Source organism: Ipomoea nil, unplaced genomic scaffold, assembly GCF_001879475.1.
Source record: "Ipomoea nil cultivar Tokyo-kokei standard unplaced genomic scaffold, Asagao_1.1 scaffold0317, whole genome shotgun sequence".
In the NCBI taxonomy this organism is placed as follows: domain Eukaryota; kingdom Viridiplantae; phylum Streptophyta; class Magnoliopsida; order Solanales; family Convolvulaceae; genus Ipomoea; species Ipomoea nil.
Genome location: NW_017616745.1, coordinates 1,755,109 through 1,808,214, shown reverse-complemented (window position 1 = coordinate 1,808,214; position 53,106 = coordinate 1,755,109). Strand labels below are relative to the sequence as shown.

The 53,106-nt window shown below is 36.8% G+C and overlaps 7 protein-coding genes and 2 long non-coding RNA genes across 21 annotated transcripts; 5 read left to right on the top strand and 4 right to left on the bottom strand.

Annotated features, from left to right (window-relative positions):
* Positions 1–3,120: 3,120 nt before the first annotated feature.
* LOC109168556 (guanosine nucleotide diphosphate dissociation inhibitor At5g09550-like) lies at positions 3,121–7,592 on the top strand. Of its 2 annotated transcripts, none has more exons than XM_019317615.1 (14): positions 3,121–3,345; positions 3,485–3,547; positions 4,001–4,084; positions 4,384–4,491; positions 4,606–4,778; positions 4,871–4,982; positions 5,222–5,302; positions 5,639–5,701; positions 6,007–6,108; positions 6,246–6,370; positions 6,521–6,731; positions 6,849–6,923; positions 7,158–7,229; positions 7,368–7,592. In XM_019317615.1, exons 1-13 carry the CDS (start codon positions 3,259–3,261, stop codon positions 7,209–7,211), a joined length of 1,338 nt encoding a protein of 445 aa, XP_019173160.1. In that variant the 5' UTR covers positions 3,121–3,258; the 3' UTR covers positions 7,212–7,229; positions 7,368–7,592. The 2 variants fall into 2 exon arrangements, with proteins under 2 accessions (XP_019173160.1, XP_019173168.1); XM_019317623.1 differs by having other exon boundaries at positions 7,158–7,239.
* Positions 6,828–13,278, bottom strand: LOC109168703. 3 transcript variants are annotated; one of them, XR_002052118.1, is made up of 7 exons: positions 12,964–13,278; positions 12,755–12,850; positions 11,485–11,525; positions 11,139–11,256; positions 10,531–10,611; positions 8,565–8,762; positions 6,828–6,915 (listed from the first exon to the last, which is right to left on the bottom strand). XR_002052118.1 is itself a non-coding variant. In XM_019317689.1 (6 exons), exons 1-6 carry the CDS (start codon positions 13,180–13,182, stop codon positions 8,706–8,708), a joined length of 612 nt encoding a protein of 203 aa, XP_019173234.1. In that variant the 5' UTR covers positions 13,183–13,278; the 3' UTR covers positions 8,276–8,705. The 3 variants fall into 3 exon arrangements, 1 of the variants encoding a protein (XP_019173234.1); XR_002052119.1 differs by lacking the exon at positions 6,828–6,915 and adding an exon at positions 8,047–8,123; XM_019317689.1 differs by lacking the exon at positions 6,828–6,915 and having other exon boundaries at positions 8,276–8,762.
* Positions 13,279–16,124: 2,846 nt separating this feature from the next.
* LOC109168571 (GATA transcription factor 24-like) lies at positions 16,125–20,103 on the bottom strand. 3 transcript variants are annotated; one of them, XM_019317634.1, is made up of 10 exons: positions 19,426–20,103; positions 19,122–19,208; positions 18,884–19,038; positions 18,412–18,513; positions 18,029–18,155; positions 17,870–17,953; positions 17,694–17,762; positions 16,669–16,749; positions 16,501–16,569; positions 16,125–16,366 (listed from the first exon to the last, which is right to left on the bottom strand). In XM_019317634.1, exons 1-10 carry the CDS (start codon positions 19,741–19,743, stop codon positions 16,322–16,324), a joined length of 1,137 nt encoding a protein of 378 aa, XP_019173179.1. In that variant the 5' UTR covers positions 19,744–20,103; the 3' UTR covers positions 16,125–16,321. The 3 variants fall into 3 exon arrangements, with proteins under 3 accessions (XP_019173179.1, XP_019173186.1, XP_019173188.1); XM_019317641.1 differs by having other exon boundaries at positions 18,029–18,143; positions 19,426–20,099; XM_019317643.1 differs by having other exon boundaries at positions 19,413–19,559.
* Positions 20,104–21,419: 1,316 nt separating this feature from the next.
* Positions 21,420–23,521, top strand: LOC109168547 (putative UDP-rhamnose:rhamnosyltransferase 1). The gene has a single exon (XM_019317604.1). It carries the CDS (start codon positions 21,653–21,655, stop codon positions 23,075–23,077), a length of 1,425 nt encoding a protein of 474 aa, XP_019173149.1. The 5' UTR covers positions 21,420–21,652; the 3' UTR covers positions 23,078–23,521.
* On the bottom strand, positions 23,167–29,035 carry LOC109168536 (protein EXECUTER 1, chloroplastic-like). Its single transcript, XM_019317594.1, has 12 exons — positions 28,360–29,035; positions 28,125–28,241; positions 27,925–27,990; positions 26,910–27,010; positions 26,674–26,755; positions 25,230–25,952; positions 25,011–25,134; positions 24,718–24,887; positions 24,059–24,133; positions 23,842–23,934; positions 23,612–23,758; positions 23,167–23,516 (listed from the first exon to the last, which is right to left on the bottom strand). The coding sequence occupies exons 1-11, from the start codon at positions 28,747–28,749 to the stop codon at positions 23,666–23,668; spliced, it is 2,034 nt and encodes a 677-aa protein (XP_019173139.1). The 5' UTR covers positions 28,750–29,035; the 3' UTR covers positions 23,167–23,516; positions 23,612–23,665.
* Positions 27,067–27,643, top strand: LOC109168730. The gene is made up of 2 exons (XR_002052121.1): positions 27,067–27,115; positions 27,422–27,643. It is a non-coding gene; the product is annotated as an uncharacterized LOC109168730 (long non-coding RNA).
* A 2,888-nt stretch (positions 29,036–31,923) lies between the features above and the next one.
* Positions 31,924–34,354, bottom strand: LOC109168727. Its single transcript, XR_002052120.1, has 2 exons — positions 33,294–34,354; positions 31,924–32,128 (listed from the first exon to the last, which is right to left on the bottom strand). It is a non-coding gene; the product is annotated as an uncharacterized LOC109168727 (long non-coding RNA).
* A 2,962-nt stretch (positions 34,355–37,316) lies between these two features.
* LOC109168719 (coiled-coil-helix-coiled-coil-helix domain-containing protein 10, mitochondrial-like) lies at positions 37,317–39,374 on the top strand. The gene is made up of 5 exons (XM_019317704.1): positions 37,317–37,425; positions 38,380–38,430; positions 38,560–38,643; positions 38,743–38,915; positions 39,066–39,374. The coding sequence occupies exons 1-5, from the start codon at positions 37,407–37,409 to the stop codon at positions 39,156–39,158; spliced, it is 420 nt and encodes a 139-aa protein (XP_019173249.1). The 5' UTR covers positions 37,317–37,406; the 3' UTR covers positions 39,159–39,374.
* A 688-nt stretch (positions 39,375–40,062) lies between these two features.
* LOC109168593 (HVA22-like protein e) lies at positions 40,063–52,261 on the top strand. 8 transcript variants are annotated; one of them, XM_019317664.1, is made up of 8 exons: positions 40,262–40,332; positions 40,480–40,506; positions 40,938–41,057; positions 41,317–41,485; positions 41,661–41,717; positions 41,821–41,880; positions 41,988–42,368; positions 42,645–43,232. In XM_019317664.1, the coding sequence occupies exons 6-8, from the start codon at positions 41,839–41,841 to the stop codon at positions 43,107–43,109; spliced, it is 888 nt and encodes a 295-aa protein (XP_019173209.1). In that variant the 5' UTR covers positions 40,262–40,332; positions 40,480–40,506; positions 40,938–41,057; positions 41,317–41,485; positions 41,661–41,717; positions 41,821–41,838; the 3' UTR covers positions 43,110–43,232. The 8 variants fall into 8 exon arrangements, with proteins under 8 accessions (XP_019173200.1, XP_019173209.1, XP_019173193.1 ...); XM_019317648.1 differs by having other exon boundaries at positions 41,619–41,717; XM_019317655.1 differs by lacking the exons at positions 41,317–41,485; positions 41,661–41,717; positions 41,821–41,880; positions 41,988–42,368; positions 42,645–43,232 and adding exons at positions 46,000–46,168; positions 46,343–46,399; positions 51,464–51,520; positions 51,713–52,192 and having other exon boundaries at positions 40,063–40,332.
* The last annotated feature ends 845 nt before the right edge of the window (positions 52,262–53,106 follow it).

Here is a 53,106-nt window from a genome sequence, read left to right as displayed (position 1 = left end):
GAAATAGTCGATTTTGGGACATATTTACCTTTGCAATCAAAACTCCTTTAGCATCTTCAATGGTACAACACCCCTGAGCAATATGTATCTTATATCCTTTTTCTGACAGCTGACCCATACTCAACAAATTTTGGTCTAGTTCAGGAACATAGAACACATCGGATATAAAATTTTGAGTACCATCCTTCAGCTGAATAGAGATTTTACCTTTTCCCAAAATTGGCACCTTTGACTTATTGCCAAATGTCACTTCAGACCGGATTGATTCATCCAGTTCAGAAAACAATTCTTTCTTACCACACATATGGTTACTACACCCAGTATCCAAGAACCATATGTTTTTATCTGCAGAAAAACTATCACTGGCCAAAAGTAAAGTTTCAGAACTCTCACCAGACTTTTCAGCAGTGTTTTCAACAATGTTTGCTTGATTTCCACGATTGTTGTCCTCATTATACCAACAATCTGCAATCTTGTGCCCATACTTGCCACAATTGTAGCAATGAAATGGAAATTTACCTTGTTTGGTATTACCTCCACCTCTTCCTTGGTTGGAGTTACCACGTCCTCCTCCTTGGTTGAAGTTACCACGACCTCTTCCACCAGAACCTCCTCTTCCTCTTCCACAACCTCTACCAGATCCTCCACCTCTTTGATTAGTGCCAGTCACATTAAGGGTGACTTGGCTCTTCAAAGCTTCTTCTGCTAGTGGTTCCGATTTTGACGCAATCCTGTCAATATGACTTTCTACCATACCTTTCAGCTCTGCAATTGATAAGAGCTCGGTTTTGTGTGACTCTGTTATTGAAGCCACCACATGGTCATACTTCATCGGCATAGTTCGAAGAACTTTTTCAACCACTGCACCATCTTCAATCGTATCTCCATATAGCCTCATCTTATTCACCATATCAATAAGACGAGTGAAATACGCATCTACTGTTTCTGTAGAGGTCATCTCACAATTATCGTACAACCTTCTCAACGACTGCAACTTAGACTTCTGTGCCCGATCGACTCCTTTGTGTGACACCTTTAAGATGTCCCAAGCTTGTTTTGCTGTTTGAGCACGAGCTAATTGCCCAAAAATGGAATAATGAACACCTTGGTGAATCTGACCCAAGGCCAATTTATCTCGCCGTATAGCGGCTGCTTCAGCTCCTTCGGGTAGACCGGGATCAACAAAGCTCCAAAGATTTTGAGCTTGCAAATGTGTGGACATCATAATTTGCCAATAATTGTAATCGAGTTTCCCGTCCAATTTGGGACCCGACCATACAATATTGAAATTTGTTGCCATATTTCACTACGGAAAATATTTCGGGGTTGAAAGGTTGACTGGCTCTGATACCAAATGTTAGATATATTAAATATGATATATTTAATATAATGTATATTAAATATAATATAATATATCTATAATATATATTAAATATAATATATCAATATATTATATTTATATATTGAGAGAGAAGAGAGAGGAATGAATAATGTTATTTGAAGGGATGATTAACAAATGAATACAAACCACATATTTATACTAAATGAAAGCTACTAATCAGGAAGCTAATGCTCCATGTACTAATGCTATAATTTAGGCCACTCTTCACATACAATGCATGACCCACACCCATTACTTTCATTATTTCCAACAAATTAACTAATTATTAATTACTTGCTTGGTTTAATAATTATAATAATAATATTATTATAACATAGGCAGATGAAATGACTAATTTACCCTTTTCATTTAATGTCCAATTTAACATAATCTGACGAAATGACCACAATTGGAAAGAAATTGAAAGTCAAGGGACGTAAAGTGTCCAAATTAAAAGTCGATGACTAATTTTGAAAAATCAATATAATCAGAGGACTATGGTTGGAATTAACTCTAATTATGTTACAAATAGGACTTTTGTATTTATTTTCTCATTGAGATTGCATTTGAAAAAGCGATTAATTGCTCCACAAACTCTTGTTTAGCAATACATTGGAGCAGGTATATATATATTATATACTGCAATGTTTTTAATATTTGGTAGTCACTGAACTAATCAAATTGATATAGAGTGAATTGTTACAAATCCAATTTCAAGATGAATAATGCTATTTTTCCATTCTTAAGATCAGATCATATGACAATAAAATTCTTTATTTTCATTGTATTTATGGTTTTATGAATTATTTGACACTAAGGTGAATTTTAAAAAGAATGTACTTAATAATCAAATAAAATAGCATCACATCAAGAGATGAATATTTTTTAAAAACAAAAAAAAAAAAAAAAAACAAAAAAACAAAAAAAAAAAACAAAAAAAAAAAAAAAAAGGTCTGCACGGTTAGCTCACTGGTTCAGTAAACAGTATTTGAGAGAAGAGATTTCGAACTTTGACAGCGGTGGCATTGGCATTTAGCCATGTCTACTGAGCCATTGAGTCACTATGATTGAGGATTAACCTTTTAGGAGAATATTAAAAGATGATTTTCTATCAGGCATGCATTATTTATGGGACTACAAATTTCAAAAACATGCTTGTATATCAGTTATGGAAAATTCGATTATGTTGAATAATAAAAATATTGATTTTTTTTTTTTTTGTTAGACCATGAGGTGTTCTAAGCATGCACTAATTGTAAGAGACACTTTTAAACTCGTACCATACTTAATTCACATTGACCCGACCCAGTTAAGGGACAAAGTGCTGGTCAGATTTAATTTTTCATTTGAGTAAATATAAACATAAAATAGTTATCAATTACTCTGTATTATTTACAAAATTTTCACAGCATTTTTCTATGGGTAATTAATATTCTTATAACAAAGCATTGTAAAATTCTAGGATTATTTATATTCTTTTCCTAAAAAGTTGAATCTCCAACCCGACAAAAGCATTTTGAGATGTAAATTAAGGTGATTCAATACCTATTAAATTATTGAGTTAAATCCGTGCGGACAAAACGACATTGATAAAATTCAAAAATTTTAAAAATAAAAAAGGAAATTGTTAATTAAACGTTAGAACTTAGAACAGCCAATAGTGTGGAGGAAGTTAAGGGCGGTATAAAGTTCCCGCTAAAGACCCGTTCTCTAACAACCAATTAAAACGTTCAGTTTCCCCGCTCCTTCTTCCTTCACTACTCTTCTCATCTCTTTCGTACAGACATTCTTCCATCTCTCTCTACCTTATCTCAATCTTCTCTCATCTGCAATAACAAATCTCGATCGGTTGATTGATCCATTGCGCGGCAACCAATATGGATGAAGAATACGACGTCATCGTCCTCGGCACCGGCCTCAAGGAGTGCATTATCAGCGGCCTTCTCTCCGTCGATGGCCTCAAGGTACCTATATATCGCTCTCATCTCATCTCGCTCGATCGATCGATCGGTCGCTTACTTTGTTGATCTATGTACGAATGGAGGTTTCTCGATACAATTTGTTAATTATATTCTGCGACGTTGTTCTGTATAATGTATATAGGTTCTGCACATGGATAAAAATGACTATTATGGAGGAGAATCCAGCTCCCTTAGTCTCATTCAGGTAACCTAGCTAGATTCTATTGGATAGGCACATATGCAGCTTAAATTTTGATCGAAATTGACTGTTATTTAGGTCTGATCCATTTTATGCTCGATCCGTGAGGTGGAACATATATATTCTAGTATATATATGTGTTTGTGTGTGTGCTAGTGCTAATATTATGGTTTTAAGATCTCTTTGATTCCTCTTTGCATTTTCCGATCGAAATACTTCACAATGACTGTTACGGAGTATTTATGTATGATCCATTTGACCATTTCTGAGCAGCTTCTGATTGAAATACCTTACAATGACTGTTATTTTATGATTTTATGATTTTATGATTTTATGATTAATCAGTGAGGTAGAACATATATATTCTAGTATATTTAATTATTTGTGTGTTAATATTATGATTTGAAGTTTTTCTTCAATCCCTCTGGACTTAGCATATGATGATCCTCTTATCTGTAGCTTTGGAAGCGGTTTAGGGGGACCGATCAACCTCCAGAACAGTTAGGAGCTAGCAAAGAGTACAATGTTGATATGATTCCGAAGGTATTTCATAATAATCTAATTAATTTGTGTTATAATCTGTGTTCTCTCAGCATTGTTGTCATCATGATTCCAGTGAGTGTTGCTCATGCCCTCTTTTCTAGCCCCTCTTCCGACATGTTTAATTTGTTGGGAGCAAGGTTGAAAAAATCGCTAGGGGCCTGGGGACCACCTAGAGCGTCTAGGCGCGATTTTTGCAACACTGGTTGGGAGAGATTATTGCACCATCTTATGTAACTGGGATGGTGTATTATATTAGTAAATTAAAAGTCTTCAATTCTGATCTGTTGGTGCTTTGGTAGTTCATGATGGCGAATGGGACCTTGGTTCGAGTGCTCATTCATACTGATGTTACAAAGTATTTGACCTTCAAGGCTGTGGATGGTAGTTTTGTGTACAACAAGGGGAAGGTTGGTTTAATTTCATGAATTGAAGCCAGTGTTTTTATATTACTATTGTGTGGATTAATTTCTTTTGATTTGGTGAGACCTAATCTGCAGAAAACTTGTATTCTTTAATTTTAGATCTACAAAGTTCCGGCTACTGATGTTGAAGCACTTAAGTCCTCACTGATGGGTCTGTTTGAGAAGCGCCGTGTCAGAAAATTCTTTCTTTATGTTCAAGAATTTGAGGAGTCTGATCCAAAAACTCATCAAGGGATGGATTTGAACGCAATTACAGCAAAAGATTTTATAACGTAAAAATCTTACCGCTTTTTGAATTAATTCAGAGCTGCTTTCACTTTTGATTTCAAGATCTTTTAATCTCTAACCAATGTCATTAATGCAGAAAATACGAACTTGAAGATGATACAATTGATTTTATTGGTCATTCCTTAGCACTTCATACCGATGATAACTACTTAGCTCAGCCGGCTATAGAATTCGTGAAGAAAGTCAAGGTAATGTATCATTTCAGAAAGTCTCAATATATTAGTAAATATTCCTTTATACTATCTTATTAAATGTAAAGTTATGAAACACGATCTCTATTTATTAAACTGAACATGCATCATTATTTGAAGATATTCATGTAGAAATACTTATTTATTCTTTGGTTTATTTAGCTAGCTAGTACATTGTCCCTAAATTACTGTATACACTATTGTCTTCTGAACACTTTTTTTGTTCCTTCTTATAGCTTTATGCAGAGTCTTTGGCACGCTTTCAATCAGGGTCTCCATATATCTATCCTATGTATGGACTGGGAGAATTGCCTCAGGTTTGTGTACACTTGTTGTAAACCTTAACACGTCTATTAAAAAGTAAATAAAATACTCTCTCCATCCAAATCATTTGTGACTTTGTCCCGTTAACTATTTCAGTGTTCAGCTTGACTAAATTTTGACTTAAATAATTTAGATGCTTTTATGTATTGCTTATCTCAAGAATTATAACTCAAAATTTTATCGGAATATATTTCAAAACATTTAATAAAATAAGATCATATTGACTATCAAAAAATGAAGTTGGACAACTTTTTTTAAAATAGAGATCCTAATATAATAAAAATTTGTAATTTGTTTAGCTTGTTTTGACATGTGTATACGTTTTTCAGGCATTTGCACGTCTTAGTGCAGTTTATGGTGGGACATACATGCTAAACAAGCCTCAGTGTAAGGTAAACCCATAGGAAAATTGGCTGAATAAACAATCTATCATATGCTCTGCAAGCCCTAATATGAGGAATCTAGATTGTTGTTTGTTATACTCTCATCATTCTCATGTTGACCCATAAGCTCGTAGTTCCAACTTTTTATGTGGTATAGTATAAAAGTTTTTGGAAAAACAAATTTAAATTTTACCTGCTCTACCCTGAGTCTGCTGGTCTGCCTCCTCAATGAAGATTCAAAGTTTAAAGCCTCAGTGTTTAAACATTTCATTGTACCCAAAGTTTCCATAAATAAGCAACTTTTTGGACTATAGGTGGAGTTCGACGACAGTGGAAAAGCCTATGGTGTGACCTCTGAAGGAGAAACAGCTAAATGCAAGAAAGTTGTCTGTGATCCAACCTATTTAACTGATAAGGTACTTATCAGAAATCTAATTAGTATGGTTCCTAGGGCATTGCTCAACTGAATAGGTGATATTTCTGCTGTCAAAACTGTTCAACATTCCACCTCCAAATGTTGGTTTTGGTTCATAATCCAGATTGCATGTTACAGGTCCATAAGGTTGGAAAAGTTGCTCGGGCAGTATGCATAATGAGCCATCCTATCCCCGACACAAACGACTCCCATTCTGCTCAGGTTATTCTGCCACAGAAACAACTTGGTCGCAAATCAGACATGTGTGTTTGCTAAATCTCCCAACTTGCCTATTTTTTTTATAGTGAGATTTTGGATAATATATGCATGTATTACACACACTCACACAGACACATTCTGGAAACTGAACTGAATTACCACTCTCTTCTCTTCTCTTCTCTACACAACCACAGGTACTTGTTCTGCTGCTCTTATACTCACAATGTTGCCCCCAAAGGCAAATATATAGCCTTTGTGTCGACAGAAGCCGAAACTGATGATCCAGAAACAGAATTGAAGCCTGGAGTAGATCTACTTGGGCCTGTGGATGAGATATTTTACGAGACTTATGACAGATTTGTGCCAACAAATGATTGCACTGCAGATAATTGCTTCATATCAAATGTGAGTGGTCTGAATTAGTGTTTAGTCCTTCGCATCACATCATTGGCACCTATACACCACTACACCTTGCAGATTTCTTTTGCCTAAAATACTCAGCTGCCTTATCCTTTGTTGCAGAGCTATGATGCATCAACACACTTTGAGTCCACAGTACGGGATGTGCTTGAAATGTATACCAAAATTACTGGAAAGGTAAATTAAAATATCAAGAAATATATATATTAAAGAAAACTTATATCTTGTTGATCGTACTCGATATAATCAATCATATAATGTATTATGTGTTGATTTCTTATAATACTTCTTATAATACTCGTACCAATATATATATATATATATATATATATATATATATATATATATATATATATATAGACTTGTTTCTTTCTTTTTATGATTTGATTTTTCTTTTCCGATTTGGTCTAGACTGTTGATTTGTCCGTAGATCTGAGTGCTGCAAGTGCTGGTGGGGAACAATAGGTTTATTTTTCATATCAGGTGCCCATGAGTATTATACATTTATACCAGTCTTTAGAAATACAATTATATTAATTGTTTTCTCTCATCCATAATAAAATATTAAAAAGTTTACATCTTTGAAGCAAAACTGAAACGTTTTGTTTTCTAATTTTCCAGAACTGGGTTGAAGGTAGAATCAAAGAAAGAAGTTCCACTCAGCTCCAGAAGAAGAATATCCCCAGTAGACGTTCTCTGTTCAAATTGTTATTTAATTTTGCTTGTTTTTTTTTTTTTTTTTTTTTTTATGTCAAGTGCAACAATCTCTTTACTAATTGTATCTCGGTATTATGTCAATGATGAACTCTATGAACGCTCTGTTGTTTTCTTTATTCGTTTGCAAAATATAGCAATAGAAAGGAAATAAATAATAGATGCCTTGTTCTCTTTTGAGTTACAAAGTAAAGTACCATTATTTATAAAATATATTCACTAAAATTAGTTTAATTTATATTTGTGTGCGACAACATACCTTCTTTTATATATATATATATATATATATATATATATATATATATAATAAAGTGACACAATTATATCCAAACATATACTTCCTATTTTATTTTATCTAATCATATTGACCGATTAAATCAAAATTTTATTCTTTTCTTGTTTTCTTTAATATTTTATTATAATTTTGAAATTTAATTATTTTTTGTTTAGTGGTATTTTTAATGTAGTTTATAAAAATTGTATATAAATAAAAAAAAATAAAATTAAATATTATGAAAAATTAAACTCCAATCAATTCTCATGAATCAAATATATAAAATTAGTACAAGTAATATTAACACATGAACTAATATTTTAATACTCCGTGTAATGTAAAAATATTTAGTTTCAAGTATATAATAACCTGAGTTGATAAGCATTGCCCTGCCGAATTGATATAAAATGAAGGTAACAAATTAATAAATAAGCATGAATATTTGCCATTGCCAAATATGTGCTAGGATAAAATAAACACTATGCTATCCTAAATGAAAAGGAAAAAAAAAAATGACATTTTGTAATTTATTTATTTTTTTAAACCAAAGGGAGCGATACCCAAAGTCCCAAACAGTCTAATGACCTCTTGCAGTAATTCTTCTGGTTCTCAGTCTTCTCACAACCCCTAGTCTGTCTGTCTCAAAATCCTTTTAACGTTGAGAAAATCCAATTTAATATTTTACCCTTTGATGTTGTCCACATCAAGCAAAACTTAACAGTCTAAGAGCTAAAACATCAATATGCTCATTCTAACTACATATAATCAGTTATTTTCAAACAAAACTAGCCAAAACAGAAAAGAAGGGGTGGAGTAAATAATTCCTGTACCATTCAGCCTTTAGACATGCATAACTGGTTAGTATTCGACCTCTGGGTGATGAAATGGTTTCACTCATGCAAAAACCAAATCTGAGGATTATACATCTGCGGGCTTTCCAAGCTCTAACTCTGTAAGGATGTGGCTCCATACTATACCCTTTCTAGAAGCAATAATGCTTCAAGCTCTTCTCTACGACGCTCTAAATCCTGAAAAGATAATGCGTATGTATTGGTTACAAGATACCCTAGAAAGAAAAAGTAAAAACATAGTGGAGAATCAGATCATTCGAGCATTCATCTATCCACAAATTGGCATGGGGGGGTAGTGTGGTTAATAAATTCCTGCCCCCCTCTGCAGTTCTGCCACTTGGATCATATACAGGATTTTCTTCTCTCAATCTCTAACATGCACAAAATAAATTTGGTTTGAAGTAAAAATGTAAACAAGTCCAACCCTGGCCCTGACACTCATAAAACTTTCCAGTAGCAGATCAACTTCTGCAATCAACAGAACACAGTATCTGACTTCCAACCTAGTAATGGATCTGAGGCCAGATCTAGGTCCCAGTATTTCTGGTCCTTATGTCAACTACATGAAGAACAGCAGTTGAAAGCAAGAGCTATCAAATAATTCAACTGAATGTACATAGAGTCCATGTAGCCAGTTGGGGTTGGGTTTGGATTGAAGGACCCTATATCCACTTCGGTGAAATTTTAACCACTCATCCCCAACCCACCATGAAGCAGACATTCACCTCAATATCTATTATTCCTTTTATAAATAAGAAATTAATTATACGTACTTGTAATATGTTAAAGCCCAATAAAAAATCTTCAATATTCTATAAATTCAAATAATTCTACATCTTTAATTTTATTTATAAGATTTTTACTTTCAAATTTTCAATAAATCATATATTGCTATATTAATACCAAAATTAACTTTACTGTTATACACACAAAGGTGGCGTTTGGTTGGGGACTTTTGCACCCTACTATGTGTTTTGATACTCATTACCATGTTTGTCTGTCTACTTTTGTTATCCTACTATTAGATACAAATCCTTTAGGGAGTGTTTGGTTCATGGAATGTTAGATTACCTTAGGGAATGTTAGATTCATGTGTTTGGTTAAAACTTAGGTTTAATACCCTTAACCTATTTGTATGTATTTCAATAAATTTCAAAATTAAAATAAATAAATAAGGTAATAGTAAAATATAGAAGTAAATGATTTAAAAATAATTAACTAAGAGCTTGAGAACCATTTATTATCTCCTAAGGAGGGGAGAAAAATCAATGGGTTAAAATGACAAATTTAGTGAAAAGACAAGGGAATATGAGAATACCTAAGGAAGAGAAGGGTATCACACATTCCCTTCCAATAGCTAAAACTCTTATGTGGATGTTAAGTTACAGTCTCTGGGAAAATTACATAACTTGAACCAAACATGGGAATCTTTATATTCCCAAGCTAATATAACCTTGGTTATCTTATATAACTTGAACCAAACAACCCCTTAGTAATTACAAAACTCATTACCATTTTACTCTTTTACCTTTAAACAATGGATCAAGAATAAAGGAGAAAAAAAAATTAAGAAAGTCATTGTCCATGTATTAAATATGAAATTTTAATATATATACACATATGTATTATATATTTATTTATTTTGATTCAAATTCTTATTTACTACCAAACAAAGTGACTCATTTTACTTAAACATATTACATTACCAAGTACTACGTATTTGATACCCATTACCATTCCGATTCCAATGTTGGTATTGAGATTTGAGGCTATCTATAATCTATCCCCTTAGGCTCTAAAAGGAAGGAAATATCTTTAACCATATGACCATATCATCATGCACCAAGGCATTTGGAAACAAACCACTCATGTCTAACTAACAAAAAATACATCAATCCAGGCTTGCTGAGAAATTTAGGCAAAGTACATCTAATTGCTAAATTACCTCCAGGTCCTTGATTGTTTGCTCCTTAGAAATTTCTTTCTTCTGGCGAGCCCGTTTGAGAAAACCAATGCATAATATTCCCTGAAAGGGAAAGAGGTATGTGTAATGTATGACATGAATCAATCAAAGACCCCATAATTAAACTGAGCTCAACTACCACAATGTGCAGAAATGCACTAGTACTATCCCCATTAGCTTGCAACAAAATTATTTTTAGAGGAAAAAAAAATGGAGCAGCGGATATGTACAGTCAAACAAAGGGGAGATTGCATTCTATAGCAACATAAACTCTTCAAATCAATTACAGAAATGTGCATGATTCACAAAACACCTTTGACAATTCCAAATACGATGTGATCCAAGTTACATGAAATGGCTCTTAAATCATCAAAATGAGGTAAACTTATGTCTTGAAATATATTTCTGATGTTTGAGTCTGTTCGGATGCAGTTTGCCCAAGTGCATGGAAGTGAAGACTGGAGAGAGATAGACAGAGCAAAGATTCAAGAATTGTATAGGCAGGGGCTTCTAACATCACTCTAGAGTCTAGACTGGCATGTGCATTTAAATTATTGAGGTTTAGGTACTTGGATGGTTTTTAAACTTACAGATAGGACATAAATTGCACCACAGGCAAGAAGCAAGTAGCTTGCTATATCCTGGAGAAGCAGCAACTCATGTCGTTGTCCATAAGATTCAGGGTAAGCTCTTGTCATCACCGCAACGCTAGAAAAACCACAAAAATGTAGAAATAAACATAAAGTATTACCATTGAAACCAAGCTAATTACAGAATCAGAAGAGAAGTAGAAAGGTTGAGTAGGTGGGGAAATTGATGTCTTAGGCTGACAAAGCAAAGTCTTTAAATGATCAATCAGTGCCAAGTTAAAAAAATGTATTACTCTGTAGATGAAAAAGCAATAATTTACATTATCAGGTTAAAAGTCGGACATACAAGATTTGCAGCATACCCCTACCAGCCCAATACTCCAACACCTGCACCAATTTTTTCAAGAGTCTGATCAGGGACATGGACTTCTTAATGGCAAAGGTAACAGGCAACAAATTTCAGATTGATAGAAAAACACAGTAGAGGTATGCTTGCTTAATAATTGTTGTCAGAAACTACTAGTATAACATTTGGCTTAGAAAGCAAATTAGCAAACAAATCTAATTTAAAAATAATAGATCAACCTTTCTGAGCTTATACAACATACAATAATCGGATTTATCATTGACACATTGCAACTACTGCACGATAGCCTTTTCATATTACATACATATATATATGCTCTGGTTCCTTTATTCTTCATTCATTTCCAGTTATCCACATTTGAAAGCAAGTTAAGGGATGAGTTTGACATGAAGATCAATCTGGCTATATGCTTCCTAATTTTCCAAAAGTAGTACAAATACTAAGGAAGTAATACATCATTTTAAAAAATTATAACATCTCATATAGGTAGCAACATTAATGAGTTAATACCCAAAATCGTCCTCGACTATAGTGGTTTTTCTCAATTTCGTCCTAAACGACTTTGGTGACCTAATATCGTCCCAGACTTTTGTGTTTCGCTCAATTTAGTCCTCCATTTGTTATTCCGTCAAATTGGTGTTAAATAAAGAGACAATTCAGTAATGTCAATATTGATCTCTCTTTACTTTCAACTTGTGAAGTGTGAAATTCCTCTTTCTTGTACGAATTACACCCAGAATTACTCCCGGACCTGCAAATCAAATTTTATATTCGCAGTTTTAGGAGTAATTCTGGGAGTAATTCGTAAAAAAAAAAAAAAAAGGATTTCGCAGTTCACATGTCTATGAGTAAAGAGATGTCAATATTAAAATTACTGAATTGTCTATTTATTTAACACCAAATGGACAGAATAACAAATGAAGGACTAAATTGAGCAAAAACACAAAAGTCTGGGACTAAATTGAGCGAAACACAAAAGTCTGGGACGATATTAGGTCACCAAAGTCGTTTAGGACGAAATTGAGAAAAACCACTATAGTCGAGGACGATTTTGGGTATTAACTCCAACATTAATATACAAGGAAAACATCAGGAATTAGTGATAGTTTTAAGAAGCACATGTTTTGTCACTACATTGCAATTGATTGATATTTTCTCATTCTAGGATGAAAATATGTACGCAAATATAGAGACAAAAGCATAAAGTGGATTATAAAAATATATATAAACAAAGGAACAGTAAGCAAACCTTCCAGAACTTGATGAAGAACCCCCATTCTGTCTCAGCAACGACCACAATAACGGCAATCACAACAGCGTAACACCGGAAAATTCCATTAAACACCTAACGCATGTGTGAATCACAACAAAATCAGAAACAAACTACATGTTAACCTCCTTATAAGTTATAATAGCGAACTGTATGCTCGTATGTATCTGCAGAGACAGACGAATTACATCATATCCATTTTTGAAGGATCGGAAGGCGGAGTAAACATTGACGACGATGCAGAGAATAGCCGCCAGCGAAGTAATGAAGCTGAAAACTCTACAGGTCACCAGGAACGAGTCCGCCTGTGCTCGAACTCGTGGAGCAGAGGAGAGCGACGGCGGCGGCAGCGACGGCTCTCCTCGCCGCGGAGCGGAACTCTCGCCTAGCTCCCCGCTCTTCGACATTCTGAGGCACTTTCTCAGTTTCTGGAGTTCCGACTACAGCTATAAGCTTCCGTAACTGCTCTGAAGAGTGGAGAGTAAAGTGTGGAGAGTGAAGGTTGGTTGGGAACTTTGAATACAAACGGGCCGGGTTAGGATTTGCTTTTATCCTATCGTGCGGAGATTCCTTGCTCGTTCGACAAGAAATTCGATGTAGACTGTTACGTGTCAGGTGTTTATTGGGCACAAGGAAAATAGAATAAAATTTAAAAATTGATTTTTGGAGTACTAGTGTACTACTAATTTTTCTTCTTTCAAAATGTTGAATTTTCAATCCTAAGAGCTCACACTTCAGTCGAACAAAGTATTTAGAAGGATATAAATCACGATAACTCAATTGCTCAATAGGCATCATTAATTGTTAGTTTACACAAGGGATTTGACCACTTTAGACATAATCTTTACACTGTCGTTTCCGATGTTCGAATATTGATCTCTTCTTTCAAATACTACCTGGTTCAAAGCCCGTGTCAACACTAATTTTGTTACAATATACTGTAGTATATGTCTATACATACGTACTTTCTTAACATATTGAAGTACAAAGAGTCACTCACTGTGACCTTCCATTTGGAAAATCCGCAATTATACCGCTTGTGATCACAATAGTAATAATATAATATTATACGAAATTTGTTGGGATAGTATTATTTGTTTTGACAAGGGATGGCCAAAGTTGATCATGTTTAGGAGTAAAATTGGGTAGCATACTTTCTAACCAAACATGTCTTTGGTAACGATGGCATAAAAGAAATTAAAAATTACAAATAACTTTTTAAGAAATTAACATATTGTAAATAACTCTTTGTCAAATCATGATTCATGTATAAGAATAACCTTGAGCTATACATCCAAGAGAGTAGTTAGAACTCATTAGTTGAGTTGTGGTTCCTTATTGGGGCCTCTCCTACGCCTTTTTGAGTTTTGATGAAAAAAACAATTATAAAAATAGTATAAAGTATTAAATAAATGATTGACTTTTTACAATTTGTGTGATTAGATCATCATACACAAAAATATGCATAGTTAAAATATCTAACACAAAATTATATATAACTAGTGTTATTTGTAAGTTGTTTCTAGTAAAAGCGTCAAACTATTGCAACAGGCAAAAAAATAATAATTGCACATTTTTTACAGGTTTAATGTTTTCTACTTACAAGCTTTTTTTGTTTGATGGTTCAATTGCACAAACTATACAAGTTCAGTGACTTATTTGACATTTTTTAAAATTATTGTATCAACAGTCAACCTTTAGCGTTATGACACCTTATGTCATACTCGATCTATCAAAGATCACTGCGCTTGATGGAAAAAATTACAAAATGTGGGCTCAAAGAATGTGTATCCTCTTCGAACAATTAAAGTTGGTTTATGTGTTGTATTCAGTTGCACCTGAACCTACTCCAGCAATGTTCTCTTCTCTTGATGCTAGAAAAGCTAGCCATGAACCTGATTACACCCCGGGTGAAGAATCGAGAGAAAGCAGCCCTGAAATAGATTACATTCCGGGTTAAGAGCCGGGTGTAACTCTGATGCAGTTTAGAAATGACAATGCGGCAACCAAAGAATACCTTCTGTCACAAATGAATGACAAGCTATTTGACATTTATGTCAAACAAGACTCCGTAAAAGTCATTTGGGAATCGCTGTCAGAAAAGTACGGTGCAAATGATATTGTAAGTCAAAGTGTCAGAAAAGTACGGTGCCAAATCACAATATCATTGGCATCGTAATTTTCTGACAGCGATTCTCAAATGACTTTTGCCGAGTCTTATTTGACATAGATGTCAAACAGCTTGTCATTCATTTGTGACAGAAGGTATCCTCTGGCTGCCGCATTTTCATTTCTAAACTGCATCAGAGTTACACCCGGTTCTTGACCCGGAATGTAATCTATTTTAGGGCTGCTTTCTCTCGATTCTTCACTCGGGGTGTAATCAGGTTCATGGCTAGCTTTTCTAGCACCAAGAGGGGAGAATACTGCTGGAGTAGGTTCAAGTGCAATTGAATACATCAAATAAACCAACTTTAATTGTTCGAAGAGGATACGCATTCTTTAAGCCCACCTTTTGTAATTTTTTTCATCAAGCGCAGAGATCTTTGATAGTTTGGGTATGACATAAGGTGCCATAACGCTAAAGGTTGACTGTTGCTACAATAACGCTTTTACTGTTGAAAAATAGTCGCAACGTCAACACGCGGTCTGGAAACCTTTTAAGAAGCACGGACACAACAGGTGTATGGTTGAAAGAAAATCTGTGTCGTGTTATAATAACACTACCTACGCTTTCGACAGGCTACACAGACCAACTACGCTTAGTCAACACCAACTATAGCATAGGTAAACTTGACTTTGCTCAGACTATAACTCGAAGGGAGAAAAGAGTGATTGAAGGCGTGTTTTTAATGAACAAGGGAAGAGCCCCTTATATACTAACATAGGCTTCACTTCTCAGCCATTCAAATCCAAAAATAATGCTGAACCACTCATTCTTAACGAATGAGATTCACTCATTTGAGTGAAAAATTAGCAACTACACAATATTAAAATTAATTAGACAAAGTATGTTGCGTAACTTTGGACCAATTCATGAATTTTTCAACAGTTCTGACTTATTTGACATTTTTTAAAATTATTTTTCAAAAAGCCATGCATCCATCTCATGATTTGTAAGTGGAGGCAAGTATGAATATATGATTATAATTGATGAAGGCAAGGCTATAATTATTTTTTGTTTGCTTCGAGGCAATATTTATCCTCTTCAACCTTGACGAGAGAGGTAACTATGAGAGACAAACATGAAAACATGAGTGCATTTTTCCCCGTAAGGAAAATACTACTCTCCTACTCTCAAATTCTACTCCTAATCTTTACTCTCTCGCACAAAATTTTGATGTTGACATTTTTCTTGAAAACCCACAAGATGAAGATTCATCCAGCATTACTGTCATTACTGTACAAACAACGATTTCCCTGGATGAAGATTCATCCAGATTCATCCAGCATGATACAAAATACACAAGTGAGATCTGGTGTTTCTATTAACATATACTTTTACAAATTAGGTTAGCAGGTATCTCAGTTCAGACTCGCAATATGTCACCTTCCAGGCCAGTCAGTGCCCATATGTGAGTGAATGTCGACCTGCATTTAGAATATCATCAAGCTAGACGAGTTGTCGAGTACATATATGGTAAAAAATCTCGATCCAATGCAGTAACTTAATAAGGCTTTGGAACTGAAAGGAAATGCTGCATTTCTCTCTCAACATTACTAACCTCGTCATCAAAGCTTGTAGAAATATCAAAATCTGACCCAGAGGCATTGGCAAATTCATCAAGGGTTTCCTGGGGATCAAAGAGCTCAGTAACCTATAGAGCTTTGGAGATTATTTTTATTTTTTTGAACTCCAAAATCTTTGACGGAAAAGTAATTATGACAATAACCTCTTCATCAGGGTTAATTGATGAATTTCCTATCCCGATGGGTGACCCATCAGTATAATTTTCAGCAGCTTCCCTAAAGTCCTACAGCAAAAAAAGTAATCAATTAATGATAAAATACTACCGGTTATACATACAGGACAGTCGAGATTACTCCAAGTCAACAGCTACTGATGTTTGTATCCTGGTTCCACTTTTACTTCATCTTAGACACAAATCATTAAATGGGTACACTCCTTATCTTTTGAGATTTCAGTACTCAGGGGTTTGGTACAACGAGCAAACCCATTAGTTGGGGTTTTTATTTGGTTTTTGCAGATGTGATTAGGAAAGAGAAAATGAAAGAGTATGGGAAAAAAAAAAATTGAATGGAAAGGTCTCAAATGCGCGTGCATTAGGCAAAAAAAATCAATTGGTTTTTGTGGGACCCACAAAAAACCATGTATTGCAGTAAATTTTTTTCTTCTCTCACCTCTCCTCCCTCTCCTCCATATGTGGAATAAGGCCGTAAAAACCAAGAAAAAACCCCTAAAAGCATCCACAATAGAGATTTTGGTGTGATTTTTGAGAAAGTTTTTGCTGAAGTGGAGAGAAAGGGTTTTGGATTCTCCTGCAAGCACTTGGTTTTTCATCAGTGCAGTGGGCCCCATTAAATATGAAAAAGAAGCTTTGTTGTTCGCGTGAGGCACACAACAGGCGCGCAGGAGGGGCACGTAAAACCCTTTTTTTCGCGTTGACAGTTCTGTTTTTTTTTTTTTTTTTTGCTTTTGTTCTCTCTCCCCTTTCCTTGTAATATGACAAAAACTCCTCAAAATCTATGCCTATTGAGGATGCTCTAATGGGGTTGCTTAGCTCAATTACACCCCTATTCCAACACCACAATTCCCATATTTATTATTTATTATTTGTTTGACATTCAGATGTCAATATTGCAAATTTTTAATCAAAACCATACAGAGTATTAATTAAGCAAATTCTTAAGGAAGTGCATGTCACATATACTATATAATGGCAATAAGAAAAACTACCTGGTCAGCAGGTCCAATAAGAGGATTTTCATTCCCCATTAACATGGGCTTCATTTCCTCGGGACTTCCCTATTCAACAAAATTAGAGGAAATTCACATCTTATTGAACATTTACTATACAAACAGTCAACAGTGATCAATAGATAACTATAACACTGTGAATACCAGGTCATTACCTCTTCATCTGGATTTTGATTGGAATTCTCACTTTTGCTGAAAGCTATATTCTTCCCTCCTTTCGAAAGATCTCTTAAAATACCCTTAAATCATAAAAAAATGAGTTAAGGATGGTTCTGAAGAAAGGAAAGGAGACAAATTTGGCAAACCATTCCTACCTTGTTAGCCCACACAAGTCCACAAGCATTGCAGAGCGTTCTTGGGCCATCTGGTCCCCGCCGCATTGCAGGTGTGCCATTTTCACTCACACCACAGTGTTGACAGCTGCGCAATCTGTCAACGGAACTGGAAGGTACATATCATGGTAGAAACCATAAGCAAAAATGGCACAAAACATTGAACTTGGCAGATAAAGAGGTTTCAAATGTGCCAAGATGCAAAACTCGTAAATTTCTAACAGCTTTTCCAGTTCACCAACAAAAATGTAGATGCAAGCAAAAACTGCACATTCCTACAAGTACATGGCAAGAAGGCCAAAAAAGAGTAGAAAAATAAAATGTTGTGTAAGATGCAGCAAGTAATGCTTGAGCTCCATACTCACACTGGATCAGAACCAGGCTTGCCATCACCTGATTCAAAAATATCAACAGATGTCTTGTCACTCTCCTTCATAGAGGCAAATTGCCCGTTTTTACGATGCATTCTGCACATAATACAATCAAAACAGGAATGAGAAATTAGTTTCCAAAATGATTACAAGATTAGCTTGGAAGTTAGTGTCCAAAAAATCCTCCCAAAAACTGAATACACCTAACCTCCAAAATTGTCATTAATGTACCCTAACCAAGAAAATCCAACTTCAAGAAACCTCTTAATGAGTTAATCTATCCACCAAAAATCAAGGATGTTGAATATGCATTAAAGTGGTGACCATTTTTTTCAAACGAGCTTTCAAGTCCTCAAATGTGTGACCCAATCCAAAAGAGTCCATGTTAACTAGTGCAGACCATTCATTGACAGTACAAAATCTTTCACACGAACCAGAACAAAAAGTGCCACCAAATCAATCTTACCTCTGAGCAACCTCTTTCCGACAAGTATAACGAATTTTTTTCTCAAAGCATCTCTCTTTCCTCTTCTCTCGAAACCTCATAAGAGAGGCAATTCTCCGTGGAACATTCGGAGCTGTAGAGGCACAAACCGCTAGTGGAGAAGCACCCTCCAAAACCTACATCTCAATGCAAAAGAACAATGTGACCAATGATAAACAAATCTTCATTTCATTTCATTCAAATCTTCAGCTCCAAGTACCTTGTTACATTGTTGTGATTGAAATTCCGTACTAGGGACATTTTCCGGTGTTTCAATCCCTCCCAAAAGCAAAAGCACCGCTTGCAACTATTATGTTAATAAAAAAACAATAATAATAATAAATACATCAAACATTATTCCTGAATTATTAATTATTATCCAACCACCATATTGGGTTGCAATTTATGCTAGAAACCAAAATCACAACAATATCTATACAAATAATAGCTTGAACCGCATACTGTAAATACTTAAACTGTAAATATTTAGCTTCTGAACTACAACACATACATAACAGTTGGACCTTATCTGGAGTAACGGCAGGGAAAACATAGACTTGGCCTTCGAAGGAAACTGTGAGCTCACTAGGCCTAATATGAAAGCTCGAAATCACCGCGCCGCCATCTACAGAGCAGGGCGGTGGCGCCGCCGAGTTTACTTGAACCACCTCGGCACCTCTCATGTCCTCCTCACAGCCTCCGCCGCTGACGTCGTCGGCTTCGAATCTTCCACCCACTTCATCCGCTCCAACCGGCACGTTCGCGAACTCCCGGCGGAGCGGCACGTCGTACGGCCTCGGTTGAAGTGACGTCAGGTTTCCGGCCTCCATCGCCGCAGGCATTCCACACTCACTCCAAGCTCCAATCACTACACAGGCGCGAGAGAAGAGATTGGAACGCTAACTCCAAACGCAGTTGGAATCCGTAGAGGCAAAATTTGTTGAGATTTGATAATACTTTTTTTTTTTTATGATTAATTTGAAAATTGGGTTTAAATATTTTTTTAGGGATTTTAATTGTTTAGCTGAAAATGGATAAACAAAGAGAGAAAAGGAGCTTCCTCGGAGAGGATCGAATATGGAAAGAAAAAGGTGGAGACGATATCAGAGCCGTTGAGTTTCCGAGGTCACGTGAGGCGGAGTGCAAAAGGCCGATGGATCACGTGAGGGATCCGCGGTGGCCAGCCGGTGGGTGGCGCTATTACCAGGCTTTATACTCATTCTAGAAGTTTACAAATAATAATATAAAACATATAACAATATAATAATAATAATATATTCTTCCTTCCAAAAGGTTGAGTCCATAATCCCAAGTGACAAATTATACCATAGACCAGGATCTAGTAGATCTTGGTCTAAAAATAACATATTTTGTATATACAGTTGATAATTTTTGTACTTGTAAATTGTAATTGTCAACAATTATCAAAACATATTTTGTATTTATATAATTGATACATTCTGTATATGCGGCGGTTGATAATTTCTATACCTTTAGATATCATATTATGTATCCATGTACAAAAGTGATTAACTATAAGTATATAGTGTGTTAACTGAAAGTACAAATTTTTGTATTAAGATTCACAATGTAATATGAAAAAAAAAAAAAAAACGAATCGGAATATTTAAAATTCAATCTTGCATTGTGGACATTAATCTAAAATAAAATTCAAATTATATGTCTATAATTTACATATTATATATTTTTTTTTTGGAGCTAATTTACATATATGTTTGTAAATAAATTCAATACACATAATATATTAATTATAGATACATAATATTTAATTAATATATTGTGTAATCATTGTTCCATAAATTATGCCCAGACCATGAATAAAAAAAATATTTTTAATATACTAAAAATTGCATTATTTATATACTGAAGGTGCATTATTTGAGTACTGAAGAAATATTATTTTGTATACTACCAAATATCCAGTAAATAAATAATGTACCTTTAATATATTAAAAATGTATCTTTTTATTCATAATTCACATAAAATTTTATCTATTATAAGTATGTAGTTTTAACAAATTATGTGCATCCAATTTGGCATATAATTACTAATTGAAGAGTGAAGACACATAATGGCCCTATTTGGTAAAATAGTAAGTTTATCAACTAATTTTGACTTATTTGACCACTATTAGTTATTTGACTTGGTTAAACAACTAATATAAATGTTTGGTTAATTAATTTTTTATAACAGTTTATTGTTAAAAAGTTAAAATTCAAAATGATGCTCAAAGCAGCTTTTTCTATAGCTTTTTGAGAAAGTCATTTTACATATAATCAACTAACAGCTATTTTACCAAATATCTTTCTACAATCAGTCAATACTACCAACTAATCAAACCCACTAACTCAATCAACTAACCGCTATCAGCTAACAACTATTTACCAAACACCTCCAATATGTAACCACAGACACATTTTTTAGATCAAAGTGTACAATATAAGGTAGACTTTGATCCATAATATGACAATTACCTATTGATATTCTTGGTTTGTGGGTAGAGTTTAAAATTATAATCAAGAAAGGCAATGTAAGAGTAAGACTACGAAACAAAGATTGTGAGTGTTGTTTACCTAGCAGGATGCATGCAAAGAAAGTGGCTGGTCTGATAAGAAACCACATAAGTCTACTTAAACGGCAGAACCAGACAACATAAGTAATCACAGTCCTATGTTTCCAACAAACAAATAGGGATCAAGTTGGAGAGTTTATGGTTTTAGAACATCACCATGGCTGCCGAGCAGTGTCATGTGATGATATTCCCGTGGTTGGCATTTGGCCATATGCTCCCGATGCTCGAATTTGCCAAGAAATTAGCCGCTAAAGGTTTCAGAGTTTCCTTTGTGTCGACCCCGAAAAACCTGCAGAGATTGCCCCCGATTCCTGCGAGTTTCACGGAGAGATTAAGCCTGAGAGAGATCGCGTTGCCCTCGGTACCTGGTTTGCCGGAGAATTGTGAGGCGACTGTTGACCTCGAGCAGCAAGAGCAGGTACAGTTCTTGAAAACGGCGTATGACAGGATGGGCCCGCCATTCGAGGAGCTCGTGAGACGGGACTTGCCCGAGCTGATCCTCGTCGACTTTGCTACTCACTGGGTTCCTGAAATAGCAAAAAGATATGGCGTGGCTACGGTATTCCTAAGTGTATACACTGCAGCAACATTAGCGTACCTGGGATCCCCCGAGGAGTTGAGATCGGGAAAACTGCGCCCGAGCCCCGAACACTTCACCGTCCCGCCCGGTTGGTTCAACTTCCACTCCCTGGTGGCCCACCGGCCCGATTACGCACCGACAATGATGCGGAACACCCACACCCCGGATGCATCGGGCGTGTCGAGCGGGCAGCGCCTGTCTAGTGTCATCGAGGGATGCGACTTTGTCATAGTTAGAAGCTGCAAAGAGTTCGAAGGAGAATATATAGATCTCCTCGAGAAACTCTACAAAAGGCCAGTGTTAGCTATAGGACTACTTCCACCGAGGCTAAACTTAAACACCGCCATTCAGCCCGGAACCAATTCATCGAGCTGGTCTGAAGCGTTCGAATGGTTGGATAACCAAAGACCGAAGTCTGTGGTCTTTGTCGGTTTCGGAAGCGAGTACAAGATGCCTATTCACCAAATCCACGAATTGGCTTCTGCACTGGAGCTTTCCCGGATGCCTTTCCTATGGATTCTGAGGAAACCGGGAATAGATAACCCCGGTTACCCCGCCCTGTTGCCTACGGATTTCGTTAACAGAACCTCAAACCAGGGCAGAGTTATCCTCGGTTGGGCTCCTCAACAGAACATACTCGCCCATCCCGCCATTGGCGGGTGCCTGTTCCATTCCGGGTGGGGTACGATAATTGAGTCCCTTGGATTCGGGCACCCACTCATCCTGCTGCCAATGGTAGCCGACCAAGGACTCAACGCTAAGCTGTTAGTCGAAAAGGAAATAGGGTACGAGGTTCCTAGGAGAGAAGACGGCTCCTTCAGCCGGGACATGGTAGCCAACTCAATAAGATCGGTAATGGCATCCCGAGAGGGAGAAGGAATAAGGCTGAAGGCCGCTCAAATGGCAAACATATTTGGCAACCACAATCTCCACGACAACTACATAGATCAGTTCATTGAGTATTTCCAATCAAAAATTTTAACACAATGCAAAAGAGGCTAGAACACATGCACAAGTACACAAATATTATTAAAAAAAAAAAAAAAAAAAACAATAAGACATATTAAATCGAATTGAACGTTTATATATTATTGAATAAAACGGGCTTAAATGCATATATATATATATATACACTACAAAGCCAAGAGATTATAATAAGTCCGATTCCCACCAAAAGCACCAGTGAAAATCAAATTCTGTAGTACTATTTATGAATTGAATACACAAAGCAGTATATTTACAGTGTCGAGAAAGAGCCGCCAAATAAGAGATACGGGGAAGGCTGAGAATTTCAGAAACGGTAGAATAGAGAAATGCAATGTTTGTGATCATCCAAATACTAAGATTATGTCAAAACCTGCTGTTAGCCAAACATCGCCATTTAGCAGAAACCGAGCTTTCTGTATCTGCAACTCAGCTCAAAGGGCTCTATGAAATTCATCTACACAGTAAAAAAAACAGCAGAAATTTCGATAAGGTTTGAGAATCATTATAGGAAAACCTATGACTGCCAGACCATTTAACGAGACAACATACCTACAAAATCTGAGGAAAGAATAGACAACCTCAACCTGTATGTGCAACGGTTATCTACTCCTGCAGCCTCAGGCGATGGAAGAAAACCAAGAAATGATACTCGGTTGCCCAGTATACGAACCCAATGACAGGCCCTCCTTTGATGTACTGCAAAAACAAAGTGAATGTGAATTTATGCGGAAAAGAATCATATGGGATATAAATCGGCTCGAGACTCGAGAGCTGCAAACCTTTCCATCCAGAATAACAAGTTCTCCATCAACCCATCGAGGATTTTGAAACCCTGGCTCTGCCAGCCTTCCTTGTCCCTTATATCGAGCAATCTGCATTGTTGATCAAAGATCATAAACCCTTAGAAAAACGAAAAACAATATAATAATAATTGCGTAAAACTGGAAGAATGCAGGAACGGGATGAAATGTTCACAGACAAATATCACATCCATACCACACCAAATTCTTCTGGGAAAATCCCTTTATGAGGAAGCTGATATTGCTTCCCAACTTTTGCCCGGAAGGCAATCTGCAAATGAAAAACTGTGCTGTAAATCTGTAATAATGGTTTGGCAAGAAAGTAAAAGTAGAAAGTTCCATAGAATTACTTTAGGGGGAGCAGGAAATTAAATTTTTAATTAAAATCAGAGCAAAGAAATCAACGATTTGATCCCCGTTTGGTTCGCAGAAAATATTTGAAGGGAAATGGAATTGAAATTCCATGGCAAAGAAATTAATAGGAAGATCGATTCTATTGTTTGGTTGGTGGAAAAGAAATTACTGGGAATATTGATTCCGTTGTTTGGTTGGGGTTAGAATGGTAAGGAATAATGAGTATAAAGACTAAAATAGTAAAATGCCCCTACACAATGATAATGATAATAAAAGTAATAAGGGCAAAATTGTCCAAGCATGTGATACTTTCTTCCCAACTTCCATGGAAAACAAAATACCACCCCCTACCCTTGGAAAACTTTTTCCTCAAAATTAAGGAAAACATTTTACTGTGGAAAAAGTTTTCAATGAACCAAACGGAGGAAAATAATTCCATTTTCCTCAAATTTAAGGAAAACTTTTTCCATCCAACCAAACATGCTCTCTAGAGAGAATTACCTGGCCAGCAGGCACGTAAGGATCTCCAGTTAATTTTACAGCTTCAACATATTCATAAAATTCAATCCTAGATGACTGCTTCGTGATTCCATCTTCTTTCCACTGACCAAATCTGCGCCTTAGGTGGATTACTTCTGAAGAACGAAGACCATGTGTACCAACATATAGGCCTAATAAAACCCGAACATCCTCAATAAATATAGAGAATAAAGGTGGGAAATTAATAATAATATGGCAGTGACAAAGAGTTCTTTCAAATAGCACGAGAAAAAAAAACGTTTCTAATTAATCACCATTTAATGGGTCCTGAGAGGTCGGAATCTCGATGCGATTAAAAGTAGTTGATTTCGACAATGGCTGAGGATTTCGAGCCTGATTTAGAGTAAGAGTAAACAACTCGCTAACGTCCTTAAGCACCTGCAAGTTTTTTAAGGCATAAATGATAAATCAAAAGTAATAATTAATATGAAGAAACAAATGTGAACGTGATGATATAATTTAGCAAGCCCAACCTTCATAGGTATTTTTCCCCGACCAATAAATTTTGCAAGATCAAGCATTAGATGGTCTATGCTCCGTTGACCTTGGAGTTTAGGACTTCTATTTCGCGGGGATTGTTTGCTGGCACCAGAAGTTTGTTTATCATCTTCTTCTATAGTAAAAGTAAATGATAAACGACCCTTTCTTTCCAGCCTAGCTGGCACACGTAGAAAATCTTTACTCCGAGCATTACTAGACATATTCTGTACAAGCCCACTTACAACAACCTTTAAAGCAATTTGATTTTGCTCTACACCATCTCTAACCCCACGATCCGAATCCATTTCAATTGCGTTATGCTCTATATCGCTTTTATCTTTAATTTCTTCTTCAGCACCGATACTTTCTATCTCGGAGTCCGTTTCCTTAATATCCTCCTCTCCCTCTTCATCCTCGTCTTCGTCTTCAATTATGTCTTCAATCACCTTCGATATTAAATCCCGGTCCACCTTAGCTGGCGCGGTTACTTTCAAAACCTTGACCTTCACACCGGGAATCAAGTCTTGTAGTGCATTACCAAAACCAGAATCATCGTCGCTATCTTCGTCATCTTCTGAAACTTCACTACTATTTCCGAATAGATCGTTTTTGTTTTCAGTTGGACTCCGAGAGTCCAAGTTACTCGCAGCACCAGATACTTTGGAGGAAGGAATTGTTAAGTCCTGAGTAGCTGTCGTCCGCTTCAAGTAGACGGCCTGAAATCATGATTGACGCAGTCTCTTACAGTCTTGCATATTGTTTAGTAAAGGAAGACACTATATAATAAAAACATTGGAATCAGAAATGAGGACGAAAAGTAAACAATGTAAAAGCCATCCTCCATGCATTGAATGTGGAATTTGAATATATATATATATATATATATATGACTCATGATCAAATGAGTCCACCCCTTCCCATGAGTCAGTGTGGACAGATCTGGTCCATTATTTGCACTGGACCAGATCTGACCATTGATCTCTAGCTTTTAATGGACCAGATCTGTCCACACTGACTCATGGGAAGGGGTGGACTCACTTGAACAGTGGTCTATATATATATATATATATATATATATATATATATATATATGTGGCACTCTTGTCCTTTAAGAAAGGTCGGGAGTTCAAAACCCCTTCTCGTATGGAAAAACCAATATGGCCAACACTTTGCCCCTTAATTGGGTCGGTCTAGTGCGAGCAGAGATTAATCTGAGTATGGTACGGGATTAAAGGTGTCTCCTATAGTTAGGGTTTATTCAAGACACGTTGTGGTCTAACAAAAAATAACATTATTGCATATTTATTTTTATTTATTTGATTCCAATTCCAATGTTTAAACCAAATGCCCGATAAATTTATTTTGTTTACTTGTCCTTAGATGAGTTTGTAAATGAAAAATCAATCAAAGCAGAAGCTGATGCTTGCAAGAAATTACCTGCAACCTATACTCGTCTTTCTTATTCATTGTGAGAAATATCTCAAAGATGGGGGCACCATCCATTGCCGACGCAAGCTGCCTGAAAATTGAATGCTTATTCCAATAAGTAACATACTTCTTTTATTCTTAATTTACCAACAATGTTAAAGTCTCTCTTTCTTGAAGGAAGGGTAACAAAAAGGCACCCTTACATCGAATCAGCAGAAAGGTGGGGTTAACGTTAATCAAGTTACCTCGGAGTATAACTTTTCGCCACATATCTTCCATATTCAGCACTTATACGAATAATGCGTCCATAAGGATCGCCTTCTGAAACTCCAACCCACCAACCCACCTAGATTCAGATAAAAACTTTTGTTATATTCCGGAGTTATGGTGTATTCAACAGCATCTGAGATAGCAACATACAGTGAATCATTCCCCATAACAATTTATAAGGGTGTGTTTGGTTGGTGGGTTTTGCCCATAAGAATGGGTATGAAAGTGATTGTTGTTGTTTGGTTGATAGGTTTTTAGAACACTACTATGGGTTTCGAATACCCCATCAATTGAAAACCCATACCCAAATAAAATAAGGGTTTTATTCCCTTATTCATTCTCAAGCACTACTATTAGTAACCATTCTCATTCCACCCTACTACCAAACATGTTACATACTTTTACCAAAACCATTACCATTACCAAGTATTTGATACCCATTCCGATTCCGATTCCTATGTGCGAACCAAACACACCCTTTATAAAGTGCGAGAATGAAAAATTCAAGTACGAAAAGATTGAGTGAAGCTAGCATATAATATTTGTAGTAGGCAACAATAACACAAACCATAGGCAAAATCTCCTATTAGACCGTCTCACCGATGCGGGTCAAGTTTTTCATAAGTATTACGCTTTCCTTCATAAGTATTACAATTGCCTTCGTAAGTAACTCTTCAACCCCTAATTCCCTAATATTACATTTTGATTTGAAAATATTACATTTTTCATCAAAAGTGAAGTATTACACTTTTTCTCATAAGTAACACTCAATCAATTTATCCATGATTAGTAAAACATTTTTACCCTTAAATATTACATTTTGATTTAAAAGTACTACATTTTCCCTTATAAGTAAAGGACAATTTATTTCTGATTAGTATTACATTCTCTCGCTATCTTGACCCGACCTACGGGGGACTCACCCCAAAGCATATAATTATCAGTCCTCACACATGCTAATATCAAACTGATTCAGTTAAGCTAACTAACCAATCCAGCGCCAGCATAATCTCGTAACCAGGCTGCATCTGAGTACCGCTCTTCCTCCACTGTGTTCTGCATTTAAATCCCAAACATATATAGTCAATTACGGAAATAAAACATCCTAGGATATTGAACATAACAAATGCTCAACATCAATCCGGTAACAACAATCATAGTTTCATGAAAAAGAATTAAAGAAGTCCTACATTAAAATGGGATTTCACTTTGCCCACAGTGTCATTTGTAGCTGCAGCCGCAATGGCCACCTTAAGCCTGGCAGCCCCTTCATAATCTTCCCGATTAATATAACCTGCTAACTGTGACTGCAGAGATAAACAGTAAAAAAAAAAAAAAAAAAAAAAAAAACCTCCATTAGAATCAGTACTAAAAACACATACATTAGAATCAGTACTAGGTAACAGAAACATTTATTTACAATACCTTTAAGATCGAAACGATTCGCTCTTGCTCCTCGACCTCGGAGAAGTGTTTTTTCCACCGCTCCCAATCCCATTCCTCGTCCTTCTCCTCACTCGTCGTCTCCGCGGCACCAACAACACTCGCGTGATTCCGGTTCAGATTCACGAAATCATCGAACCGCTTCATCACATTCTTAAACGCATCCTGAATCGTCAGGTCCCACCTCCAGCTCGACCCGTCGCCCGACTGCGAGGGATCCGCGCCGCCGCTGAGGCAGCGGCAGCAGACCGGAGAGTGAGGGCTGCAAATCGAGGACGAGGACCGGCTCAACGGAGACGCGAATTTCGCGCCGGTAGGGGCGAATTTGTGAGGGTTCGTAGACGGGAACGACGGCGGAGCAATCGACAGCATGGGGAAAACACCTCTTCACGATACAATGGAGCTTCCTGGGAGTGTGAATTAATCGAGAGAACGAACAAAGAAGGAATCGCCGTTGTTTATATAGAAAGAAGCAGAGATTGCAGACGGGTATCGCCGGGGAAGAAGAAGAAGAAGAAGAAGAAGAAGAAGAGAAACCAGTGTCTACGACGAAGATCGGAAGTAGTCCGTACTAGGTTTGGATAAGGATGTCCAATTTTCTGACGTCAGCCAACCCCCGAGTCGTGACCATCTTTTTTTCCTTTTTTTTTTTTTTCTTCTCTCTGCAATCTGCACTCCTGGTGGTGGTTTTTTCGGTTGTCTAACCATACTCAAATACGGAGTATAATAAAATATAAAATATAGAAAATATTAAGAATAAAATATCAAAATCACTCTCGAATAAATAAACTTTTTAAAAAGGTGGAATAAGTTTCAATAGAGTGCATGAATTTTAAAATTTAAAATAATAATAAATGATGTTTTTTGTTTATAAGTTATTGACAAATATAAGTTAAATCCTAATTAGTGTCTAGTTTATACGATCTCATAGAAAATTATTAACCTAGGTCACTCGGTCACTCCCTCCTCCGTTGGGCCTGCACTGAACAAGTGGGCACCGGGGTGGTTCTCTAAGCTAGTTGATGAGTGAAAGTTCTTCAAGTATTTTTCTACAATTGATAGGGATTATGTCTCGAGCATCGTGCCCATACGTTAACCGGTACTGCCCACGGGCTTAGTCCAACCCGGTCAGGCCTCGTCCGGTCTAGTTGGGAATACGTCCCTACCATCATCATGGTCCAAGCTCCGATAAAGGATGATCTAAGTAAGGGAGCCATCATCTTTGTACCCGAGCTACCAAGGTCGGGCCGATCATCTTAATCTCGTAGCACGTCCAATCTCCTCAGGAATCTTTGGCCACGCGGCGCTCACTGCTAGGGTCATCGCTTGTGCCCGTGCATGGCCTCCACACGGCAAGCATGTCGGTAGGCCGGAACTTGTCCCCTCGATATGCTATAAATACCGCATTTATTGCGGTCATGAGGGGCTTTTGGTTGTTTATCTACACGACAGCTACGGAGCTCGGGAACCTCTGACCTACTGTCACGTTAACTAGGTTCTAATAGTTAAGCCAACAAGCATACCAGGTGAAGGACCTGTATCTAAAACCGACATGGATCCGTATTATGTACACTATGTTCAATAATTAATAATACACCTGTATTTACTGCATCAACAATTTTTTTGTGGAGTCGATGTGAGACTGTCAATAACACGATGATGATAGAGGAGATTAAATTTAAACTTGATTTGAAAAGCCATTTAGGGGGTATTTGGTTCAAGTTATTCAATATAACCAAGTGAGTGTGACATTGCAAAGTTTGCATTTCATGTTTGGTTCATGCTATTAAACTTCCTAAGGGAATACAACATTTTTCAACGAATGCAATATACTTTCCACATTTTTTTTTGAAATAATACTCTCCACTGCACATTTGATTTTGAAAGGAATGTGATTCCTTTATAATTCGTTTTTTTTTTTTTTTTTTTGGAAACAGATTCCCTTACAATTTTAAGTCATCTAACTATCCCATGTTTATTTACTATTTTTGTCATTTTAATTCTAATTATTATAAATATATATTTTTATGTTAGCTTATTATGTGTATCATTTGTAATTATTTTTGTAATTATATATTGTATTTTATTTGTATTACAACATGTTAACTTATAAGGTAATTTTGTTTATCAAGTTCAAATTCTTAGTTAATTATTTTTATGACATTACTAATATATGTTACCATTGTCTTATTTATTTATTTTAATTTTAGTTTATCAAAATATATGAAAATATGCTAAGGGTAATAAAGTAAAAAAAAAAAAAAGTATAACATAAAAGATAATCCATAAACCAAATTTGTTTATATTAAATACATTAATTTTAATCAAACATATATATCAATCTAACATTCTAATAATAATCTAGTATTTCCTAAGATAATCTAACATTTCGTGAATCAAACGCTTTCTTAGGTATACTTATAACTCTTCCTAATACAAGTTTGATATGGAGTACTTTATCATAATAGTCGCAGAATATGAATGCATTGTACAATCATGATGAACATGAAATAAAATCCGGAAGAAACTTGTCCGTGTAAGTTGTGTTTCCTCACTCCTCAGATAACAAGAATTGTCATTAATCTTCACCCATATAATCTATTTTATGAACAATACTGATCAATTTTAGTGGGGTCTATTTAACATAAATTAACTCTACAAATAATGCACCATGTCTCTCTTCTTCTTCTTCTTTTATTTTTTTAAAATTCACCAAGTACCTTTGATCCTATCGAAATTTTATACAATTTAGAACCCTTTAATGTAAAGTATTGCTAATTATTATTTATTAATGTCAACCAAATAATGATTAAGGTTAAATTTATCTCTACAATACTCTCTCACTTTTAAAAATTATTCTACTTTCACATCATCAAATTTGTAATTTATTTACTATTTTCTCTACTCTCTCACTTTTAAAAATGACTCTAATTTCACATCGCACCAAAATCAAACAAATAAATAAATAAACAAAAAAAGTACAAAAGGTTGAAGCAAAATAAAATAAATAAACAAAAAAAAAGTACAAAAGGTTGACGTAACAACCTATTGCGGTTGTCAGTTTGCAAACTTGCAGCAGTAGCAAGTTTGCAAATCATGTCACTATGTATTTATTTATTTTTTTCGCTTTTCAATATGTCATGTCACTTTGCAAGTGCGCAACTTTCAAGATTAAATTTAACCTAACATAGCTACAAATATTATATTAAATTCAAGTATGCACTAGTCATGTAGTGTCTATATGAGTAGGTAGGTAGTGTTCCGTTCACATTGACCAAATGTTTTGGGTTTCCACATGCTATGCAAATTGTTGGGGGTGGAGACCTTGCTAAAAGCAAGCGAAGAAAATACACTTGAATTTTGGTCGATAACGGATAAAGATGGATGTTTACAATTTCGTTGCGCATTTGAAATTTGATCAAAAGGACAATAAAGATAAAGGAAATATTGATTAGTCATCAACGATCACATCCAATAATACTAAAGATATACCTTGAACAATATAGTTGCACACATAAAACTTGATCGATGATAAACAAAGATGCGCATACCTAATTTGATTGATGATAGATAAAGAGAATCGTTGATTAGTCATTCATGACCATATCCAACAATACTAAAGCTAGACTTTGAACAATATAGTTGCACACTTAAAAATTGATCGATGAAAGATTAAGAGGACCGTTGATTAGTCATCCATGGCCCTATCCAACAATACTAAAGCTAGACCTTGAACAATATAGTTGCACATCTAAAGCTTGTCCGATGACGGACAAAGAGATAGTTGATCAATATAGTTGCACACCTAAAACTTGATCGATGATAGATAAAGATAACTAGGACAAAGAGATAGTTGATCAATATAGTTGCACACCTAAAACTTGATCGATGATAGATAAAGATCCATGAGTATTAACTGAGATACTTGCTAACCTAGTTAATTTGTAAAAATATATGTTAATATGATCTCACAAGAGATTTTTAACCTAGGTCATCCCTCCGCTGGGCCAATACTGTACTAGACTTGTGGGCACCGAGTAAGCCTTCAAGTTAGCTAAAGAGTGAAATGTTAACTATACCTTAATATATTACTTTACAATTTTTTGTGGAATTAACTGATGTGGGACTATATGAATTACACTTTTGCCAATGAGTCATTTTTATACATTTGAAGATGATAGAGAGAGGGGCTAAAGTTTAAACTTGGTTTGAATACATTGTACAATTATGATGAACTCGAAATAAAATTCGGATGAAAATTGCGCGTGTAAGTTGTGTCTCCTCATCGTAAGATAACATCTAATCTGGAACAAGAATTGTTCATCAATTTTCACCCACACAATCTATTTAATGAAAAATATTGGTCATAGGGGCTCTATTTAAAATAAAGTAACTCTAAAAACAATGCACCAAGTCTCTTAAAAAAATCATAGGGAGGGGACCTCGCGGAGGCTATTGTCTCCTAACAATGTACCAAGTCTCTTTGTGTGGGAGTGGAGGCCTCGCTAAAAGCAAGCGAAGATTACATACTTGAAACTTGATTGAAGATAGATAAAAATGACTGTTTACAATATAGTACCGTTGCACACCTAAAACTTGATCAAGGACAATAAAGATAAAATGACAGTTGTTTAATTGCACACTTAAAACTTGATTGGTGACAAATAAAGAGGATTGTTGATTAGTCATCCACGATCATATCCAAGAATACTAAAACTATATCTTGAACAATATAATTGCATTGCATACCTAAAACTTGATCCATGACAGATAAAGAGGACTGTTGATTTGTCATCCACCAATATAGTTACACACACTTAAAACTTGTTCGATGACATATAAAGGGCCGTTGATTGGTCATCTACGACCATATCTAAAAATACTAAAGCTAGACCTTAAACAATATAGTTGCTCACCTAAAACTTGATCAATAACAATCAAAGAGGACAATTTTACACAATATAGTTACACACCTAAAACTCAATGAATGACATACAAAAATGACAATTGATCAATATAGTTACACATCTAAAACTTAATCGATATATAACAGATAAAAAAGACATTAATTATTCATCCACTACCAAATCCAACAATACCAGCGCTAACACCTGAACAATACACAGGAACCATTATGGGCATAATAAATAGGTAAAATATTCAACAGAATACTAAAATTAGAAAATCCGTGCGATACTTAGCTTTGGTCAAAACAAACTGTTTCTCCCCTAACATGGCGTATAGCCGCATCGGACCGGACAAGATTTGTTGTAAAATGTAGCAATCATAAAACTGGCAGTACTGAGATTCGCGTTGCGGAAACGCCGGCCTACCTGGACGGCTGCACGTCCGACGACGCCGACAGTAGCCGCACGTTGACTTCAGATCTGTTGCAGCCTCGTAGATTAATTGCTCTGCCGGATCGATACAAGACGAGGATACGAGCTGAGAGATCTGCGAGCTGAGATCGAGAGAATCATCACGTACGACGTAGGTTCCGACGAGAATGCCGGAATTAGTGGCGCAGAGATCGGCACAAAGCATGAAAACCAAAGCGCCGGTTTCATCAGTTGCAACATATACAAGAAGGCACCTGCTAAAACCAGATCAGACAGCGACAATGAAGTTACGTTGCTGCAAATTATCAAATCTGACAAAAACAACGAAACATTTCTGTCATGTTCTGTTCTGTTCTGTTATAGCGGATGCCTTCTCGCATGTGTTACAGCCGAAACCGCACTTCGATTCTATACTTCGTATGCTGCATCTCTCCGCCGTTAACTCCGGACTTCTCGTCGGGTTAGTTTCCGACATTTCTGTCGCCCCGGCCGGCCTTCTTCTTCCTCCCTCCCTCCCTCTATATATCCTCATAAGTCTTCTTGTGTTGTCTTGTAGATCAGAGGGAGGTGGGGCAGGCCGGCGGCTATGAGCTGGTTTGAAAACGACAAGAATCCATAAGATTCACGTGTTCATATTTGGGTCTTCAAAATAAAAGAAGAAGAAGTGTTAAGACTGTTGGGTATATCAGTGTATGTTTGAGATCGGAGAAGATCTATAAGGTTCACACGTTCATATATGGCTCTTCAAAATAAAAGAATCTATAGCTATAAATGAGTAAACAAGGATATGAGAAAAGGAGGATATAACGGGCATTTGGTTGGGAAGAATGAATTATAAGAGAATTGGTACGAAAAAAATAAAGTGAGAATAAAATATGAATTTAAATACATTGTTCTGTGTGGAGGAATATAATTTTTGGAAATGAAAATAGAAAAAGTGATATAAAGACTAAAACGGCCTTGTGTTAATATAATATAATAATAATATAATCTAAATTTTTAGGAAATGTTTGGCGCAGGGAAAGGTTGAAATGGTTACTCAATTAGCTAGAGAGATAAAAGTTGGATTGTATAATTGAAACATTTAAATTATTTTGATTTCACTACTACTAGTTAAAAATGTACTTTGTATATATCACATATGGTGATTTTACGTATTTAATAATTGAATATTTATCAATATTAAAGTTTGAAATATTAAACAAAATTTTAGTGATATAATGATTAAAGTAAAGATAGATATAGAGATTAAAGTTGTTCATTATCATCAAAAGTCAAAATGATGTGTTAAATTAGATAGTGGATCAAAATAAATACCAACCTCTTTTCACCATTTTAAGTTTAGTGAGGCTATTCAAGATATTGAAAGAATCATGAATTCTTTCTGGTGGAGAGGTGAATGCAATGGCAGATTGAAAGAATCATGAATTCTTTCTGGTGGAGAGGTGAATGCAATGGCAGAAGGGGCATCAATTAGAAGCATTGGAAGTACCTTACTTATCCTAAAGAGTGGGGTGGTCTCAACTTTAGAAACCTGAGGGATTTCAATCTGGCAATGATATCTAAACAATCTTGGAGAATGCTGCAGAACCCCTCTTCCTTAGTGGCAAGAGTTTACAAAGCCAAATACTTCCCTAATTGCTCTTTTCTGGAAGCCAAGAAAGGTGGCAGCCCTTCTTTCATCTGGAGCAGCATGGTCCAAACTCAGGATATCATTCGTAGACACTGCAGGTGGAGAATTGGATACGGTAAGTCGGTTCAAATTTGGGGGGATAAGTGGTTTCCAAGTACTACTGATGCTATGGTACAGACACTACCCTTTCCCATGCTTGAGAATGCATCTGTTTCGGCCCTAATCAGGGAGGACAGTCCGTGATGGGACGAAGCCGTTATCCGCGACATTTTTGAGGAACGGGATGTGAATCTTATTCTTAGTATTCCACTCCCTCTGTCCAGCAGGAGTGACAAGTTAATATGGAACGATGATCAGAAAGGATCCTTCACTGTTAAAGGTTGTTACAAAGCCATCTCTCCGCAATATGATCCTAACCTTAAAAAGAAATGGTCCAGCATGTGGAAACTCAATATCCCAAGGAAAGTCAAAGTTTTTATCTGGCAAGCTTGCACAGGATGTCTCCCAACTGCTGACAGTTTGCGCTCCAGACGTGTAGATTGCCAGCCAACATGCTCTCTTTGTCAATCTGCTGATGAGTTTACCGACCACTTGTTTATCAATTGTGCGTATGCGAAGGAATGCTGGGACCTTAGTGGCCTTACAATTGATCTTATTTCTTGCTCTGTCTTTGAACAGTGGGTTGAGCTTCACTTGTCTTTGTTGGATGTGGAGCAGTGTCGCCTTCTGTTCATGTTATGCTGGAAAATTTGGTTAGCAAGGAATGACAAAATTTGGAACAATAAGAGCACGCCTAGCAGATGCCTTGTGGAGAGCATGAAATACTTTATTGCTGATTGGAACGCATCCTTTGAGACTTCCGCCGCCATCCCCAGCCCAAGATTGACTTCGTTCCAGAGATGGGAAAAACCCATGCCAGGTTACCTCAAGTTGAATACCGATGCCGCGGTTCATAAGAATAACATTAGGATGGGGTTGGGGTGGGTGTTGAGGGACGACCATGGTCAGTTTGTGGTGGCCTCTAGTATACCCAGCAGTGGAGCTTTCACAGCAAAGGAGGCAGAGGCTATGGCCATTAGGGAAGCGTTGAGTTGGATTAAGAGGAAGGACTTTCATCATGTGCAAATTGAGTGCGACGCGCTCCAGGTTACCCAGAGTCTTAACTAAGATAGTGGTGTGTTTTCTTGTGACTTAGTGCTTCTTGATGTTAAAGATATGCTTCGCTCACTTACTGGCGTAGCTATCTCTCATATTTACCATACTGCGAACAGAGTTGCCCATTGCCTTGCTAGGGAAGCCTGTTCTATGTCTGTACTTCAGGAGTGGGTATCTTCTCCTCCGTATTTTATTGTTAACGATCTGTATGTTGATTTGAATTAATGAAATGGTTATTTGGTTTTCAAAAAAAAAAAAAAAACTTATTTTGTCCCTACCGTCAACACACTAAGTGGTTGGGGATTGGCTATTCTATTCACATGGATGGGGATCAAACCCCTAATCTCATACTTAAGGGACGAGGTGTTGAACCACAACACCAACCATGTTAGTTGTAAATTAGCTATTCATTGATTACATGCAAAATGCTTTTCTAAAAAAACTGATCGAAGAAGATGCTTTGAGCAACTGTTTGAATTTTAGCGTCTTGGAGTAATAAACGGTTATATAAAACTAATTAATTAAATATTTATATGGATTATTTAACCAAATCAAATAATTAATTATAATTAAATAAATTAAAATTGACTGATAAACTAACTATGTTACAAAATATGACCAAAGTTTCAATTAAAGAACATTATTGGGGGCAGAAGTGAAAAATAATAATTTGACTATTCTGCAGTTATACAGTAATGTCAAGTCCAGTTTTCCTACGTAGACCTCATCGCTGATTGGTTAACGATCTCGTTTCGCGATCAAGGCTTTGCTACGTAGCTGTATATAAAGCGTCACGCTTTACTTTACCATTTTCTAGGGTTCTTGTGGACTTGAAAAAGCCTCGTATCTCATCGTCTTTCCTCGGTGTCTCTCTTGGTTGCGCCGCCTCTATCTCTGAAAACATGCCTCGCCGGAGCTCTGGTGGTAATCTATTGTTTAATCTACATTCTCATTCATCTATTTGTATGCCTGCATATCTACTATTTGGATTTCTAGCATTACATGCGATTTCCGCATTGTAGTTTTGGACTAGGTTTCGTTCGATGATAGAAATCGTGTTGAATGTTTTGAGCTTTGATAGTCGGTATTGAGTGTGGATTGGCCTTTTTCTTCGTCTTCTGTATTGGTTAGGGCTTAGGTATTCATTGACATTGAAGTAGATCTGTTATGCCCTTTTTCCTTTTACATTGTCTAGCTTTAAGTTTAAGATGCATCTAATATGGAGTGCTACAGTATCATTTTTCAAACAATTATAGATAGTTTTGCACAGCCTGTATGCTTTATGCCTTTTATGCCCTTCATTACATCACCCAAAATCTTATTAATTGAGCCATGTATTGCCAGAAATGGAGTATGGACATGTGAGGAACTGAAAGTTTGAAACCCTGTGTTGATGCCTCCCCAAGTGAGGGCAAAAAAACTTGTTCCATTTTGTAGAAGTAGAAATACTAGGTTCAGTATGGGCTTAGCTCAATGGTTCAGTATTTGGGAGAAAAGACGTTTGAACCTTGGCGGCTGCTGCCGTGGCAGATCCCTTGTTCGCACCGGCATTTGGCCCTATCATTGAGCCATTGAGTCACCGCCGTGATTTATATCCTCCCAAATGCTATGTCGGGCTGGGGTGTGGGGCCCTTGGGGTTGGGGATTTAATCTTTTAGGAGAAGAAATACTAGGTTATTGTTTGATGGAGAGATTGTTATTTTTTCTCAAAAAATTAATCTCATATATGGGATTAGTATTTCCGTTTTGATTTCATAATTGTAAACTCATATATGGGTTTTTGGCTTCCAGCTTGTTCTTATTCTATTGATATGTCTGCACTTTGCATTTTAGTACTCTTAACCTGATTGATATGTCTCATAATTTGTGATTCAGGAAGATCTGCCCCACGTCCTGCTCCTCGTCGAGCTCCACCTCCAGCTCCTGGTATTGCTCTTTTGCAATATTCTTCCATCTGGTTTTAATTGTTCATCCTTATTTATTTCTGTATGTCTGAGTAAATTTGGTATTCTCCCTCTCGAGGTACTTAAGTCTTTCATTGTTTTGTTGTTGCAGTAAGCCATGCCCCGCCCCCAGCTCCTGTCCAAAGCAGTGGTGGGGGATCTATGCTTGGAAACATAGGATCAACCATAGCTCAAGGTGATTTGATACTCCCATTTGTCTATATATTTTATCTTTTGCTGATGAAAATATCCTTAAGATTGGACTCCCCTCCATCTGTTTTCCGCTGTTTCACAGGTGTGGCTTTTGGTACTGGAAGTGCTGTGGCACATAGGGCTGTTGATGCCGTCATGGGTCCTCGCACCGTTCAGCATGAAATGGTCGGAGGTCCAGCACCCGATGCTCAAGCACCCTCAACCAACAGTGTTGGCTCTGATGCTTGCGGCATGCATACTAAGGCTTTCCAAGATGTAAGCCGAATTTCCTCTTTTTCTTTCACTGTTACCTGTGTTTGTATGCTACATAGCGCTTTATTCTTTCGTACACTTACAAAGTTTCCATAATGATTCCTTATCGCTAAAAGATTTTTCACATTTGTTTCGCAACAATTTCCTTTGCAGTGCTTGAATAGCTCCGGAAATGACATTGGCAAGTGCCAATTCTACATGGATATGCTGACCGAGTGCAGAAGGAACTCAATGCTGAATGCCTAAGCCTGAAGCTTTTTTACTGCTGTTCTGATAATCGAACTGCTATGAAATTTCCCTCCATGATTATGGGGCATTTTATGCTACTATTATACAATCTTCATAAAAATTTCTCTGAATAAGTTTATACGATTTCGGATGTGAAATGGACCATTATCCATGGTGTCTTTGGTTTCATTTTCAGTAAAGACATACTGGATAATTACTTCCTGTTCTATTTTATATTGCTTGCTCTCTTCTGTTTTTGTTTTTTAAATTTTAATGTTGTTTCCTATAATTTCAAAATGTTGGCATTTTTTAAATGTTAATTTTAAATATAATTAATATTTTATGTGTTAAAAATGTGTACTCATTATTTTTGTAGAACATCTAAATATAGTATGTATATTTGGTGAGATATGCCAGCTTCTGTAATGGATTTTGATTTTTTAAAAGTGAAAGTTTCACTATAGCTAAATTGAGAGGGAAAGAATCTCTTGAATCAATTATGGTATCTCGCTTGAATATAAGTTACGTCATATATATGTATTAATGTATTTAGATTCTTTATATTCATCTATATCTAGTAGAACTTTTTTTAGATAGATAATTAGTCTTTTCATCTTTAAGGTTAGTAGTGGATGACACATGCGGGTTACTTTAAAAATCAAATCTTAATTAAAATATGTTTTGTTATGATTTGGGAGTTTAACCAAGTTACAAGTATATGATTGATAAAATTGTCTTTAATTTTTACAAAAAGACTCATTAAATGTGTCTTTCTATTTTGGGTATTCAGTGTTGTGCGAAATTGAAGAATTTTTACCACTTGAGTTAGGCACTTTTTTTTTTTGAAGATTAAAAAAAAAAAGTTAAGTCCATGCGGCACCTAATGAAATAACTATCGAATAAAACTTAAAAGGCAAGTTTACCGTCAGTCCGTCAACACATTAAAATCCCAAAATTGTACTTTGTGTTTGCACCCCACGCGCGGTTCATTTCCTCCAATCTACGTGGCATTTCCGCAATTATTGTAATAGTTGGGAACATTTTCGGTACCCCTATTTCCTCTCCCTACAAAACTCACTTTTCCAGTCGTCTCTTGCAGTCTTGCCATGTCTGGGCAGCTCAAGAGCAGAGAAGAAATCTCTGAGATGGGTCTTCTAAAATTTGGGCTTCTCTGCATTGATTTTCTTGCCTGGTAATCCATCATCTTCTTCATTTCTGATCATGAACTGCATGAATCTGTATAAATGCACACACACACATACATTATAGCGATTATAGATGTTTGTATATACGTATATGAACCGTATAAATGTATGCTTTCTCTTCTGCTTGCTTGCAGGCCTATGCTTGCTCTGGCTTATCCTCTGTAAGCTTTCTCTTCAAACTCCTTCTCTCGTTTGGAAGATTAAAGTTGCAGCCTTGGTTATTTATTTCATTATATTTTGATTTAGATTGTATATTATTGCAGTGTTTCAAAGTGAAATGTGTAAAGGTTGTTGTTCTTTCTTTAATATTGTTGATGGCTTGATTCATCCTCCTATTATGTTTGAAATGGCAATGATAATATGGCCACCTAAGTTGGTCGGGCTGTTTACTTGGTAAACACAAGTTTGACTTTCCATGCAAGTTTCTTATTGATTTTCTTGGTTTGAGTCGGTTAGTTATGAGCGAAAAAAAAAAAAAAAAGAACCCTTATTTGGGAAATGGGATTTAAAGAGGGGAAAATCTCTATATTTTTACCTCCTATTTGATCCATCATGGCTTGAAAAAAATGGGATTTTTCTTGTGAATAAACAGGTGTGCTTCAATCAGGGCAATTGAGACTGGTTCCAAGTATCACATGAGAAAGCTGGTCACATATTGGACTGTTTTGTCCATTGTGTCTCTCTTTGAGCATACATTGAGAGTAATGGAATGGTAATTTGCTTTTACTCTACTTAGATCTTAAGTGTTTAGCATAATATATATGAACACCCGTGTTGTTTATGGCCCGTCAAGAAGTATTCTGCCCGCACACATGTTATATAACTTTTAGTTTAGACAGAACATATCTAACAATGTCCCGTATCTAATAGTGAGTTTTATATATGTTTTCGTTAACATTGAGGAAGGAAGAGTGATTAGGTCTGTTCATCTAGCATTCACTACTGTTTTCTGCCATTTGTTATGACTGCAGGGTGCCTCTGTGGCCTTACATGAAACTGGTTGGCACTTTCTAGTTGGTGGTACCTCGGTTCAGTGGCGCTTGTTATGCTTATGACTGTCTTGTTAATGCAGACTTGGGCGCGAAACTGCACTGCATTCTTTCCCAGATTAGCCACGCGTTTTTTGCTCACAAACACCTTGTATGGGCAATTTTGTGTCTTTCTTTTTTAATTATGTTACTGGATTTACATAGGATGTAACCTAGTACAGAAACCTGAATTAGTATGACCTCTGCAATGGTGTTAACGTTTCGTTGTTTGTGTTCTTGAACAGTTGAATTCTCCCGACAACGAATGTTGCTGTCGCCTTATGCAGTCTAAAGATTTCAAAGCCGTGGAACAGACAACAGAACAAGGAACCGAGGAAACAAAGGTAATAATGCAACTTCGTATTCTTAATTTCATTCTTTTGTTGGATTCTGTGTTTTCCTTAACTCTCTCTCGATAACAAATCGTGGCTCTCTCGCCTTGTGCAGTCTAAAGAGTTCAAAGCCATGGAACAGACGACAGAACAAGGAACTACCGAGGAAAGAAAGGTAACAATATGTGACATCATTTTCTGAATTTCAGTCTTTTTTATTGGATTCATTGCTCCTCTTCAAGAACACGTAGCCATGATTGTAATCTCGTGTCTTGATTCTAGGTTAAAAGTGCAGTTGACAACATAGGACAGATGCAGAAACAAGAATCGGAAGCTCCATGGGTGAAGGGAATCCCCGTGGCTAACGCTGCAGAAGAGAAAATTATCCCGGGGATAAATTCTTCAAAGCTAATTCAGAGAGAATGGACTTGTGCTGTGTGCCAAGTGACTACTACTAGTGAGCATGATTTGAAATCCCATCTCGGAGGGAAGAGGCATAGAACCAATTGCGCCGAGCTGAAACCAATCAAACGGGTCATAAATGACCCGGGATCTTGTTCCCCCAAAGCAACAGATCTTCCAAATCAAGTAAAAAACGAATCAGCAAAGCATGCACATGCAGGGGGAGGATTAAACCAGGAAACCAATGTCAAACCAGAGAAGGCAACCGGTCTTCCAAATCAACCAAAAACCGAGCCAGAAAACTATGCACCCACAGAAGCTGAATCGAAGCACAAAACCAGTGGTGAGCAGGAGAAGTTCCAAGCGAATACGTCTGGCATAAGTGTTAGTGCAGATCCTAGGCCATATTGCAGTATCTGTAATATTTGGATTTCGAGGGAGGCTGACGTGGTGGCCCACTTGAAGGCGAGAAAGCACATGTCTAAACTCAAACAAATGGGCATTTTGATGGCCAATAAACCAGCAAAACCAGAGAAGGCAACGGGTGTTGAAAACCAAGTTAAAAACGAGCCAGCAAAGCCTAATGCCCCTGCAGAAGGAGGATCAAAGCAGAAAACCAATGCTAGTGTTAGTACAGTTTCTAAACCATTTTGTAGCTTCTGTGATATTTGGCCTCCATGCGAGGCTGCTTTAGTGGCTCACTTGAAGGGGAGAAAGCACTTGTCTAAACTCAAACAAATGGGCATTACGATAGCAAATGAACCAGCAAAACGAGAGAAGGAAACAGGTCTTGAAAACCAAGTTAAAAACGAGCCAGCAAAGCCTAATGCCCCTGCAGAAGGAGGATCAAAGCAGAAAGCCAATGCTAGTGTTAGTACAGATTCTAAACCATTTTGTAGCTTCTGTAATATTTGGCCTCCATGCGAGGCTGCTTTAGTGGCTCATTTGAAGGGGAGAAAGCACTTGTCTAAGCTCAAACAAATGGGCATTCTGATGGTGTAAAACATATGCATTCTGAAAAATAACTGCTCCATCTATGGGGGGTTCTTGTATATAAATCTAAGTACTGTTATTCTCAGCTTTGTGTAGTATGCAAATATTGAGAAATCTGGACTCTTGTGTTTACAATTTCTTCTTTCTAACTTTGAGTGTTCAAATCATTGCATACTTGGAGCACGAGGTCATTATAAATCTATAATAATCAGGAAGTCACACAATATAATTGCGGCGAAGGCGTGACTTTATTTCATCCATGGTTACAAGGATGGCGGGTGGAAGTATGGAGGGCCAGGTGAGGAGGTCAAGTTTGGGAGCTCGAGTTGAGGAGCTAAAGGTGGGAAGCTCAAAGTGAAGAGCTCAATGCGAGGAGCTCAAGCTGAGGAGTAGAACTCATGCTCTCGAATTCGGCTAAGATAAAGTTTGGAGCTCAAGTTCTCAAGCTCGATCAAGGCGAAGTTGGGAGCTCAAGTTCACAAGCCCGGCCAAGGGTAAGAACCAAGACCTTTGAGGTCGGCCGAAACAAAGTGGGAAGCTCAAGCTCTTGGAGCCCGGTCGTGGCAAACTATGGAACACCCGTATGGAGCACCCGGCCAAAGTCAATGGCATGATCGTGTCGGTGCCGAGCAATGTATGCATAATGCAAAAGCTAAGGAGCAAACATGAGGCATGTAGAAGGGGATAACACTGTGTTGATCAAGGTCGGAGTAGGAGTACTCTCTTTCACTGACGACCTCAGAGAGTGAGAGACTGATGATGGATATATTAAGAATGGATCATGATCGAAGAAAATCAACCCGAAAGAAGATGGAGAGCCGGCACGGGCAAGGTCGGCCCAAGGTGGACAAAGCTGACCACAAGGTTGGCCATGACTCGGGCTCAACCACTGTGGTCCGCTACGATATTAGAGACGGAGGCCACGAAGAGGCTCGACCGGCAAGGTCATCCTCCCTAGTCGGCCTCCGTGATTGGCCCTCGAGGTCGGACTTCGCGATCAGCCCTCGAGGTCAGCGTTTGTGTTCGGTCGCAAAGTCAGCCTCTAAGGGTGGTTGGACGAATACCTATTCTCATAGGTCACACTATTTTCGTGGAGTTTGTTAGATTTATTACTTTAAATAAGTATAATTTGTCTTCATTTGGGGCATTTCCATCTTCATTCTTGTCTTATTATCATTATCATCATAATCCCATTCTGTTGTAATAGCGTTACACAACTTATAAATACAAACATTGTCTTCGTGGTATACATTTTCTTGTCTTTCCATTACATTATATTACATTATATAATCCATCAAACCTAATGAAAATAACTGTACGGACAGATAGTACGGGTACTCAGCTAGATTCTGTAGTTTGCTTACTCACGAAGTTCATTTTTATTATTTATCAGAAAAAGGGCAAGTGTACCGTCAACACATTGAAATCCCAAAATTATCCTCTGTGTTTGCACCCCACGCGCTGTTCATTCCCTCCAATCTCCGTGGCATTTCCGCAAATTATTGTAAGAGTCGGGAACATTTCCGGTACCCCTGTTTCCTCTCCCTACAAAAATCACTTTCCCAGTCGTCTCTTGCAGACTAGCCATGTCTGGGCAGCTCAAGAGTCAAGACATCATCGTACAACGTCCTTAGAAAATCCGAGAGAAAGAAACCTCTCAGATGGGTTTTCTACAATTTGGGCTTCTCTGCATTGATTTTCTTGCCTGGTAATTCATCTTCTTCTTCATTTCTGAACTGCATGAATCTGTATAAATGGATACATACATTATAGAGACTGTATAGATGTCTGTATATACGTATATGAACGGTATAAATGTACTGCTTTCTCTTCTGCTTGCAGGCCTATGCTTGCTCTGGCTTATCCTCTGTAAGCTTTCTCTTCAAACTCCTTTTCTTGTTTGGAAGGTTAAAGTTACAGTCTTGATTATTTATTTCATTATATTTTGATTTAGATTGTATATTATTGCAGTGTTGCAAAGTGAAATGTGTAAAGGTTGTTCTTCTTGTTTACTTCCAAAAGTTTTGTTCTTTCTTTAATATTCTTGATGTCTTGATTCACCAAACTTTTATATGGACAACCCAAGTTGGTCATCGATTGATTTGGTAACTACAAGTTTGACTTTGAGGGAACGGCCTATTGGTTTTCTTAATTTGAGAAGCTCAGTTATGGGCGAAAAAAGAATCCTTATTTGAGAAATGTGATTTAAAACGGGAAAATCTCTATATTTTTACCTCCTATTTGATCCATCTTTCTTTAATATTGTTGATGGCTTGATTCATCCCCCTATATGTTTGAAATGGCAATGATAATATGGGCAGTTAAGTTGGTCAGACTATATACTTGGTAAACACAAGTTTGACTTTCAATGGAAGCTTCTTATTGGCGTTTCTTGGTTTGAGTTGGTCTGTTATGAGCATCTTCCTATTGGCTTTCTTGGTTTGAGTCAGTCAGTTATGAGCGAAAAGAAGAACCTTATTTGAGAAATGGGATTTAAAACGGGAAAATCTCTATATTTTTACCTCCTATTTGATGATTGATCCATCATGGCTTGAAAAAATGGGATTTTTCTTGTGAATAAACAGGTGTGCTTCAATCAGGGCAATTGAGACTGGTTCCAAGTATCACATGAGAAAGCTGGTGACCTATTGGACTGTTTTGTCCATTGTATCCCTCTTTGAGCATACATTGAGAGTAATGGAATGGTAATTTGCTTCTACTCTACTTTGACCTTGAGTGTTTAGCATAATATATATTAGCACACTTGTTGCTTATGGCCCGTCAAGAAGTATTCTTCTCACATATACTTTACGTTATAGAACTTTTAGTTTAGACAGAACACATTTGAAAATGTCCCGTATCTAATAGTGAGTTTTATATATGTTATCGTCAACTGCAGGGTGCCTCTGTGGCCTTACGTGAAACTGGTTGGCACTTTCTGGTTGGTGGTACCTCGGTTCAATGGCGCTTGTTATGCTTATGATTGTCTTGTTAATGCAGACTTGGGCGCGAAACTGCACTTCATTCTTTCCCAGATTAGCCACGCGTTTTTTGCTCACAAACACCTTGTATGGTCAATTCTGTGTCTTTCTTTTTAATGATCTTATCTGGTGGTTATTTGTTTCTGTACTAGGTTACAGAAACAAATAACCTCTTTTGCAATGGTGTTCATGTTACATAACGTTTCGTGGTTTTCTTTCTTGAACTCTCCTGACGATGAATGTTGCTATTGTCTTATGCAGTCTATAGATATCAAAGCTATAGAACAGACAACAGAACAAGGAACCGAGGAAACAAAGGTAATAATGCAACTTCGTATTCTTAATTTCGTTCTTTCTGTTGGATTCTGTGTTTTCCTTAACTCTCTCTCGATAACAAATCGTGGATCTCTTGCCTTCTGCAGTCTAAAGAGTTCAAAGCCGTGGAAATGACAACAGAACAAGGAATTCCCGAGGAAAGAAAGGTAACAATGTGACTTCTTTTTATTGGATTCATTGCTCCCCTTCAAGAACACGTAGCCATGATATTGTAATCTCGTGTCTCGATTGTAGGTTAAAAGTGCAGTTGACAACATAGGACAGATGCAAAAACAAGAAACTGAAGCTCCATGGGTGAAGGGAATCCCGGTGGAAGAGAAAATTATCCCGGGGATAAATTCTTCGAAGCTAATTCAGAAAGAATGGACTTGTGCTGTGTGCCAAGTGACTACTACTAGTGAGAATAATCTGAAATCCCATCTTGGAGGAATGAGGCATAGAACCAATATCGCGGAGCTTAAACCAATCAAACGGGTCACAAAACTCCCGGGATCACCTTCCCCCAAAGCAACCAATCAACCAAAAACCGAGCCATTAAACCATGCACCCATAGAAGCCAAATCCAAGCACAAAACCGGTACTGCAAGTGAGAGTGCAGATCCTAGGCTATATTGCAGAATCTGTAATATTTGGTGTTCGAGGGAGGCTGACATGGCGTCCCACTTGAAGGGGAGAAAGCACTCGTCTAACCTCAATCAAACAGGCGTTAGGACGGGAAACGAACCACCTGAACGAGGATCAAAGCACGAAACTATTGTCAAACCAGATCCTAGGCTATATTGCAACATCTGCAATATTTGGTGCTCGAGAGAGGCTGACTTGGCGTCCCATTTGAATGGGAGAAAGCACTTGTCTAATGTTAAACCCGAGAAGGCTACAGGTATTCAATACCAAGTTAAAAACGAGGCAGCAAGGCCAAACGCCCCTAAACAAGAGAAGGCGCCCGTTAGTACAGATTACAAACTATATTGTAATCTTTGTAATATTTGGGCTCCATGTGAGGCTGGCTTGTTGGATCACTTCATGGGTAAAAAACACTTATCTAAGCTCAAAGAAATTGAGTAAAACATATGCATTCTGGAAATTACTGCTCCATATATGGGGGTTCTTAGCTTGTATGTAAAATCTAAGGGTGTCCATGGAACTATATTGTAATTCTCAGCTTTGTGAAGTATGCAAATATTGAGAAATCTGGACTCTTCTGATTCACAAATTCTTCAATCTTAACTTTGAGTGTTCAAATCATTGCATTCTTGGAGCACATAATAATCAGAAAGTGGACTACACACAATATAATAATTTTATATACCAGATTGTTTGATCTGTAAAGCTTGGAGGCCAAGTCTAAAAATAGCATAAAAACATAAATTTTATTTTAAAATATTATTATTTATATCAAAAATATATTTTATATTAAAATAATTAAAGCAACAAAATTAAAGTTTTTAATTATAAGGATACACATTATTTTAGTGTATGAATAGAATTTGGAGTAAATATTCAAAATGGTCCCTCGACTATAGCTAAATTCACAAATTGGTCATCGACTTTCAATTTCAACCAATTAAGTCCTTAACTTTGTAATTTTAACACAATTTTGTCCTCTGTCTCTTTGAGGATATATATGTAATTTTATGGTCCATCGTCGATTTTTTAAGGTTCTGGTTGCATTTCCAGACCGCACTGTTACACTTGAATCCACTATCGAAAGCAATCTACCAAATCCGGTCGCCTTTCTTCATCCTCCCTTTGGATTCAATGTAGTTGAGTTCGTACCAGAGCGAAGAAGACGACGTGTTTCCGAACCAGTGCAACGTCATCCTGGAGGCCTCCACGTGCTCCGACGAGAGCTGAAGGTTCTTTTAGAGATCGTCGATCACGGTCAATAAACGGTCAAATAGATGGAATACCAAATCGTGTCAAAATTACAAAGTTGAGGACTTAATTGGTTGAAATTGAAAGTCGAGGACCAATTTGTGAATTTAGCTATAGTCGAGGGACCATTTTGGGTATTTACTCTAGAATTTGGTGTAAATGGATTTAGAGATTAGATGAAATAAAATTTGGTGCAGAATTTGATGCAAATGGGTTGAACAAAAAAAAAAATTGGTGTAAGAAGATGCTGGAGATGTTTTTTTAGTTTAAAATTTGGTGTTTTAGGTTAGTGATACCTTTTGAAATATAGGAGTATCTCACTATGAGGAATCAATTTCCTTTTCCTTCGGTTTACTACAAATACAAAATAATAAATTCAATTCTCGCGATTGGATTTTATTATGGGTTTTGAAGCACTTTCTCTATCAAAACCTCTCATTTATTACTTCTCAGAACTATGGTTTTTAGGATGAAGAAGAAACCAATTTATAAAAACTTGGATTTAAAAAAACTCATGTTCTCATTTATTTAAAAATTAGTCCGTGATTTTTTCTACTAAATCTCATTAAAAAAAAAAAAAAAAAAATCACAAATGGGTTGCTCTTACTACACAGGAAGAAGTTCATTATTGATGGTCGGATAAAGGCATGCGTAGCCGTCAACGCATTAAAAATCCGAAAATTGTCCTTTGTGTTGGCATCCCACGCACTGTTCATTTCTCTCAATCCCTCTGGTATTTCCGTAATTATTAATAAGAGTTGGAAACATTTTCGGTACCCCTATTTCCCCTCCCTAACAAAATCACCTTCAGTCGTCTCTTGCAGTCTTGCTCATGTCTGGGCAGCTCAAGACATCATCGTACGACAACCTTAGAAAATCCGAAAGAAGAGCAGAGAAGAAATCTTCTTCGAGATGGGTCTTCAGAATTTTGGGCTTCTCTGTTTTCATTTTCTTTCCTGGTAATTCATCGTCTTCTTCATGTCTGCACTGCATGAAAGCGTATAAATACATACGTACATACATATATTATACAATATATATACGTATATGAATCGTATAAATGTACTCTAAACTGCTGCTTTGAGCTTTCTCTTCTGCTTGCTTGCAGGCCTATGCTTGCTCTGGCTTATCCTCTGTAAGCTTTCTCTTCAAATACCTTCTCCGATCCTGTTCGGAAGAGTAAAGTTGATATCTTTATTATTATTAGAGTAAATACCCAAAATGGTCCCTCGACTATAGCTAAATTCACAAATTGGTCATCGACTTTCAATTTCAACCAATTAAGCTCTTAACTTTGCAATTTTAACACAATTTGATCCTCAATCTATTTGACCGTTTGTTGACCGTGATCTTTGAGGATATATATGTAATTTCACGATTCTGCATCATTCGCCGCAATTCTACATCATCGCCGGCGGCTGCGCCGTCATCGACGATCTCCAGAAGAATCTGCAGCTCTCATCGGAGCACATGGAGGCCTCCAGGAATCCAAGATGACGTTGCACCGTTTCGGAAACACGTCGTCTTCTTCGCTCTGGTACGAACTCAACTAGAGTGTGGTCTGAAAATGCAACCGGAACCTTAAAAAGCCGACGATGGACCATGAAATTACATATATATCCTCAAAAATCACAGTCAACGAACGGTCAAATAGACGGAGGATCAAATCGTGTTAAAATTGTAAAGTTAATGATTTAATTGGTTGAAATTGAAAGTCGAGGACCAATTTGTGAATTTAGCTATAGTTGAGGGACCATTTTGAGTATTTACTCTTATTATTATTATTATTATTATTATTATTATTATTACATAAAGCATGTTTAGCGAGGACATGGGCCTGCTTATTGTTCTAAAATGTTAAAATTTAAAAAGCTGTTCAAAACAATTTTTTCAATTAACATTTTGAAAAAGTCATTTTACATGTAATCCGTTATTAGCTAGCTAATAGCTAATTTACCAAACATCTTTCTATAATTAGCTAATAATATCAATTAGTCAAATCTATTAATCCATTAACAGCTATTTACCAAACACACTCATTATATTATTAGGATTAGAGAAACATTAGAGTGTGAATTATTATATCATTAGAATTAGTTAGAATTCAGATTTGTAATGTTATACCAGAGTACATAATAGACTATGTATTAATGTATTATGAGAGGAATTAGACGGCCAGATGGCCAATCACCTTTTGTTGCTTCAAAAGGTTGAAGCAACAAAAGGTTGAGAAAGTATAGATGAACTTATATTTCTAATAATATATTTTCTTACATTTCATATCTCCCTATCTCTTTATTCTGTCTGTCTTTATAATTCTTTCTATCTTAAAGGATAATAAAACCATGATTATGCGAAAAACAACTCTGAAATTACTTTAAAAGGATCGTTATTTGAGAAATAGGATTTAAAACTGGAAAATCTCTATATTTTTCTTGTGAATAAACAGGTGTGCTTCCATCAGGGCAATTGAGACTGGTTCCAAGTATCACATGAGAAAGCTGGTCACATATTGGACTGTTTTATCCATTCTATCTCTCTTTGAGCATACATTGAGAGTAATGAAATGGTAAGCTGCTTTTACTCAGATCTTGCATTCACTATTGTTATAAATAAAGATTGGGGGCTAGAGTCACTCAACTGAGCTATAATGCACATGGATCAAATCACACAAAAAGATTGAATTCAACCAATTTGCTAGTCTAATCCATGACCTTATAAACTCATATGTTCTCTCTTATTTTATAGATGTAGAACTCTTAACACTACAGTTTCTGCCATTTGTTATGAGTGCAGGGTGCCTTTTGTGGCCTTACATAAAACTGGTGGGCACTTTCTGGTTGGTGGTACCGCAATTCGATGGAGCTTGTTATGCTTATGATTGTCTTGTTAATGCAGAGTTGGGCGCGAAACTGCACTGCATTCTTTCCCAGTTTACCCGTGCTCTTTATGCTCAGAAACAACTTGTATGTCTGTCGAGTCTTTATTGTTACTGCTCTCTTATCTTATCAGTTCTGAAACAATTAATTAAACTTCATTACATAGGATGTAACCTAGTACAAATCGAAACCTGAACTTCAGTTGTCGATTTTTCTGTTTCAGTTACATAACGTTTCGTTGTTTGTGTTCTTGAACTCTGCTGACAACGAACGTTGCTGTCGTGTTATGCAGTCTATACATATCAAAGCCAAGGAACAGACAACAGAACAAGGAACTGAGGAAACTAAGGTAATAATGCAACTTTAATTTGCTTTCTTGAATTTCAGTCTTTTGTTGGATTCATTGCTCCCCTTCAAGAACATGTAGCCATGATTGCAATCTCCTTGTTCAGCATATAACCATTAATGTGCAATCCAACTATCAGCTTAGGTTTTTAGTTGAGATGGAGCACATGCTTCAATTCTCCTGGCTTGGTTGTAGGTCAAAAGGGCAGTTGACAACTTAGGTGAGATGCAGAAACAAGAAACTGAAGATCCACGGGTGAAGGGAATCCCCGTGGCGATTGCTGCAGAAGAGAAATTTATCCCAGAGATGATAAGTTCTTCAATGTTAATTCAGAGAGAATGGACTTGTGCTTTGTGCCAAGTGACTACGACTAGCGAGAACGATTTAAAATCCCATCTTCGAGGGAAGAGGCATATAGCCAATTGCGAGGAGCTGAAATCGAGCAAGCGGGTTACAAACAGACCCGAGATCTTCCTCTTGAAAAGCAATAGATCTCCCAAATCAAGTAAAAAAAATGAACCAGCTAAGCTTTCACCTGCAGGAGGAGGGCTAAAACAGGAAACTAATGTCAAATCTGGGAATTACTGCCCCATATATGGGGGTTCTTGTATGTAAATGTAAGGATGTAAGGAACTACTGTAATTATCAGCTTTGTGTAGTATGCAAATATTGAGATGGCTGGCAGCCAGGACAAAATTTAGATGGCTGTTACAGTAAAGTATTTGAAATATGTTTGTTGTTTTCTGTTTCCTGTCTGCAATGATTTTGGGTTCTTGGTGTTGAGTATTAGTTTTGCAGTCACTATCCGAGAGCGAGTATGTGAAATCGTAGGATGTGTCTCGACTTACTTATATTCCTTTTCTTATGAACTTATTTTAAATTGGTTGACCAATTGAGCTATGCCTTGAAAATATTCAATTCACTTATTAGTTTGTTCTATCATGTATAGAATAGTATACGTGTAAAATGTACCAAGTTAGGAAGCGGGCAATTCAAGAAGCTAAGCAAATAAAAAATGACAGATTCAAGCAATAATCAAAGATGAGCAAACTAAAAAGGGGGAAATAAAACAAGATGAAATGCAAATAAGGAAGGCAATAACTTAGACAAGGGAGCATAATCTTCTAAATGCAAAATATCTTATAGGATTAGGGGGGGTGAAATACTAGGCTAAAGAATTTAATTTAACGATGATGCACTCAAGAACCCTAGGCTACAATTGCCTCACATTCGTTGCCTCAATTCAGAGGGTGCGCACCTCGCCTTGTGACCCTTGTCGATAAAGGGTCACAAAGAGAATCAGCTTAGTTTGTCCATAACTAATTGGCTCAAATCAAGAAGGTCAATAGGTCAACCAGTCAAACTTTTAATCTAGTTACCAAGTCAACCGTCTAACCAATTTGGCTGGAGTTATCCCGACTCACAGAAGTGGGTTCATCCAGGGTAGTGCCTTATGTTCCTTCAAGGAAATTCAGGGAATATTTAAGTCACCATTCGAGAATACTCCAAATGCCGAATGATACTACCCTGTTCCTTACAAAAAATCACCTCTGGTGAGATTGATGATCCAAATTTTCTCTCTCTCATAT

Bases quoted from the DNA above. Each gene is read 5' to 3' on its own strand.
- LOC109168556 (XM_019317615.1), top strand. From the start codon at position 3,259: ATGGATGAAGAATACGACGTCATCGTCCTCGGCACCGGCCTCAAGGAG. The intron at 6,109-6,245 runs GTACTTATCAGA...TGCATGTTACAG, and splicing joins CAACCTATTTAACTGATAAG to GTCCATAAGGTTGGAAAAGT. The intron at 6,371-6,520 runs GTGTGTTTGCTA...ACACAACCACAG, and splicing joins CTTGGTCGCAAATCAGACAT to GTACTTGTTCTGCTGCTCTT.
- LOC109168703 (XM_019317689.1), bottom strand. From the start codon at position 13,182: ATGTCGAAGAGCGGGGAGCTAGGCGAGAGTTCCGCTCCGCGGCGAGGA. The intron at 12,851-12,963 runs GTAATTCGTCTG...CACATGCGTTAG, and splicing joins CCTTCAAAAATGGATATGAT to GTGTTTAATGGAATTTTCCG. The intron at 8,763-10,530 runs GTAATTTAGCAA...TTATCTTTTCAG, and splicing joins AAACAATCAAGGACCTGGAG to GATTTAGAGCGTCGTAGAGA.
- LOC109168571 (XM_019317634.1), bottom strand. From the start codon at position 19,743: ATGCCTGCGGCGATGGAGGCCGGAAACCTGACGTCACTTCAACCGAGG. The intron at 18,514-18,883 runs GTAAGATTGATT...TATTATGTGCAG, and splicing joins CGGAAAGAGGTTGCTCAGAG to AATGCATCGTAAAAACGGGC. The intron at 17,954-18,028 runs GTAGGAATGGTT...TTATGATTTAAG, and splicing joins GACTTGTGTGGGCTAACAAG to GGTATTTTAAGAGATCTTTC.
- LOC109168547 (XM_019317604.1), top strand. From the start codon at position 21,653: ATGGCTGCCGAGCAGTGTCATGTGATGATATTCCCGTGGTTGGCATTT.
- LOC109168536 (XM_019317594.1), bottom strand. From the start codon at position 28,749: ATGCTGTCGATTGCTCCGCCGTCGTTCCCGTCTACGAACCCTCACAAA. The intron at 27,011-27,924 runs GTTAGTTAGCTT...ATCTGAATCTAG, and splicing joins ATTATGCTGGCGCTGGATTG to GTGGGTTGGTGGGTTGGAGT. The intron at 26,756-26,909 runs GTAACTTGATTA...TTCAATTTTCAG, and splicing joins GCGAAAAGTTATACTCCGAG to GCAGCTTGCGTCGGCAATGG.
- LOC109168719 (XM_019317704.1), top strand. The intron at 38,431-38,559 runs GTATTGCTCTTT...TTGTTGTTGCAG, and splicing joins AGCTCCACCTCCAGCTCCTG to TAAGCCATGCCCCGCCCCCA. The intron at 38,916-39,065 runs GTAAGCCGAATT...TTTCCTTTGCAG, and splicing joins ATACTAAGGCTTTCCAAGAT to TGCTTGAATAGCTCCGGAAA.
- LOC109168593 (XM_019317648.1), top strand. From the start codon at position 41,655: ATGCAGTCTAAAGATTTCAAAGCCGTGGAACAGACAACAGAACAAGGA. The intron at 41,718-41,820 runs GTAATAATGCAA...CGCCTTGTGCAG, and splicing joins AAGGAACCGAGGAAACAAAG to TCTAAAGAGTTCAAAGCCAT. The intron at 42,369-42,644 runs GCAACCGGTCTT...AAACCAGAGAAG, and splicing joins CCAATGTCAAACCAGAGAAG to GCAACGGGTGTTGAAAACCA.